General features: G+C 57.8%; 2 protein-coding genes across 3 annotated transcripts; one reads left to right on the forward strand and one right to left on the reverse strand.

Annotated features, from left to right (window-relative positions):
- Nucleotides 1–13581: 13581 nt before the first annotated feature.
- IGHMBP2 (immunoglobulin mu DNA binding protein 2) lies at nt 13582–39735 on the reverse strand. 2 transcript variants are annotated; one of them, XM_080814962.1, is made up of 15 exons: nt 39618–39735; nt 37314–37483; nt 34183–34366; nt 33857–33954; nt 31755–31918; nt 30294–30494; nt 28488–28635; nt 26025–26199; nt 24169–24351; nt 23736–23854; nt 23149–23243; nt 22248–22371; nt 20539–21444; nt 17878–18050; nt 13582–15385 (listed from the first exon to the last, which is right to left on the reverse strand). In XM_080814962.1, the coding sequence occupies exons 1-15, from the start codon at nt 39701–39703 to the stop codon at nt 15188–15190; spliced, it is 3024 nt and encodes a 1007-aa protein (XP_080671088.1). In that variant the 5' UTR covers nt 39704–39735; the 3' UTR covers nt 13582–15187. The 2 variants fall into 2 exon arrangements, with proteins under 2 accessions (XP_080671088.1, XP_080671089.1); XM_080814963.1 differs by lacking the exon at nt 20539–21444 and having other exon boundaries at nt 39618–39720.
- Nucleotides 39736–39825: 90 nt separating this feature from the next.
- Nucleotides 39826–53842, forward strand: MRPL21 (mitochondrial ribosomal protein L21). Its single transcript, XM_080814964.1, has 7 exons — nt 39826–39941; nt 43604–43661; nt 46704–46789; nt 48193–48356; nt 51091–51143; nt 52022–52125; nt 53330–53842. The coding sequence occupies exons 1-7, from the start codon at nt 39842–39844 to the stop codon at nt 53392–53394; spliced, it is 630 nt and encodes a 209-aa protein (XP_080671090.1). The 5' UTR covers nt 39826–39841; the 3' UTR covers nt 53395–53842.
- The last annotated feature ends 7106 nt before the right edge of the window (nt 53843–60948 follow it).

A 60948-nucleotide genomic window follows, 5' to 3' on the forward strand; every position in this document is an offset into this window, starting at 1 on the left:
AGGCCCTGAGGCTAGGTGTTCGGCTCTAGAGTCCCTGAGCTCAGCCCACGTGCTGTCCTGCCTCCGGAGGATGGGCACCAGCGTGGGAGAGGGCGTCGCCGTGGCCGTAGCTCACACTCTTCAGCAAACTCAGAGCCCGGCCCAAATTCACGTTGGGAAACACTAAGCAAATGACAAATGCTTAGTATTCTCCAAAGTAAAACAAACCAACCTCAGGTTTGTATCCGGCGACAAGACCAAGAACAGGAATGTGGCGCCGCTCTTAAAAGGAGAAAACAGTGAAAGCACACCCTGGTCCGAGCAGAGACCCCCCCCCCAACCCAGCTCCCTGGGCAGAAGGTGGGAGGGTCTTCACCGGGTGTGTTAGGGTTCCTATGGCTGATGTGACAAATGACCACAAGCTTAGAGGCTTCACACAACACAAATTTATAATCTTACGGTTTAGGAGGTCTGAAATCTAAAACGGATCAGCAGGGCTGAGTTCTTCCTGGCGCTGTAGAAGGGAATCTGCTCCCTTGCCATTTCCAGGTTCTGGAGGCCATCGCCCTCCTCCATCGTCAAAGCCAGTCAGCTACCGCCTTCACATCACTCTCTCTGCTCCATCCCATCACCCTTCTCTCACCTGCCTGCCTCCCTCTTTTAAGGATTTATTAAGTCCGCCCAGACAATCCAGAATAACCTCCCGATCTCAAGATCCTCAATTATATCTGCAAAGTCCCTTCACCATTAAGGTCACTCACATACACACAGGCCTCTGAGATGGGGACACAAACATCCTTGGGGACCATTATTCTGTCTACCATCCTGCAAAATGGCCTATCCAAGAGATGAGACCTACAGAGTGTGTGTAGTGCTTTCTTACAGAAACCAGTGGCCCCTTCTCTATAAACTGATAGTGAAGCCAGTAATCAACTCACCCTGCCCCCCATCCACAGAATTGTCCATCAGCTCTTAGTACTGTACTCTTAAATAAAAAATAGAGTCAAAGATCTCCAGGGAAAGTTTAAACATGAAAGACAAGGTGCCAAAACAAAATGGAGAGAGGAACTCCAGGGAGACAGACCATGCAGGGTGCCGAAGGAAGCAGCAGAAAATACTGCCTCCAGTGTCAGGCTGAAAACGCTCCTCAGCCTACGAGCCGACCATGAACCCAAGTCTGAGACTGGATAAAGAAAAGTCTTCCAAACAACAACAACAACAACAACAACAATCTACCATACCTTCACTCTCTGAAAGCCACTAATAGCAAAAAGCAAGAAAGAGTGGTTTGTAAATTTATGAGAGTGTTTGAGGCTGTGCATAGAAAGTGCATAAAAAAATCAAGCAAACGAGAAAAACAAGGCAATCAATAACTAGTAAAAACAAAGGGTCGTCCAAGAAAGGAAACGTAATCAGCATTTATCATATTTATTTCCTCTAACCTGATTTGTCCTCCCGCATGAGCCCATCTAGTCCCATGGCCTGTTAGCATTAGAGAGTCGTGATACCCCTGTCCCCTATAGTACCCTATCACGCACCTGCCTACTGAACTTCCAACTTTCGCAGCAACCTGGCTTCTTAAAATCTCTCCTTGGGTGTCTAATAGGCTCCACAAACTTCACACATCATTAGAAGAGTCCTTGCAGTCCTGTGTAAATCCCAGCTCCAAAACTCCGTTCGTCTCCTAGTCTGCTCTATCTCAGGAATTATAACCCATCCGCCTAATCCCCAGCCACCTAAGCCAAAAACTGAGGAGGTGTCTTCACCCCTCTCTTCAACCCCTCGTCTCCCACACCCTCTCAGCAATCCTGTAGGTTCCAACCCCCCAAATATCCTGCATCCGCCCAATTCTCTCCATCAAACCTGTACTCTGTCCCTACAGGCTGTTTTCTACAATCCTGGGGGTCTGCCAAGGACCTCATACAGGGTGGCTCTAAGCAAAATCCAAGCTCCCTTCCATGGTCTCTGAGGTCCCACCCACTTGGACCCTCCAATCACTGTGTCCCACTCACACTTCCCTCCCACTGAGTCCTCAACAGTGCCCATCGGGTTCCTGTCTCAGAGCATCTGCACTTACTCTTCCTCCGCCAGCTGGACTGAGGACCAGTTGACATGCATCTCTATACAAGTGCCAGGTGTACAGCGTTATGGTTCGACTTACACATACCCTGAAATGATTACCCCACTCGGTCGGCTAACATCGAGGTCACTCCTCTCCATGCTCTTTGCATGGCTTCCCCCTCTCAACGTTAGATCTCAGTCCCAATATCCCCTCTGCGAGTGTCACCTCTTCGGAGAGGTCTTCCTAGACCCCTTGACTTTCTCCTGGTCACTCTCTGAGATAATCGGACTCCACTGTCCCTCTCTCCACCCCACCCAACATCACTTCCAGAACATTCCAGTCCCAAGGGCATCAGGAACCCTGATGTTTTGTTCACTCCACGCCCCACTGTACCCCAGGATTGGACAGCACCTGCCCCTTCACAATATATTTTGAAGAAATAAAGAATCAAAAAAAAAAAATCGTAAATGGTCTTACCCAGGAGTGAGGAGTCCGTCCAGGACTGATAGGAAACATTGCAGTCTTTGAGGACGACGCAGTCCCCACACAGCTACCTGGCACCGCCATTTCAGTCAAAAGCAGCCACAGGTAAACAAACTGGAATCAAACTTTGCCAACAGACACTGACATTCGCATTTAACACCATTACTGTAGGTCTTCTTTTGACTTTTATTTTCCTGACCATTTAAAAAAGTTAAACCCAGGGACGCCTGGGTGGCTCAGTTGGTTGGGCGGCTGCCTTCGGCTCAGGTCATGATCCCGGCGTCCTGGGATCGAGTCCCACATCGGGCTCCTTGCTCGGCGGGGAGCCTGCTTCTCCCTCTGCCTCTGCCTGCCACTCTGTCTGCCTGTGCTCGCTTGCTCTCTCTCTCTAACAAATAAATAAATTTAAAAAAAAATTAAAAAAAAAAAAAGTTAAACCCATTCTTAGCTTGTGGGCCATATAGAAAAGGTGGGGGGGCCCGATTTTGGCCCAGGCTCCACGGCTCTACGTGCTGATTCATCTAAATAAGAAACACCAGGGGGAGTGGTTTACAAAATTATGGGGAACCTCACGCTGCAACACCAGGAGGCTATTTAAAAGGACAGTTGTGACAAGTACAAACAATATGGGAAATGTTTGTGTCTCATTTGGTGAGAAATAGCGGAGCTCCCACGGGTCTGGACAGTTGGATGGCAACCGTGCGAACGTGTGAGGCGTACGGAGGGTAATCTGCAAAGTATTAAAATAGCTGTGCTGAGTTAGCACATCCTGAGCAGTTTTTGTCACGATTTCTTCACTTCTTTTTTTTTTTTTTTTCCCAAGGAGAACCAATATAACAAGTCACAGTTCCTGTCGCAAAATGAGATTTCGGAGGTGGGGGAAGCGGTGTAGCCGGTGATTAAATCCTAACTTTTGGCTGGGAACGGATTTGAACCCGGCTCTGGTCCTTCAGCCTCCTGGGACCTTGCCGAGGCTATGCCCCCGTGCACAAGCGTGCACCAGCGTCCGGCAGGCCCCCTCCGCATGGGCACGACCGGGACAGCAGGTGCAGAGACGCCTCTCCCACGGGGACGTTCCTCTGAGCCTCACCTGCAGTGTGCGGTGTCCTCCTCGGTCACGGTCCCTCACGGGCACCTCCCGGACAACGGTCTCCCGTGTCTTGGTGGTCAGCAAGTGCCCCGCACGCGTCCCGCAGCCCGCCAGCAAGCCCGGCCCAGCCCACGCAGGCGCTGGCCGCGCTCTCCTCGCTCGGAGGGAGGCGGCCTCAGAGCCGCGGAGCCGAGGCGGGGAGGCCAGACCCGCCAGGGAGAGTCAGCAAGTCTTCTCGTTGCCCCGTGCCTCAGTTTCCTCACCTGAAATATGGAGCTGGCGAGCACACGCCCCTCACCGAGGAGAATAAGGGCCAAAGGAGTGGACGTTCCGAAGAACCTGGCGGACAAGGCGGGCTGAAGTCTGGTGCGCTTTTCAAGAAGTCAGGGGACGGTGGCGGGGGGGGGCGGTGGCACTTGGATGGCACCATCAGTCCAGCATCCAACGCCCGGTTTCGGTTCGGGTCCTGATCTCGGGGCTGAGCCTGAGCCCCGCACCGCGCTCTGTGCCCGGTACAGAGTCTGCTTAAGACTCTCTCCCGGGCGCCTGGGAGGCTCAGTTGGTCAAGCCACTGCCTTCAGTGCAGGTCATGATCCTGGAGCCCCAGGATCGAGTCCCGCATGGGGCTCCCTGCTCAGCGGGGAGTCTGCTTCTCCCTGGACCCTCCCTCCTCTCCTGCTTTCTCACTCTCACTCTCTCTCTCTCAAATAAATAAGTAAAACCGTTTAAAAAAAAAAAAAAAAGACTCTCTCCCTCCCCCTCTTCTCCTCCACCCCTCTCTAAAATAAATAAATAAATCTTGAAAAAAAAAGTCAAGGGGACCCAAACTGACCACCCGAAAAAAGTGAAAACACGTTCACGTAAAAACGCGTACACGAATGTCCACGGCAGCATTACTCACAACAGCCAAAAATGTACCCAACTGAGTGGATGACTAGGAATGGATAAATGAAGTGGGGTCTGGCCATACAGTGAAATCGTGTTCAGCCGTGAAGAGGAATGAAATCCTGAGCGTGGATGAGCCTTGAAACGACTCTGCTAAGTGAAAGCAGCCAGACACAGAAGGCCACGGAGCGTACGAGTCCGTATATGAGAAATGTCCAGTTTGGGCAAATGCATAGAGACAGAAGGCAGGCCTATGGGGTCCGGGGGCAGAAGGAGAGGTGACTGCTAACGGATACCGGGCTTCCTTCTAGGGCAGTGAGAATGTTCTGGAGCTACAGATAATAGCTGTACATCCTCACAAAGCCCACCAAACCGCTCGCCTTATAGCGGTTAGTTTTAGGTTTTGTGAATTTTACCTCCACAGAAAAAGCAGCGCCCGGGGAGCGGGCCTGGGGGTCGGGGGCTGTCAAGAGCCAGGCCAGGTGTCCTAACCAGCCCCTCCCACAGACACACACACACACACACACACACACACACACGGCTCTGCCACCCAATCAACACGCACCGGCACCCCAGGAGGCAGACCCTGGGTCAGCGAGGGGAAGAGCTCAGAGCTGTCCAGCCGGTTGGGGACCCTCTCCCCGAAGAGGACAAAGAGCTTCCAGGAAGCTCTGCGGCCACCAAGACGCTGCGGCCTTCCCTGCGTCTGTCCCCGGCCCCGGGCCACCCACGGTGAGCCCCGGAGGGACTCCCGCAGAACAGACTGCCGGCAGGTGCCACGCGGCCCGACAGGACTGGAAAATCCAGAATTCCTCATACGCATACATCCCTGAGTCCGCAGAACTTCTGGGCAGAACGTGGGGAGTAAAAGCGAAAGATTATTATTATTATTAAGAACACTGGGGGGCCCTTCCCGAATCACTCACGGGTCGCCTGGGCCAGAAACGTGAAGATCTTCCCACCCCATCACGCCCAGCGCGGGTCAGCCAGTGAGCTCTGATGCCCGAAGTCGCGAACGTTCTGCAGTTGGGCCTCACCGCCCTGCCCAGCGCCCCCGCACATTCTTGCTGCCCTCCTGGCAGGGTCCCCTATGCGATCCCCGCCCACCCCGGGCACCCGCTCCTCATGGCCTCCCCAGAGTCATCTTCCTACAACACAACTGGGGCCTGACTCCTCCTCCCCGCCACCTGCCTTCCCCTCCTCCCACCCGTGTGAGACCCACGACCACAGTCAATGGACCTCACGGGGCCCCAGATGGTGCGTGTGGACCCCAGACCCAGCGGGAATCCTGCCCGCCCTTGCCTGTGACCCGTCCCACCGACAAAGCCAGCCAAAGGGAGTCATTCCGTTCCAGCGACAAAACCAGTGCTCACCACGGCGGAAACTTGGAGGAAGACAAGAGGTACAACAAGACGGTAAGAATCCCACCAAGTCCCTAAGGCGACGGACGTTCACAATCTGGCCTTACGCCTTGTCACCTTCTTTTGTGCGTAGACAGGTGTTCCGAATAAGTTGGAGACTGAATGCATAGTTTTACGTCCTACCGTCACCAGTAAACATTCCCGCTCGTGACTGTGTGTTGCAATGATAAAATGATTCTACTGGTTGACTCTACAGTGTCCGCGAGAAGAAGACTTTTCACATCACAGAGGAGCTTCGGGCTACAGACAACGGACTGAACCCCCAAGCCGACGGAGGTTCGCGAGACAGACGCGCACCACGCGCTCCCTGAAGCCTCGGGGACGGGGACCCCGGGGGCCGGGAGGCGGGGTGCGGTGGCATGAAGAGGAGGGAGGACAGAAGTGGTCGGTGAGGCCCGTGCGCACGCCCGGAGTCCGGTCCCTCCCTGGGCACGAGCACGTGACTACCGGGTATCTGGGGACAGTCCTCGTGCCAACGGGAGACGGAAGGAATATGGAACAAAAACGAGGCAGGAAGCAGCAGACCTCAAACACCACACCAACCCCCCCACACCGAAGAGAGGGCGCGACACAGAGGGACACAAGGAAATAGTTCTTCAACTGTAAAAACGTGGGCAAATGTCTGTTTACAGCCTAATTAGAAGGGGGCGCCTGGGTGGCTCGGTCGGTTAAGCGCCTGCCTTCGGTTCAGGTCATGATCCCAGGTCTTGAGATCGAGCCCCAAGTCGGGGCGGGGGGGGGTCCCTGTTCAGCGGGGGGCCTGCTTCTCCCGCCTCTGCCCCTCCCCCCACCCCGCTTGTGCTCGCTCGCTCTCGCTCTCTCTCTCTCTCAAATAAATAGAATCTTAAAAAAAAAAAAAGTTAAAAAGAGGAGAGGAATCAGCACAACAGCTGCAGAAGCACAAAGAGACGCCGCCCTAGCTGCCGAGGGGGCACCCGAGTGGCGCACTCGACAAGGGACGCCTGGAAAGCTGCAAGAGGTGGACACTCCCGCCCCAGGGTGGGGGTCACGAAAGAGCCACACGGCACCACGCGCGCGGACGCCTGCACGGAGGCCTCACCCCACAGGGCTTCCTTGCACCTTGCACCTTGCTCCCGCACACCTTCTAGTCCGTTCGTTGCACTCTCGGTCACCGCCCTGCCCGCCGTCTAGCACGTGGACTTCACGGCCCGCCACGGGGAAGACGAAAGCCGAGCACGAAGCTGGCGGTGCCGGCTGACACGGGCGGGCGGTTCCCATCCAGCTCCGCGCTCCGCGTGCGTCCAGGGTGACCCCTCTGCCTGCCTGGCCGAGAACGAAGGCAGGAGGCTGGAGGGCCGGGGATCTAGTCAGGAGCAGGGGAAGCCACAGCAGGCGCCTCGTACCACAGGATCTGATCCGGGACACTGAGATTCACAGAGAATCACCATAGGAAGCAGCCACAACCTTCAGCACGGGGAGGACGGGTGGGGACAGGGAGGGTGTCCAGAACTCAGGAGCTCACAGGACGGGCCCCACAGAACTCCAGGGGGACCGTACGGCCTCTGAGGTCGGGCGAGAGGCTGCTTTGGGAAGCACCAGGAGGGGCCCGGACAGGAGGCAGCTGCCACTGCTGGGGGGACACAGAGAAGGACAGGGAACGACAGGACCGCAGTGCCTCCTCCCAACTCCCAGACCCCTCCGGAGCGTCAGTCCAGAGTCAGAGAGCAGAGGAGGAAAGGGGGATCTGGAGCAGACGCGTGTGGTGGGAACACCAGTGGCCCTGGGGTGAGGGCGCTGCTGGGGTCCGGGGACAGGCGACCACGTTTTGAAGCCTGAGCAAAGAGGAGCGGCTGGCGGATCGGGGTGCAGGGCAGAGAGGTACATAGTGACCACAAGCATTTGGGGGCCTGGAGGACGAGCCGCAGATCTAGAAGGGGTGTGACTGTCCTGAGGCGGCCGTGACAAATGACCACAGACGAGATGGCTGAAAACAACAGAAAATTACTCGCTCGTGGTTTCTGGAAATCCGAAATGAAGATGTGGGTGTGCTCCTTCCGAAGGCTCTGGGGTGGGGGGCGGGGTCCTCCCTGCCTTTTCCAGCTTCCGGGGGTCCCAGGCGCCCCCTGGCCTCTGCTTTTGACCTCACGCGGGCATCTCCTCCTCTCACGTGTCTGTCCCCTGTGTGTCTCTCAGAAGGACCCCTGTCATTGGATCCAGAGCCCACCGGCCCCCGGAACGAGCCCATCTCAAAACCCTTAACTACCCCTGCAGACCCTTTTTCCAAAGAAGGTCGCCCACACAGGTGCTGGGTAGGAGGATGCAGACATATCTCCTGGGGATCACGATTCAGCCCACGGCCGAGCGGCACACCAGGCCACTCAGGTTCGGACGTGAGTCTGAGATGCCTCTTAGATACCTACATGGGATGTGAGTAGGTGGTCACTCGGAGTTGGGGGAGCACAGCCCAGCAGACCACAGCCGGGGGCCTTCAGCAAGCGCCGGGCACTTAGAGCCCCGAGGCTGTGCGGGGGTGCTCAGGCCTGGTTTGCGGGATACGAGCCTGGGACCGGACTCCAGTGCACCGGGTTTGTTGGGAGAGGCCACGGGGGAGGAGAAGGAGGGACACAGGGTGAACTCAGGGCAAAACAGGAGAAGACACGGTCTTGGCTGGAGACCAGTGTCATCAGCATGGTGGCTCTGCTCATCCCACAGGAGGCAAAGGGCTGGCCTCGGAAGTCTGCCCCGTCCGAGTTCCTGAGCCGCAGAACCCACGAGCACGGGAAATGGTTGTTCATACCACAGTTTCGGGTAAGCGTGTCATGCACCCATGGTAACGGAAACAGCCTTTTCTCCTCTGATGAGTCAGGAAATCCTGCCCCAGCTCCTAGCTCCAGAGTGGGAACTGGGCTCTGAGCCCACCTGAGAATCGGCCCTGTCTGTCCCTGTCACCCACGGGGAAGCACCTGGCAGGCCCACGGTGTCCACGCCGCTGCCTGCCCTGCTGGGTTTCTGGAACGTGGAGATGTTTATCTTCTTTGGAATGTGGCTCCGTGTTTTTAAAACTTTTTCCATTTTATGTGTCGCTGCTGAGTCTGAGTCAGGTCAGACGGGGGCGGAGGGGGGCCGTGCCTCCCAGCATAAACTTGCCATGTCACCTTGACCTCCTATGAAGCGAGCTGCCCTCCATGCTGGGGGCTGGGGACACCGCCGTGGGGTGAGCCTCCTGCTGCCTCACCGCTCAGGAATGAAGACCACGAGAGCGCGACCGTCGTCCCACGCAGGCCATGGCGGACGGCTGCCTGGCCTGGAAGACAGCTGCATGTGGGCTCGGTGGAAGGGAGAGGAAAGGCCATTCCCGGCTCCCGGGGCCCTCCCCGCTCAACGACCCCCTGGCCACCCGCAGGAACGTGTTTTCCCGTACATTCGGAGGCCTAGCAGGCGGGCTGGAGGGGCTTTGCCACGGCTCCGCCCCGAAGATCTCAGTGACGAGGGCACAGAGGAGGACAGGGAGGAGCAAGCCACGAGCTCTGTCCACTCTGTCCTCTCGACTCGAGGGACGAGTGTAAGAGATACCGGGACGCTCCTTCCTCTGCTACAGGGGCTGGAGCAGAAACGCCCTGCACGGGGCGGGCTGTGCGATCTCCCTCTCGCACCCCCTCCCAGCCCACAGCCAGGGCCGCCAGCAGCCCCCGCAGCGGCACTGAGCAAGCTGGAAGCCGGCATCCCGTCCTCTGAGTGGCCGCAGCCTGAGGGCGCGACTCGACGGAGAACAGCAGCCCCAACTCGGCCCCAAAGCCCACCCTGCATGGCCAGACGCGGGGGCCTGACGCGGAAGGTGCGAGCTCGGGGCGAGGGCGAACACGCGTGCGTTCCCACCGAGGACGGTCTGGGCACTGCGCTCAGTGGGGAACAAGGGGCACGAGAAACCCTTCGGGGTCTGCTTCTCGAAGGCCTAGAATCCCTGTCTCATTTGACGGTACGAACCCAAGCGTGGCTGTCCCACAGAAGGAGAGTCACTTCCGATTCAGAACAGACCCCAAAACGACGGTTTCCAAATACGCCCGACCACATTGCCTATCAGCCACGTGTACTTAAACACCATGACCGAGTGGGATTTATCCAGGAGTTCAAGGTTGGTTTAACATTCAAAAATCAATTAATGCAGGCCACCTGGGTGCCTCAGCGGGTTAAGCCTCTGCCTTCAGCTCAGGTCATGATTCCAGGGTCGTGGGATCCAGCCCCGCATCGGGCTCTCTGCTCAGCGGGGAGTCTGCTTCTCCCAATAAATAAAAAAATAAATAAAATCTTTTAAATAAAATCAATTAATGTACTAGAGGCCATATTAACAGAATAAAGGACAAATCCCACATGGCCATCTCAAAGGGCACAAAAAACCTTTGATGAAGTCTCAGTCTATGCATGATTTAAAAAATAAGAAGTCTAATAAAACCTGTATAAACAAGTAAATGGGGGCGCCTGGGTGGCTCAGTCATTAGGCATCTGCCTTCGGCTCAGGTCATGATCTTGGGGTCCTGGGATCGAGCCCCACATCAGGCTCCCTGCTCAGTGGGGAGCCTGCTCCTCCCTCTCCCTCTGCCCCCCAACTTGTGCCATCTCAAAAAACTTAATTAAAGAAGGTTTTTTTAAAGATTTTATTTATTTATTTGACAGAGAGAGATCACAAGTAGGGAGAGAGGCAGGCAGAGGTGGGGGGGAAGCAGGCCCCCTGCTGAGCAGGGAGCCCAATGTGGGACTCGATTCCAGGACCCCAAGATCATGACCTGAGCTGAAGGCAGAGGCTTAACCCACTGAGCCACCCAGGCGCCCCTAAAAAAGTCTTAAAAAAGCAGGTAAATAACTAAATGAATACATAAAGTGTCAGCAAAGCCAGGACGGCAGGGAACGTGCCGGCCTCATCGCCACAGCCGGGTACGAGGGAGTGGGTGGGGCGGCGGCCGGCAGAACCTTCTGTGTCCCCCGCCGCCCACTGAGCCACAGGCTTGCAGGGGTGGATTTATGATCTGACGACGGCGGCACCCCGGCCGTGAGGGCAGGGCTGAGAGCCGAGCGGCCAGGCAGCCGCACGCAGGACAAGGGAGCCAAACAATCCTCACGCTGGACACGGTGTCCCAGCAGTCACAGATCCGCCTGCCCAGATGAGCGGTCTGCCTCCTCGTCCCCCTTTTCCTCCAAGCGGAGAAGTTTCCAGACCAAATAAGGCTGCAGCTTTTGCAATGCTCCCAGCGCGTACCACAGCTCCCTTTAAGTGCCAGGTTATAACTCGGGCCTCAAACGTCCCAAAGCAGCACGGTGCCCGTCAGCCCGCCGGTCCCTCGGGTAACGGTCCAAACAACCCGGGTAAACACAGAGCGGGGCTGGCCCCGTCCTTGGCCCACCAGCAGGGGGTGAGGGTGAGCCCCATTGTCCCCAAGGAAGCCAGGTGTGCCCACGCAGAGCTGACTGGCTCCTGGGGCCCGGGGCGCCCTCCCCAGGGCCCCGAGTGGGCAAGGCTGTGGGTCAAACCCTCACGAGGCACCTGCCCCTCCTGACGTCTGCAGCTTTGCGGACATTCCCTGAGCACGGACGTGCCAGGCACGGTTTTGGGGGCCCTGGGACCTTAAAGCCTTTCACCGGCACAGCAACTAGGGGGGCGCAGGTCCTGTCATTCACCTACTTTACAGATGGGGAAACAGAGGCAGGAGCCACACAGCCCATATGGGGTGAATCTTGAATGAACCCCCAGACTGACCCGGTCCACGCTGGGGCTCCATCCTGTGCCATGTTGCCCCCTCACCCCAAAAGAAGCGACAGGGCTCCCTGCTCAGTGCCCACCCAGAAGGGCATCCTCAGCACCGGGCGGCTCCTCCAGAAGGGCTGTGGCCCGCAAGTTACCAGCAAGACCACCCCCACTGCCTGGGAAGATGTTTGGCTTGGCACTTTTTTTTTTCCTTTTTTTGGGCTACCCTGTCCGGGGCAAATGTAGAACATTCTTCAAGCAACCAGTTACAAACATCATCCTAACAAGGTCTCCCTGGGATGAGAAACGGAAACTTTTTGTGTTGCAACAGTCAACTCTGACATTTTAACAATGCGTCAAAACCAGCCTGAATGGAGGCGCCTGGGTGGCTCAGTGGGTTAAAGCCTCTGCTTTCAGCTCACGTCATGGTCCCAGGGTCCTGGGATCAAGCCCCGCATCGGGCTCTCTGCTCAGCGGGGAGCCTGCTTCCCTCTCTCTCTTCCCTCTCTCTCTCTCTCTGCCTGCCTCTCTGCCTACTTGTGATCTCTATCAAATAAATAAATAAAATCTTTTAAAAAAAAAAAAAAAACAGCCTGAATGAAGGTTGGCAGGGGAGGGCAAAGGCTCCGTCCAAGGGGCAGGTGGGCGTGGCGGCCACAGCAAACCCCGTGCCCGGCACTGCCACGGAGCCTAACCTAGACCCAGGGCTTAGGACACACGACGCTGCCCACAGATCCTTCTGTGGATGTCTTGGCCTGGCTAGAGGTGAAGGCTGTTGTCAACCCCATCACCGATGAGCGCAGCTCAGGGAGGCGGGCACTTGCGGAAGCCCACCCAGCGCCTTCTGATTCCAGAGGCCTCCCACCAGCCCAGCCCATGCTGTATCGCCTTCCTTCCCCTACTTCAAGCTCTTCCTGGCAAGGTGGCCCCTGGGAAGAGCACGTGGCTAAAGGTGCAGGACCACATCCTCTCTAGAGCAGAGGTGTCCTTATTCGATACTGCCTCCATGCTGGGACTGAGTATGCCCAGTAAGACGTACAGACAAAGGCATGATTGGACCAGCAAAGATCGTGCTAGCTGCAAGTAACAGAAACCTAAAGCAGACCTTCTTCAGCTAAAAAAAGACACTAGTTCAGGACACTGGGAAGAATGGGGTGGAGGTCAGGTGTGGTTGGATCCAGGTGCTCAAACCACATGATTGTGTTATTTTCCTACCCCTGTTTACCTGTTTGTGTTGGTCTCCTTCCCTCCTACAGACGGGCTTCCTCTCTGCCAGCCACTCTCAGGAAAAAGAGCCAACATCTTTATCTCAGCATCTGCATGTGGACCCCAGGCTAGAAACCTGATGGGCCCTGTTTGGACTCTGGCCTGTCCCTGAACCAGGCCTTGCCGTGGCCAGAGGATCAGAGCTTATTACCACAAAGACAGGGAGAAAAAGCAAGCATCCTCAGCACACGAGACAGTTGCCACTGTGTCCCTCGAGGACAGTGAAACACTGCTCTGTGTGCGCAGATCTCGCTTCCTTGAAATCTCGTTTGTTTCCCACCAGCCACCGGCTGCTGGGGGCAGCGAGAACTTCAGCTAGCCATCTGCGCGCGCGCGCGCGCACACACACACACACACACACACACTGCCGTGGGGTCCCCACTGCTTCCCCTTCCTGCACAATTCAGTCCTAAAGCCAGCTAACAGGAGCAAGGAAGGCGTCCACATAAGGAGGAGGTTAGGGGGCCATGGTCCACCTGGGCAGGGAGAGAGGGTGTCCGCCCTAGGCAGGGGAACGGGTTGGCCCTGGAAGATGGTGGCCCAGCAGCACCTGCGAGAGCAGACAGTCCGAGTGCATGGGCCTGGGGCCAAAGACACAGTCAATAAACGAGGTGAATAAAGGGCACTAAGGGACCAGCGGCAGAAGCACAAGACAGAGAAGGCTCCTAAGAACGACAAAGACATCTTTTTTCTTTTTCAAGGATTTTATTTGTCAGAGAAACAGAGAGAGAGAGAGAGAACACTCATGAACAGGTGATGGGGGGAGGCAGAGAGAGAAGCAGGCTCCCCGCTGAGCAGGGAGCCCGATGAGGGGCTCGATCCCAGGACCCCGGATCATGACCTGAGCTGAAGGCAGACACCTAACTGACAGAGCCACCCAGGCGCCCAGGACAACACAGACATCTTGAACGCTTGGTCAGGGAAGCTGAGGTCACAGGGACACGAATGGCATTTTGGGTCAGCAGATTCAAGGTCTGTGAGACCACGTCTGGTGAGGGCAGGCGGGTCAACCCTGGGTTCCGAGCCCCCAGGAGGCCACGGTCTCTGCCACCTGCCTTTCTTCCCTGGGGCGGCAGCCTCTCTCCTGCCATCTCTCCACGGAGGCTGCCCTGGTTTGTACCAGTTACAACTCCAGCCTTCCCGACTTCAAACTTCCATTCTGATAAAAATGCCAAGGACTTTTTCCCTCCCCTTTGTCGTCTGTGAACGGGGACAAGGCCCCCACAGGAGCCCCGCATGCCCACCTCCTTGCTCCGAGTGCTGCCAGCCCCTTCCAGATGCCGAGCACTCGGAGCAAACGTGGGCTGGCCCTGAGCTCCAGGCCACTCCGGGAAAGGCACGGGGAGCAGAAAGGGGAAAGCGCGTTCACCGCAGACACGTGACACACACTGCGGGCGGTGTGCACAGATCTTTATTTTCCTCTTAAATAATGTATGTCCCACTTACACAAATAAAGCTCTGAGACTAAGACATCACATCCGTCTGAGGCCGTCCTCCCTGGAGCAGCTGGTGGCGAACACCGGAGAGCACCTGTGGGAGGGCTCCTGCTCCGTTCGGCCGCACCGCCGCTCTGGGGAAGCTCTTCCCTGCGACCGCCGCCCGCGGGGGGCTCACCTGGGCCATGTGCCTCAGTGGGACCTCCAGACCTCGCAGGAGCAGGAGCAGTCTGAGCTGTGTCCGCTGCCCTACGCGACCAGGACAGGCCCCCACAGCCGGCAGGGAACAGGACACAGACGGAAACGAGCCTCAGCGAAGTCAGCTACATGGGGACGCACAGGAGAGGTGCCCGGCGTCCTCGGACGCATGATCTGACTTTTCAGGTGCGCTCCCTTCTTCCGGCGGCCTGAAAGCTGGCCAGCCGCGGACAGCGGGAATTTCCTTGTACGAAGATTGAGGGGTTAGTCCAGCGCAGGGGGACCCTCATGGCAGCACCCCAAGGTTCAGATGGAGGGATTTCTGTTCTGACTGGGAAGAGACCGGGAAATGGTCCAGGAAAGAGAAGGGGGACGGGGGCACACCCAGGCCTACCCACACCAATCCCAGAGGGAGGGCCACGCGGCAATGACCACATGCCCTGGGCACCCTCCTCTGAGAGCTGTCCGGGTGGAAGAGCTCATCTCCAGGGTCCAGAACCCCACCGTTCCTCCCAGACACCGTGCCCCACCCGGCTCCGGTACAGGCAGGTGGGTCAGGTTGCACACTGTCACAGAGCAGCCGCAGGGAAGCAGAAAGCAGCCCTGCTTGCGCTCACAGATTTTTTTCTAAGCCAGCAGCTCTGGAGCTGCATGCGAAGAGCCTGCCCGTCACTTTTCCTTCTCCTTCCGTTTACTCTTCCTCTGGCCGCTCAGTTCATCCAGCTTCTTATCCAGCCTCCTCTGGAGCTGGGCCCTCTTGGCGGGGTCCAGGGACCTGTCCTTGGCTCCACTGCCAGCGTAGAGGACTCCCTCCCGGCTGATCCTCTGCCGGGCGTGGGCACGAGCCCTCTCCCCACAGCCATGGATCTGCGGGGGGACACAGCAGTTAGCGCCAAGTCAAACGGGAACAAAGGCCCTGCAACGTCACCCATCGCAGAGTCCGGGGACCGTTAAGTCCCAGCACGAGCTCTCGGAGGGGCTCCCTCCTCTTCCTGCAGCCAGACCCCTCCCCATCAGGCTGCCAGGGTGGGGGGCATGAGGGAGCACCCTCCACCCCTGCCCTCAGCTCAGCCCGAACCATCCTCTGAGCACACGTGGATGCACGGCCAGATCCCCACGAGCTCCCGACGGGGGGTGACGCGCACACAGGGCCACCGGCAGCGGTGTCACAACAGCAGAACGCCAACGCGCCGTCGGCGTGTCCCTGCAGCCACGTTGCCCTTCCGTGAGCTCATAGCCCACGTGCAACCGCCGTCCCCTCCGGGCCAAAGGCCGCACTCTTTAGTCTGTCCCCGGCGCCAGGCCTGTGGCGGGAGCCCCGGAACGTGCCTGACCCCATGAAGGGCCGCAGTTTCCAGGAAACTCTCATGGAGCTCCTCCTTTTGAAAGGAAGGGAAGGAAGATGGAAGGAAACCCTCCGAGCACTTCCAGCACCAGGCACGACAGCCCGCACGCAGGCCACGGGGCCTTCTAGAAAGCTCGTGTTTCCCCTCTGCAGACCGAGGGTGTTCCCTTGGGAACTGCCAGGTGGGACCCAATTTGGACCTTGCTCGTCGGCGCCCCCAGCCCTGTGCCCGGCTAAGACCTCTGTGGCCCGCCACCCGCGCAGCACCTGTCCCCCTCCCTCCCTCACTCACGGGGTGTCCCCACCCCGCCCCTCCTGGGCAGCCCTGGGCCCACAGGCTGCCTACCACAGCTCTCCCAGAGACAGTCGTGTGGCACCATGCCCTCCACGCGGCCCAGGACCCCACACGCAGTGTCCCCGCTCCTCACCGCACCTCGCTCAGGGGGCAAAGATTGAGGCACAGCGCCCACAGAACATGTGGGGACAGCGGCCCCGGGCTGAGGCAGAGTTCACTCGCCCACGTCACAGAGGAAGCAGGTGACAGCTGGTGCTTGCGGCCCAGCCCCGCGCCATTTCTGCACAGCCTCATCCCACAGAACATCTCAGAGCAGGGGGACTTGTGGCCCTGCCCGCAGCCAGCATCTCGTCAGACAGGACACGGTGCCAGTGCTCCCCTCGACACTGCCACCAGCCGCACGGGGAGGGCGTGCTCTCGGGTCGGGAGCGGGAGCTGCCCGGGGCTGCCGCCTCTCACCGCCCTGCACAGAGACCCACGCAGGCTGTGCCAGTAACGTGAGCTGGTCGCCCAAACCTCGTACTTGACAATCTCTAAACGTTCTAGATAAATAGATTCCTAAAACACCACACGCTTTGTCAACAGGAACAAATACGGACCGTGCACACGTGCACGTGTGTGAAGAGAAGAAAGTGTGCGCGGGCGTGAGCATGGAGGGGAAGGGGGAGGAGGAGGGGGAGGAGACCCTGTCCCGGGGGGACGCCCCGTCTAGGTTCCAAGGCAGCAGAGCTCCCTGTGGGTAGGCAGCTGCACCCCCTGACCCAGAGGGGGCACAACCCGGACCCCCACGCAGCTCATCTGGGACAGTGCCACCCCAGGTGCCACATGCCCTCCCCACACCCAGCCCTCACCAGCTTCCAAGAGCCCCACCACCGCCTCCCATCGGCCCGAAGCAGAAACCCAATGGCCCCTCTGGGTCCTCCTTCCTGTGCTATCGTGACCCACAACCCATTCAGGGCCCAAAGCCCACCGCCCCACGCTCTCCACGACCCACCCCAGGACGTCCCAGCCTCGCCCTGAGCCTCCCCGGTGCTGCAGCCAGCGCTCCGGCAACACGGCGGGCCCTCCAGTACCCCCGCGGCTTCCAGAACCAGGGCTCAGCTGCTCGGGGCAGAGGCTTCTCGGCCTCCACTCCGTCACCCTGCCTCCCGCTCTGCTCCCAGCTGGACAAGGGCACCCCCTCCCTGGGGCCTTCACACGTGTCCTCCCTAGCCCAGCCCCCGCCCCTGCTGCCAGCTTGGCCCCGGATCCTCCCTCACCACGGTCGGCACGTGGCAGCAGAAGTGGTCTCACACCCAGGTGCCCACAGGTCCTCGCCCCTCGGGGCAGAGATGAGGCCTGCTCTGGCCCCCAGCTCCCCAGGCCTGGCACAGGACGTTCCCATCCACACAAGCTCAAGAAATGAATGAGAAAGCAGCCGGGCAGCCGGCCCGTTTCAGACCCAAAGCCAGACACCCCACCTCCCCTAGCCTAACCCACTGACGCACCCCAAAGACACTGGAACCAAGTCCTCTCTGTCCAGAATTCCCACCAATTTTCTCACAATTTGGCAAATGTGCCATTTTACTTTCTCATACCCTGATGCATTCGAAACAAAGCATGGGTCTACACCCGTTCAGAAAAACCCAGGGCTCACCCCCAGCTCCCATCTGTGCGTGGAGCACGTCTGCCCAGAGCCCTGGAGACACAGCCGCCCCGCCGCCCGCCCCGCCGCCGTACCTCGGGCAGGTGGTGGCTGAGGCAGAACCGGCGGCCGCAGTGCAGACAGAGCTGGCCCAGGGTCGCCACGCTGGCTGTGCACTTGGCGAGGCCACAGGTGTTATCAGCCTTGATGGCAGCCGCGACCAGGGCCTCGAAGTCCTCCTTGCCGGGCAAATCTATGGCCGTGTTTCCTAGGGAATGAAAGGGTCACTCAAACAGGGAAGAACACGGACGTCGGACCCACGGCTGCCCCGAGCTGCCGCGCGCAGCTCCCGCTCTCGGTTCACAGTGATCAGGCCAACGGGCCTCAGCCAAGCCTGGTGTCCGTTCGGCCAAGAGCAGCCCCCCTTCAGCGGGCTAATAACCGGTCCCTGCCAGGAGGTGTGGGCAGCACGCGGACTTCCTAGAAGGGGCTGGCATGGAAAGTGCCCCCGAAAAGCCCATCCTCTTTAATCAAGAAAACATCTAAGCACGAGGACGCTCCTCACGACGGGAACCGCACCAGGGAGCCGACAGCGTGTTTGGATGAATCCCGGCGTACTCCCCCACGTCCCAGTGGCCAGGGACCTCAGCGTTCCTGACCAAGTACACAGAAACCTTTTGAAGTGAGTAGAAAATGCTCACAAGTGGAAAACAAACCCGAGATCGCGTGTAGGCGAAGCTCTGTGAAACAGACACGCGCCACCCAAACACGCGGCCGGCCGGGGAACGCCAGGAAGGCATCCGCCAGGCGGCCGCCGCCAATGGCTGGGGACACAGCACAGACGAGACGTTTCCCTGAGTGAATTCTTCATACTTGGCTGGTACGCAGGTCAGGACAGTCGGCCGCGGAGGGGACCCAGGGGAACCCGGGACCTCAGCCCCCCTGGCACCTCAGCCGGCCGTGGCCACGCCGGTCCCCCCATACAGGTGCAACTCTGCCACGGTCCCCAGCAAATGGGGAGGCGCCCCTCCCCCCTCCCCCAAGACAGGCTGCGGAGCCCGGCTCTACCCCCTCACACGTGCCGAGCAGCCGGGCAGGCGAAGGCAGGGGCGAGACAGACATGCTGAGACCCAGGAGCAGCGGCAGGAAGCTTGGAGAAGGCCTGACGAGGTGCCCACAGCTCGTCGGCGTCTTCAGGAAACAGACGCAGGGACCAGGCACACAGTGTTCGGGCCCCAAGCCAGAATGAGACCTCAGTGTTCCGACCGCTTCTCCCGCGAGACCGAGCGCCTGTCACTCCCCCGACCGTCCCGAGCAGCAGGCAGCCCTCGATGCGCTCGGCGGCACCCTTCCTGGGGGGCCATCGCCATGGCCCTAGGGGCCTCTTCAGACGGGCCTCTGCTTCTCAGCTGCGAGGACCTCGGCAGAGCCCGGGGACCAACTGGACAGGGTCACGTTCTGAGCCTGAGGGACAAGGTGAATTCTGAAGGTGGCGCCTGAACAAACACTTCAAAACTCAGCGCAGCGCAGCTACCATCGCCTAAACGGGGCGGAGTCTCCCCAGGATACTGTCGTCCGGTGAGCACACCATACACCTCGCAGAGCGCAGACCAGGACCCCCATCACCGTGTCCCAGCACCTGCCTTCACAGCACGAACCATCTTCTCAGTGCGGCTTAGAGAAGCACTTAACGGGCGCCCCAGTGGCTCAGTCCTTAAGCGTCTGCCTTCAGCTCAGGTCAGGGTCCCAGGGTCCTGGGATCGAGGCCCACAACGCGCTCCCGGCTCAGAGGGAAGCCTGCTTCTCCCTCCCTCACTCCCCCTGCTTGTGTTCCCTCTCTCTGTGTCTCTCTGTCAAATAAACAAACAAAATCTTTTAAAAAAAGAAAGAAAAAAAAGCACTTAACATTTCTTTACTCTGTCCACAGAATGGATCAGCTACAGCCTCAGGCCCGAGGCTGCTTTCCAAGACCAAGAGTCACGTGTGTACAGCTTTGCTCATAGGAACTCAATGAAAGAAAGAAGACACGAGCGGCTTCACGGTTGTGCTCAGACAGGAACAGCTGGAGTAAAAGGTCACCCAGAGGCTTCAGAAAACCCAGGTTTTCCAAGCTCAGTGCCTGTGGACGTGCGATCACAATGAGGGATGGGGGCGGCGGAGCAGAGCCCCAGGGGACACGCCAGCGCACAGCCACCACAGTGCATGCGGGGCCGGGACGCAGCCCAGCGGACGTGTGAGCCCGATCAGGTCCGGCAGAACAAAGCTGTCATCCAGCACGGATTCTGACTGCCTGGGAGCTCCTGTCCACTGTCCTCGTCTCCTCCTCCAGGCTCTTCCCCTGCAGTGCACGCACCCCAAGGCCCTCCTGCATTTCCGTGTACTTGGTCAGGAATGCTGAGGTACCCTAATGCTGTGACCCGTGAGTATGCCGGGATTCATGCAAACACGCTGTTGGCATCCTGGTGCGGTTCCCATCATGAGGAGCATCCTCGTGTTTAGATGTTTTCTTGATTAAAGAGGAGGCCAGGCCCTGACTGAGGATCTGGGGACGCGATGGTCACCATAACCAATCACTGCCCCCAGAGAGCTCACATCAAACCAGTTAAAAACAAGTAACAAGTTGCAGAATCAGGGCCTGAGCACCCAGGGGAAGTCCTAAGGCTCTCCGAGGGTGACAGGCGGGCTTCAAGTGGGGCAAACGGCACACTGAAGGGGGCACCAACCTGGTACCACCCCCATTAGGTGAACCCACTTACCCTTTGCTTCTTTCTTCTTCTTCTTTTCTGGTAACGTGCGCAGTCCAGAGCGCGAGGCCTGCTGCCCGTCCTTGGTGGGCCCGTCCTTGACTGGCCCGTCCGTGGCGGCCCCGTCCGTGGCGGGCCGCTCCTGCTTGCTCTTTGCTCTCTGCAGCCTTTCCAGGTGCAGGGCCTTCAGATTCAGGGGCTCCTGGCTGCTCTGCCCCCCAGCAGGGGGCTCAGTCTGGGTGGGGCCGGGGTCCATAGGACCCGCAGGGGTATGGCTGCGGGCCCCTGCCGGAGGCGGTGGGGCTGGCGGGGCTCTCTTGCTCACGGTGATGAACCTCTTCTTCCCTTCCCCGGAGCTGTCGTGCCTCAGCCCGTGCTCTTCAGCTATCTGGTGGACCCACATCCTGTCATGGGAGTTCAGGGAAGCAGGAAACTCCAGCTGAGTTTTCTCGCTCGCCACAAACTCGGCGATCTTGGCCCGGAAGTGCTCTGCACGGTCTCTGGTCGCCGCTCCCTCTGGGCTGCCTCCATTGAGGCTGGGCTGAGAAGGGACCTCAGGGCCCGAGGGTTTCCCACCCGTCCTCTTCCGCTCCAGCCCTGCGGCTGCTCTGGTCTCCCGGGTCCCCTCCCGCGGCCGGCCTCCAGGAGGCTTCCTGGCTGACACCGCAGAGCCACGGGGCTTTGCCCCCGCTTGGCTGGGGCCCTGGGAACTCTCGTGGGAGTAGTTTTCAGGGATGATGTCGTCAAGATACTCAAAGGCCGTGCGCACTTCCCCGTGCTCCGTGAAGTGCCCCAGCAGGGTCTTCAGGAAGGTGTGGTTGCTGACGGTGTGAGAATCGCACACGACTGCCACGTGGCGCCGAGCGCGGGTGACCGCAACATTGATCCGCCGGTCCTCAGCGAGGAAGCCCACCTCACCTAGGAGCAAGCCGGGGGTGAGTGGCAGAGTGGACCCAAGACTAAGGAACGTGAAATGGACTCTTGCACCCGAGCCACACGGGTCACCGAGGGGATCACCCAACACCCCTCCTCCACCGAGCACCAGCCCACCCCCAACTGGCAGCCTGCCCAGGTATCCTGCTGCCCACCCAGGGCTCCCCAAGTCTGGCTCCCACCGCACGTGGTCTGGGCGCGGCAGATACCAAACCACTGTCTGTCTCCAAGTACGACCTCCTCCCTCAGCCCAGCTGTGGGGGTGACTGCAGCCGGCAGCAGGGACAGCACGAGGGGTGCTACAGGACGTTAACTCCCCCAGCCGACCCCACTCTCTCCGCTGTCCTTGGCTCTTCCCCGACGATGCCTTACAAAGCCCAGACAAGCCGTTTCTGGGTGCAACACCGACCGGAAGAGCCGCAAACTGCAGCAGCACAGGAGCTGGGCCCTGAGGCTAACGGCGCCCTGAGGCCAAAAACCGAGCTCTGTGTTGCAGGGGCCTCCCTGTCGCAGGCACAGCGTCCAGGCGGTCCCCGAGAGCGCACCCGCACACCCATGCTGCTTGGCCTCATGCTCTGCTCCCTCTGCCGGGAGCACCAGGCCCCACTCCCGCAGCACCCCAGGGACCACGCCCACCTCCCGCGGCCCTGGCCCCCAGGGGGCTCCGGATGGGGCCCCAGTGCCCTCCGCTCCCTGCCTGCTCTCTTGCTGGGGCCCAGCACGGCCCCCAGCGGAACCCCAGTCCGCCCTCTGTGCCACCCAATGGGACTCTGCTGAGCCCCACATACCTTTCCTATTGGATCTGACGAAGGACAGGACCACAGCCTCCTTCTCTCGGCCTTGGAAGCCATCGACAGACTTAATTTCAAGCTCAGGGTACCTATGGGCAAGGCTCTGCCGGAGCAGGTCCACCTGGAACACAAGGAAGCCATGTCCTCAGCTCAGCTCAGGCCCAGGCGGCCTCGACACTCAGCGGAGGGCCTCCCCCTGCAGCGCGGTCCCCGCCGCTGTCTCACAGCTCAGTGAACACACAGGGCAGCACACGGACAGGTCAGATGGGACCCCGCACCCCAGCACGACATTGGCCCCGCAGAGCCACCGGCCTCAGATGCCCTGGTGGGTGGTGCCTGTGACCCAGGAAGAAGTGGCGACCGAGCCACAGACCTCACGGTATTTTGCTGCGGCTTCATTTTCCCACCAAAACAGGCAGGCTTCGCTGATAAGCACACAGGCACCGAGAGAGAAAACGTGAGAAACCCTGGAAAGAAAGGAGCTGGCGGGTGCTCCCGCTGACCCAGCGATGGCAAGGATCCTGCTCTGGCCACAGCAACCAGCTCAGGCGAGGGGGCTGGAGCCGGACTCGTAAGATTCCAAGCTGAGAGCCTGTGGGAGATGCCGTGGAGGGACCGGTGGTCCCAGGGCCGCCCTGTAAGGATGCCCGAGGCAGCCAGGGCCACCAGGCAGGTGGCCAGGAAACGAAGCCGACCAGGGAAGCGGGGGAGGAGCAGAGCAAGAACAAGGGGCGGGCGGGCGGACAGAGATGCTCGCCAGTGTCACATGAGCCCCAGACGCAGCCGTAAGACGGTTGATTCCACCTGGAGTTTACAGCCACAGACGCTAAATGGCCCGTCCTCAGGCACTCGGGGGTGACCGCACCCACCGACACACAGACAAAGCAGCCCCTCGCACCTGGAGGTTGTACGGTGTGATGACGGCGATGTCACTCGCTGGAACTCCAGCGTCCACCAGGGCCTGGATGTGCAGACTGACAAGGCGCACTTCACCTGGGGGGCAACAAGCAGGCTGTTGGCCCAGGTCATCCCATGGTGTCCCGTCACCTGTGCTCGTTCCTTCAGCCCGCCGCCCACTTGGACGGCTCTCACACCACGCCTGGGGTAACGCCCTGAGCCGCAGGGTTGCAGATCCAGCCTACGAAGATGCAGGCCATGCAGCTAAGCCTCAGTTTACCCAGCAACACTGAGGGTGCAACCCGGCAGGCTGGTACTGGGGGGAGCAAGGGTCTCGCCCAAGCCTGAGCAGGCAGAGCTCCCAGGCCTACTGCTCCCCCGAACTAGTGCTGCCAGCCGAGAAGGGCACTGTGAGGGCTCCTGTCTGCCCCAAACTCCCCAGCTCATCAGGGACGGGCTCCCACCGCCCCTCTCCTCCCGCCCCGCTCAGATCCTCTGAGGTGGGCAGCTGCAGACACTGCGGTTTCTACGAAGAGGAGCTCAGGGTCTGCGTCAGCCAGAAAGCTGGCCCCGTCCGAGCAAGCTCACCAGGGTTCCCCTTAGACTGGTCGTCCTCCTCTTCCAGCTCAAACAGCCCGCAGCCGGCCGTGTCCACGAGCAGCAGGGGGATGCTCGTCTCCTCTGTGGCAGACACTCCGGGAAGGTCCCTGCACACAGGGGGAGACTGAGCGTCTGAGGTCAGGGCGATGAAGCGGGGCCGAGGTCTGACCACAGAACTCGCGTCTCCTGTCACCCTCCGGGCCCGGGCTCTTCCCACAGCAGACCAAGGCTGCTCCACAGGGAACACGAGAGGCGTGAAGAGTGTCAGAGACCGAGCACCCCAAGCCAGCCCTCCAGGGCAAGGCCCTTCTCCCCTCCTGAATATCAGCCTCAGGGGTGACTTTAAAATCTCTCCTGAACGCAGTTCACTGGGCCCCGGGGGACGCAGGGCAGGCCGGGTGGGCAGAACCAGGCCACTCACCGCAGGAGGTGCCCCGCCACGGCAGGGTGGGCTGTGAGCTGCCCGCTGTAGAGGGCGTCCGAGGCCCAGCGCATGATGGCCTGGTGCATGCGGTACTGCACCGTGAGCATCCGCACCACCTGTGCGCCGAGCTCGTCCGCCAGCCGCTCCATCAGGCTCCGCGACAGCCCCGCCAGCGCGGCCCTGCGCCAAGACAGCAACCGGGGAGAGAGGCCTGAGTGCCCGTGTCCAGCCTGAAACCAAAGGCCAGGGAGGAAGGCAGTGCTAGAGCCTCAGAACCCAACCCCCGCCACGTTCTGACCGAAAATTAAGGGTGTGGTCACCCCAGCGATGCCCGTGGCCTCACGCCAGGACCTGCGACCATGTGACCTGACGTGAAGCTGGGCCCAGTAGACTCACGGAGCTCCTTCTCAGAGGACGGCAGGAGTCAGGCTCAGGGCAGAAGACGCGACCAAAATGAACCCTCCCCTGGAGCTTCCGGCCATCGTCCTGTGACCCACGGATGCGGAGTTTGGACTTCCGACGTCCAGGGCCGGAGACAACCTCCCTTGCTTACGCTGGTGATCCGTTCCAGCAGCAACGGCAAGCCGCTACAGACGGCCTCTTAACACGGCAGCACGCACCGGCCCCCGCAGCCCCGCAGCAGGCCGAGCTCGGGGCGACTGCAGCTCGAGCTCCCTCCGCGCTTCCCGGGCACGCTCCTCCCTACCGACTCACCCGAGCCCACAAAACCTCAGGAGGTAGTTACTGTCGTGCTCCCCACTGCCCCAGGAGGGGAGCGAGACACAGAGAGCTCGCGGGACCAGCCCAAGGCCACCCCTCCAGGGAGCTGCAGAGCCAGGAGCGTCTTCTCCACGAAGGCACACCAGCTCCCTCCGAGCCGGGGATGATAAACCCGCGCGAGAGCTCCCGGGGCTTCAGGGGCTCACTCCATGAGCTCGTAAGACTCGTGGTCACCCTCTTCCCACACGGACGCCTGCTGAACACGAGTCGCACCAAAGATATAGGCGAAGCAGCTGCCAGTCTCAACCACAGCACAGGACTGGGCGGCACGCATCCCGTGCGAGGGAGGGGGCGTCCCTGCTCTGTGACTTACATCCTAGCTGGGACGGCCAGGAACCCACAGACCGACATGCGCCACTGCGAGGGAGCCAGGAGGTGCTCAGGAACACTGAGAGGCGCTGAGACAGGGTGGCCACGGGGCACCCCGGGGAGGCTCACCTGAGACACTACTGAATGAAGGAGGGCACAGCCCCCCTGTGTCTGGGAAGGAGCTGTCCGGATGGGGAGAGCAAGGGCAGAGGAGACCAGTGTGGCCAGAGCAGTGGGTGAGGGGAACGGCAGAAACAAGGTGAGGAGGGGGCTGGGGCGGCTGAGCTCACTCACGCTAGGGACTGCCACTGCGTCTACGGCACGTGAGATTGGAGCCTACAGAATCGCTCCCTGTGGCCAAGGTCGCAGGATGTGCCTACAGGACAGGACTCGAAGACTTGACGCCAGGCCGGGGGCAGACCAACCCAGAGGCCAGTTGGCCGGCCCACAGAACCACCTCTCAGACCCCACCCGGCAGGAACGGGCACATCGACCTGCCGGCCACGCCGGGGAAACTCCATTCAACTGGCCCGGACTGGGCACGGTGCCAGGAGCCACGACCACAGAGACCTACATGGTGACTACAAACCCCGAGCTCGGGCGCACGCGGCCTAACCCACTGACTCCTACACCGGCGCACACAGTACAACGGGCAGGAGACCCGCAGGGGAGGGCATGTCAGGGCTTCTTGGTCACCACGCCCCAGGTCGCACCAAAGGGGTGGCTGGCAGGGCGGACAAGGGCTCCATGGGCAGGGCCCTTACTTGTGAGAGACGGTGGTGGGGGGCAGCTGCTTGTGATCTCCAGCCAGGACGCACTTCCTGGCCTTCAGCAAAGGGATCCAGCAGCTGGCTTCCAGGGCCTGCGCGCACTCGTCGATGACCACCATGTCGAAGTGGCCGTCGGGCAGCAGCTTCAGTGGGCCGTCGGAAGAGGCACCTGGGGAAATCGGACTGTGAGCCTTCACCGAAGGTGCTGGCTGCGTCCTACCGCCGCAACCTCACCGAAAGAGACACCACAGGCCAGCTGGTTCAGAACCCAGTCTGGCATTCAGAGTGTGTAACAGGTGTACATCTTGGAATAAACATCTGGGGAGAACATTAAGAACATCTGTTCCAGCCCACCTGTGTTTCAGTGTGGGGCAGTGCCCCCCCAGGAAGGGCCAACCCAACACTCCAAGCATCAGAATCCATCACCCCTTGGGGCTGGGACCAAGGCCTTGGAAGGGCGTCTGATTTCTAAGTCTTATTTCAATACCATTTTCTAAATCTAAACCTTAATTAATTCCCCCGTAAGATGTCCTCTTGGACACACAGAACAATTAACCGAGCATCAGTCCGTGTACTTGACAACAGCCCCAGCTCCTCCTTGGGACAACCGTGCCCTGGCAAGAGCTCACGCGCGAGCAAGACCCGGACCCCGCGCAAGCCTCATGACCAGCAGTGGGCCAGGCAGGCCGCCCGCCTGAGCCTGTTCCTCATCTACAAACGTGGGCACCACCTGAACTGCACAGGCCCGTTACGATGACCAAATCCTAACACACCACAGGAGCTGACACAAAGTACATAAGGTGCCTGGCGCAAGCTGGGGGGTTTCAACGACGACTCTGAGACTCAGGCGCATGTCCTGATGAACCCTGCAGGACAGGGTTTGCAGGGACGGCTGGAGAAACTGCTGGAAGAGGCAGAACTTGGTGGGTCCAGAGTATGGACACAACTTCACGGTGCTAAGGGAAGCACGTGCTTCCCAGTCCAGACCCAGTCCAGCTCCCCTCCCAACAGGATGGGAAAACTTAAGAGGCCACAAGCTGACCCTGCCGAGTTGGGGTTGGGGCGGGGGGAAGGCTGCACTGTGATTTCCAGGAAGCACCATATTTAAAGATTTGGTCCGGCGGAGAAGGACCTCTGGAAACCCTCTCCCTCCAGGAAAGCAACAAGAACACTGGCAGCATTGCCGGAATCCACGTTCTCAGAACTCTAGAGAGTAGCGAACGGCTTGCAGCAACCCGGGAGTGTTTGTTTTAGAAGACACGGCTCTCAGGGCGGTTAAGCAGCTGCCTTTGGCTCAGGTCATGATCTCAGGGTCCTGGGACTGAGTCCCACATCAGGCTCTCCACTCAGCAAGGGAGTCTGCTTCTCCCTCTCTCTCTGCGCTCTCTCACTCTCAAATAAATAAAATCTTAAAAAAAAAAAAAAAAAAAAAAAAGCCATGGCTCATTCTGGGCCAAAACAGCGAGCTCTGCAGTGTTCCTACGGGAAAAGCCTTGCCTGTGCCCCGACTTCTGTGGGAACCTTGAAGCCAAGGGCCAGCAATCATGGGGAAAAGCTGCAGCGAGGAGGCAGAACTCCCTTAAGTCCCATCCCCCGAGAAACGCCACAGCTGGGGCTGTCTGCCGGCTCCCCGGGCGATCCCACTCCCAGGACTGTCTTTATTTCCCTCAACTTGGAGCTGCCCCAATGTAGACAGCCCTTCCTCCGGGCAGTTGCCCAAAACCATCCCTCTCTGAGGCAACGCAGAACAGTTGGAGAGAGCAAGAGGTAACCAAAAAGCTCCCAAGGAAGAGTCGCAGAGCAAGAAAAGCTCCAGCCTGTCCCTGGGGAACCCGGAGGGCCACACACTACTCGCGTGCACACGTAAGACATGAGGAGGCCCCCAGCGCTCGCAGCTGGCTCACCCCTGGCTCCTCACCAACAGAAAGTGAGGCCTAAGGGTTGTAAAAAGTGCACCCCAACACGCACACTGAGCCCGTCGGCCAAGCCCAGCAGACGTGCTGCTTCTGGAGGAGGGACTCCGCTCGGTCCTTCCTGCCCAAGCTGGCGGCGTCAGTGGCCGCGTGGGACAACACAGGCCTTTCAGAGTCAGCGCAGCAAAGTCACTCAACATGGAGCACAGCAAGCCCCGGGGAGAAGGGGGCCCCGATTTCCAAACCAGTGACGTCGTTACAGACATCACAGATGTTCTTACAACTGGGAGATGATACGAACAGCTTCAGACCTGCGCATTCGATGGGCGAGATTACGAACAAATTCCTCGAAGACAGCAGTTCGCTCAAGAACAGGACACCTGAATGTTCCTGTATCGCTACCAAAACTTCCTCACCAGGACAGCTCACCGGCCAGCCCCACCCACCGTCTCCAGACCCTACACCACTCCAGCCCACCCCAGGAAACAGGAGCCCGCGTCCCGGCCCCTCGGGGCCACAGCCCGCCCGGACCCGCCCCCCTCACCTGTGTTTGTCGCCAGCACCACCGCCGCCAACCTGAGGCTCTCCAGCATCGCGGCCTCCTCCCTCTCCTTCAGCTCCTTCCTCAACAGCTTGATTTCACTCCAAGCGCCGCTCTTCAATCTCTTCTCCTGTGTCTGCCTGTTCTTCGCCTACAAGGAAAGCCAAGACGTACCTACGTGCACTAACTCTGCATCTACTTAGCTCTTTCACGCTCATGAAGCGATTCTACTCATGCCCAGCTGGTGCACTTCATAAGTTTCTCGAGAGGCACTAAAATGTCCAAAACCTGTCTTGAAGGAGCAACAGACCCACACAGGTGAGCACGTGCCTGACACCCCATGTGGCCCTCCAGCCAGTGTCACCTGCACAGGGACAGGCAGAGGGGAGGAGTCCAGGCCCTCGACCCGCAAGGCATTTTGAGCTGTAACTCAGACGAAACCAGGGACCGGGCCCCACGCTCCCGTGCGCAGTCCCCACATAGGCTCTGGGCAAGAAGGGCCCCTGCCGTCCCGGATCTGGGTTCCCGTGGCTTCCCAGTGCGGCCACCCTGCAGCGGGGAACCCACACTTGCCAAGAGAACAACAAATCTTCAGCCTATAAAATTCTTACCCAAGCCTCGACCTTCTGTAATACTAAAAAAAGACCCCCTTCCTAAGGGTGATTTCTACTGTGGGGGACAGAGTGTGGCCGGGTCGGCCGGAAGGGTCTTCCCTCCCGGAGAAGACCCGGGTCGACGGGGACAAGAGGCAGAGTCGTCCACACTGTGGCGGAGGCAACACCACCCGTGCGCACCGCTAACCCCTGTACCCTGGCGTGACACGCCCTCATCCTGTCCCCACCTCTGCTGGGCCCACAGGGCATCTGGAGCGCCACCCCGCCACTCCGCGCCCACGGGGTCCAGGACGCGGAGGGGCACCACTGTGAGGCCATGAGACCAGCGGACGGCGGGCACACAGAGGGGTCGTGTGACTCAGAGAACCAGCGAGCTCCTGAGTACTGGACTGCAAGATGGAACATGTCTCCAAGGAACCCGTCACTGCTGCATCTGTCCCACAGGCAGAGTGTAAAATGGACCAAAAATTGGGAAGACGAGTTTTTGAATTTTCACTTTCAAGCTGCTGGGGTTTTTCTTGCTGACGTTACCCAGCCATGACCAGACCCAGGGGATGCTTAGAGAGAGATCTTCTTGAAGACGATCCCTTGCCTACTCACGAAACTACTCAGAAAACAGTTGAGCCCCTATTACATGCTGAGTACAAGTTTCTATCAAAAGTGGACAGTCCTTGGGGCGCCTGGGTGGCTCAGTGGGTTAAGCCTCTGCCTTCAGCTCAGGTCATGATCCCGGGGTCCTGGGATCAAGTCCCGCATCGGGCTCTCTGCTCAGCGGGGAGCCTGCTTCCTCCTCTCTCTCTGCCTGCCTCTCTGCCTACTTGTGATCTCTCTCTGTCAAATAAATAAATAAAATCTTTAAAAAAAAAAAAAAGTGGACAGTCCTTTATTGCTCAATAAAACTGGGGGGAAACATTTTTTTTAATGAGCAGTCCTGAAGTCTGAAATTCTTTTTTTTTTTCTGAAGTAGACTCCATGCCCAGTGTGAACCCCAACACGGGGCTTGAACTCATGACCCTGAGACCAAAACCTAAGCTGATTAAGAGCCAGACACTTAATAGACTGAGCCTCCCTGACATTTGAAATCCTTAAAAGAACCGACGGAGACCCAAAAAAGCGAGAGGAACACCGAAGTGACTCCTAGGAAAGACTGCGGACCAGAACCCACGCAGAACGGTGGCGGGTAGGAGGTACGTACGAAGGCCTGATCGATGTCCTTCCTGATGTCTGCGACAATCTGGGCGCTGTCACTGCGCGCTAACACTGCGTCGAGGGAATGCTGCTGAATGGAGTCCAGCAGGCGGGCAGGGTGCCCGAGGCGCACGATCCTCTGCTTGCTGCGGGCCAGACGCTCCACCAGATTGTCCACGGCGATGTTGGAGGGAGCACAGCACAGAACCTGGGGGAGCAAAGCTCGACTTAACGACTTAAGCTCACGCGAAAACGAAGAGACAGCCTTGAAGGCAGAGAGGAGGCCAGAGTGTGCACAAGTGGTCAGAGCGCAAACACGGGGCTGGAGGGAAGGGCGGGCGCGGCCTAGAGGACTCGCACAGCTGCGGACTCCACGCGAGCTGGACCGCGGGTCTGAAGAACTAGCCACGAGGCACCAGAAGCTTAAATAATCCGCAGCCAGGGAAGAAAGGCCTCGAAGGTGAAAGCAGGCCCTGAAGTGACCACGTCCGGCGACCAGCGCCACCACCAGTGACATCACGTCATCATCTGACAGAGTGGAGCGAAGGAAAAATCTTTCTGGTGGGCTCAGTCTTGCTCCTGAAACTATTTTCTGCAGTGATGTCAGTCAGGAGAGAAAAGCCTCGAGTGCCACTAGGGGGAGCAGGTGACGGCTGGCAGGGGGGGCAGGGGCGGCAGGGAGGAGCCCCCCCCACCCACGGCCCCACGCACACGAGCCTCAGAAGCAGCGGCCGCGGCCATCCCCCACCCAGGGCCTGAGCGGAAACAGGGGCGTGTTCTGTCTCTGCCTGTGCAAACAGAGGCCATCCAGTCACACCTCCAGACCCGCGTCCTACCAGTCATCACTTCCTCAAGTTCTCAAACGCCTCCACCAAGTCACTCACTCGTACAGAACTAGTGGACAGCTCCGTGACCAAGCGCCAGACCCCCCTTCACCCCGAAGCAGCAGCGGTTCCGCCTGCAGAGGAGCGTGGGGCTCGGAGCCGGGGCCCTGGAGATGGGTTGGCCTGAGCGCAATCCCTGGCCTTGCCACCCGCTGCTCGGGACTGGGGCGTGTGCCCCGAGCTCTGTGTCCTCCAGAAACGGGGGGCACCGGCAGCCCCCAGCACCCGGGGTTTCTGTGAGGATTACCTCACAGCACTCAGAAGGGGAACTGTTTCGTAAAAAACACCCAGTAAAATGCTGACGGGATTCTAATTCTTACCACGATCTGACACCTATAAACAAGAAAGATTTTCTAAAAGTTTCGCACGTGCTCAGAATCCATGATGACTCATGCTGACGCATGAGGAGAAAAAACCCTTTCCCAGCCAACAAAAACGTAAGTGAACGGTAACATACAACGCTCGTCTCGGAAGGTCGGACAGCTGTGCACGGCACACAGGCAGGAGCCGTCCTGACGAGGCTGGGACCCAGCCGCGCACCCATGAGCCCAGCACGGGAGCTCATGCGTGTTCACGGGGCCCACCTTTAAGCCCTGCCTCACAGCCTGAAGAATGATCTCGACCACGGTGGTGGTCTTCCCGGTGCCGGGAGGCCCATGGATGATGGCAAGCTCTTTCTGGGACAGCGCGAAGGAGACGGCTTCCTTCTGGGAGGCATCCAGGGAAGGGTTACAGAACGGCAGCGGCTCTGCGGGAGAGGACAGTGTTAGGCTCTGGCTGGGTGCGCCCGGTGACTCCTCCTGGCAGACGGAGCTGGTGGAAGGAAGAGCCGCCCGCGGGGCTCGGAACCTCCCCGGGAGCCAGGCAGCCGACACAGGAGCAACCTGCCTGGTCTCCCAAGGGTTTCTCCCAGGACAGGAAGTGGCAGACCACGGACCACAGGCCCAATGCAGACGGCTGCCCACTTCCGTGAGTGCAGTGTTCGGGGGCCCAGCCACGCCCGTTCACTGGCCCACGGTCTCTGGCTGCCATAGCGCCCACAAAGCCGAAAATACGTACACTCCATCCCTTTATTTGAAAAGTTTGCCAACTCATGCTCCACGATAACAGACCTTCCTGAAGTAAATGTTTCTTGGAATCTATTTCTACCAGGGAGCACCTGGGTGGCTCAGTCATTTAAGCATCGGATTCTTGATTTCGGTTCAGGTCATGATCTCAAGGTCATGAGACAGATGAGCCCCGTGCTCGGCAGGGAGCCTGCTTAGGATTCCCTCTTCTCTCTGTCCCTCCCCTCCTCATGCACCCACTCCAGCTCACTCTCTCAAAAAATAAAAAATCAACAAAAATTAAAATAAGTTATTTATTTCTACCATGTTGCCCCTTTTTAAGTGCCCACAAAATGACAAAAAAGAATTAGGAGCACATTTCAGAATCATGTTTCTCCACTGAATCTTCCACGATGAAGACCAATTATCTGCCTCCCGTGCTCGATGCTCTGAGAGTAGCTACTGCGTGTCCAGCTTTGCAGGGACCCTGTTCGTGGAGACACCGGACCCGTGAGGGAGCAGAACTCCCCGGCACAGCGCCCTCATCCGGGCTGGCCAGACGGACACAAGGCTGAAAAGCAGCAGCAGACCTGACCCGAAGTCCCAGCGTGTCCCACTCCACACTGCCTCCCTTTTCCTCAGACACCCGCCTAACCATAACGTACGGTGCTCCCTAAAACACGGTATATAAATTTCTAATTCAGCTTCCACTGCACAGTAGCCTCTCGATAAATATCTGACAGAATAAAACACTGAAACGTGAGTGCTTTCAGAACCTGGACAGGGACCACCCAGCAGCCCTGTGTTTAAAGCCAACACGACCCTGGGTGGCTGGCACAGGCACATCACGTTGGCGCAGGATGACCCCCGGCCCCCCAGGCAGCAGGAGAGACTGAAGCCGTCACTGAGGCCGTGCTGGGAAAGTGGCAAAGTCAGAATGTGGACGACTGGCAAGTCACGGCAGCCGCTTGAGGAGACAACATGCTCCCCTCGAAACTGGAGTTCTTCAAGACCACAGAGGGCTGGGAGAACGCGCACCGACAAGGAAGGGGTGCGTGCGTGCACGTGTGTGCACACGTGTCTGTATGAGAAAAGACCCGGTGTTCCACGTGGAAAAGACTAGACCACACACAAACATAGGGAGGTTAACTCCAGATGGCAGGTTCACAAGGGTTCTGTTTCCCTCATTAACACAGGACTGTATTTCCAAATATTCTATAATTGACACCTATCACAATACTCTTCTCATCAGAAAGAAGGGATCTTCAATTTGAAGGATGCCGAGAAATAATCAAATGCCTTTAGAATCTGAACTTCTCAAACAAACACAAAAACACTATTAAGCATAGACTGTGCTCAGCCATCCTACTTCCACAGACGACTGAGCTAGAACATCCTTCCATCTTAATAGAACACAGATTCATTCGAGAGGACATTGTACAGTCAGCAGAACGAGCTGCTTCTTTGCACCGCGTATGTGAGAGTCTAGTCCACATGAGTCACTCAGATTTATAGAAGACACAAAGAGAGATGCCATCTAACTACGCGTCCTCGAACTCTCGCTCCAACACCCGAGGCCCTGCTGTTCTCAGTGCTTCCACAGTGACTCTGAGCAGGAAAGAAAACACAGCGGTTCTTACGGATCTCACTGGCAGGACTGGGGGCGGAGCCACCAAAGAGAACGTCTATGAGTGAGCGCGCAGGGCCAGAATGGTACTTCTTTAGCGTGATCAGAGCCCTGCCAAGGGAGAACACTAGAATTAGGAGCTTGGTGAAAACCAGACATGGGTTCCCTGCCCAAGCCCCCACCCAGCACGGCCACCGCAGCCGCCGCCTCCCACGAGCGGCTGCCAGTGACTCCACACTCAGCGCAACAGCTCTCTTGTGTCCAGCAGGACAAGCGGTCAGGGTGAGTGATGCTTGAGGAAAAGGAACATGTGATTCCCAGTCGCACACACACCCTTACTTTTTCAGTCGCTTGTATGTGACATCATTGGCCAGTTTTAACAGTCTGTAGGTCTGCTCCCTGTCCAAGCTCAGCTGGAAGTCATGGGACTCGTCAAAGGCCACCGTGACCGATCTCTGCGTGATCCGGGTCAGGATCCCCGTGGCCAGCTGACTCCCTTCGTCGTACAGACCCACTATATCGCCTGTAGAAACACAGATTCACGTTACACGAACGCTGAGCAGACTTAAGCCGTGAATTATTTTATGTAATGAATTCCAGCATATTTCAAACATCCCATCTCTACTGCTTTCTTTAGAAACGAAATCAGTAGCGGTAAAAGTCTTTTAACCAATACCTCAATTAAACATGAATACCGACTTGAGATCAATGAACTATTTAAGACAAACACACTAGTCAACAGAACACTTCACGGGCCTGCTCGCTCTGTGCCAGACACCGCTCTAGGCATGGGTCTGATTGGCAACAGGACACAGACATCCACACCAGAGGTTTTAGGGAAAGATGAAGCCCAGGAGGGGATGGGGAGAGACGAGGACGTCATTTTAGAAACAGGGTATGGCAAGGGCCCCTCTGAGTGATGACAGAGTAGGCAGGAGGGCCCTGAACAAAGTGGGGGCCACAAGCACATCTAGGGAGGAACACTCCAAGCAGAATGGGAACGAGGGAAGGAGGGAGGGAGGTCATTTGCTGCCCACTCGGCACGGATCTCCCCACTTCCCATGGTAACTGTTGGGTGATTCGCTCACCGGCCAGGTGACCCTGACACCAGGGAAGGAACACGCAACCTACGCCTGAGCCAGTCCCAGCGTCCCACATCCCCGGCCACAGTGACTGTTCAGGGATGAGCACGGGACCAAGCCTGCCCGAGATGCAGTGAGACTTGTGCTGGCACCTGGGAAGAGGCCCCCCGTCTGCCCAGCCAGATCAGAAACCTGAGGGCATGTCGGGGCCATAAGTGCTATCATGTGTCGCCTGAGAAGGACGCCAACCCAGAAGAGGGCAAATCCAAGAAATGGAGAGAAATTAAGTCCAAGCGACCTCCCGTGAGCCCTGAAGTCAACTTTCTAGTATCGCAACCAACGCAATCCTCCTTCCCCAAGTCAGTGTGGCTTGGTTTTTAAAAAAAAAATTTTTAAGATTTTTATTTATTTATCTGTCAGAGAAAGAGAAGGAGCACAAGCAGGACGAGCGGTTGGCGGAGGGAGAAGCAGGCTGCCCGCTAAGCAGGGAGCCCAATATGGGGCTCGATCCCAGGACCCTCAGATCATGACCTGAGCCGAAGGCAGACGCTTCACGGACTGAGCCACCCAGGCGTCCCTGGCTTGGCTTTCATCACCTGGAACAGACGACAGTTCAGACCAAAACAGACTCCACTCTGAGATAAAGCCAGAGCTACTTACAGATTTCCACCCCCCTTATTCCGCGTCAGAAAGCGAACACCACAGTTTCATCTGCACCTTGAACCTTTCTCAGGCTCCTTCCCAGCGTTATAGAGACAAGCAGCAGGCGGCAGCAGGGCTCCTGGGGCAGGGTCTGGTTCTGTGTGAGGGGCTGAACACAGAGGACCCCACGCCTGTTGGGACCTCCCCATCAGCGCCCTGCAAGGGGTCCGTGTTTCTAAGCCGAGCCCGCAAACTGCTGTTCAGAAGATGAAAAGGTGACAACCCACCTCGATCTGATCAACAGTCGCAGTGACACACCAGATTTCCACAGAAATGCCACTTCCTCGGCTTCCCGTTTATGAGCCCCTCGGCAGTCTCTGCGGTCACAGCGCACAGTGCGGGCTGCTGCATCCGCTACTGAATGTGCGTCCACTCTCGGACTGCAGAGTGTACGACCCCCTGCCTTCACACGGACATTCGACCCTGACGGTGAATCGGAAAGATGCCCCGGTATTGCCCCCAGCCCCACCTACCGACGCAAGCGGCGAGGAGCTCTAGCTCACTTAACAAGAACGGGGAAGACTGGACTCCAACCAGCGGCCCCCTCCATCCCCTCTGTCTCCGAATCCAGCCGGTACTCCTACAACTTTGCGCAAGAGTTTGAAAAATCAGAACAGGAAATGAGAAACCCCCGTCACCACCAAAACAAGATGGAGAGTTTTCTAGAGCCAAGTACAGCGGTGGCAAGGCTGCTGTCTCCAGGTCTGAGGGCGACACCAGGCACCCCTGGTGTGGGGTTCAGCAGCTACTCGCAGCTGCTGCTCCTCTCCAGCAGGGCTGGCACGAGCGGCCCCCGGGCGTGCTGGGCACAGGAAGCCGGGAAGACAGAACTGCATACTGCACTACGGCGGTCCAAGACAAATGTGACGGCAGTCGCATGGAGTTCTGCACTTTCTAGCAGCTGCGATAAAAAAAATTTAAGGGGCGCCTGTGTGGCTCAGCCAGTGAAGCATCCGCCTTCAGCATGATCTCAGGGTCCTGGGATCGAGCCGTGTAGGGCTCCCTGCTCTGCGGGGAGCCTGCTTCTCCCTCTACCCTTCGCCCCTGCTCATGCTCTATCAGATAAATAAATAAAATTTTTTAAAAAAATTTTCCTTAAAGGCACAAGTAAATTGATTTTATTTTTTTTTTTTTAATTTTATTTATTTGACAGACAGAGATCACAAGCAGGCAGAGAGGCAGGCAGAGAGAGAGAGGAGGAAGCAGGCTCACCGCTGGGCAGAGAGCCCGATGCGGGGCTCGATCCCAGGACCCTGGGATCACGACCCGGGCCGAAGGCAGAGGCTTTAACCCACTGAGCCACCCAGGAGCCCCAGTAAATTGATTTTAATAACAACATATTTTAACCCAATACATGACAGATACTATTTTAACATGTATCAGAAATGACTCTGGAGATAGTCTGAACTTTTCTGTACTCGAGCTTCAAAATCCGACGAGCACCGCACACACGGCCCTCATGCCCGCAGTCCGAGCGCCCAGACCCACCTGCGGCTCGCGGCTGCCATCCTGGACACACTGACCTAGACTACCGAGAAGCCATGTAAGAGGTGAACTTCTCTAAGGGTTCTTCGTTGTCACGCGTTAACTCCCCACTAGCCCCGTGCAAGCCGGGCTTCGCGGAGTGCCAGGCGCGGCCCGGAGGCCAGAGGGTGCAGCACGCGCCTCCGCCGCAAACGCACAGACCTGACGTGAAGCTGTTGCTGGGAAGCACCGCGGCCGCCACACATTTCCTGGGCTCCAAGGTGACCAGCAGCCGCCCGTAGAGCCCCGTCCGCTGGCTGGACACCTGCAGCTTCAGCAAACACACGCCTCGGCTCTGGAGCTCTTTCGGGGAGACGTTTTCCTGCCAAGACCTGGACGACACCCAACACTGAGGGTTCAATATTTACACTCCACCAGCTTTTACTTCCACCCACCCGGGATGAATGTAAAAGGGAGAGAAAAATAGACAAAGATCTGTGCCCAGGCTCTAAATAAAACCCAAAGGGGCTCCGTATCTGCCCCTGGCGTCCTGCCCCTCCCCATCCCATCCTGCTGGTCCAGCTGGTCTCTTCACCTGCTCTACCCGCACTCTGCACCCCAGTTCCCCCGTGTCACTAAGCCCATCGGTGCCCCTCCCACCCCACTGCCTGCCATCTGTACCCGCACGAATCCACTCTGCCTCTCATCCTCACCACCATACCCTTGCTTCAAGCCACACCCCTCACCCTCTGGACCAGACAGAGCCTCCTGCCTCCTAACTGGCTGACCTCGCGGACTTGCCCCGACCAGTCACAAGCAGCAGCACCCACACGATCCACCTAAAATACAAATCTATCTGCTCCCCTTTGGAAGTTAATAGAGGGACACCTTACCAAAGTGCAGGGGGGAGACCAGAAGGAGGAGCAGCACCGTCCCGTCAGTTACAGACCCGGACAGGGCAGAACCCTCAATCACGCAACAGGGAGAGAAGCACACGGCACACCCTACAAGACACCTGCCCCCCTGCAACTCAGCCAGTGAGCAACAGTCACCAACGTGAACTCCTGCCTTTCCCTAACGGGCTTCCGTGCAGAGACCCCTCCCACGCCCTCCTTCTCCGTGAAACAAAGGTCCTCTCCTTCACCTGCTACGCTAGCCCAGAGCCTGTGCCACAGCTCCCTCGGCCGAACTGCAATTCTCTGCTATGACGGATAAGCCCATCTTGCTGATAAAACAAACGGCTGTTTTATTTTTAAGGTTAACGCCTCCCCCCCACACACACACCCCAGCACTTAGCCCCATAGAGAGCCATCCGCTGGGCACGGAACACAACACAAGCTCGCCCACGAGGCCCCGCTCAATCTGAGCGCTGCCGACCTCTCCGCGGGCGCTCACTGCTCTGGGTACTGAGCGGAGTGCCTGACCGCAGCCCGTCCTGCGCTCACCGCAAACCTGCGGGGTGGGAACGGTCCCACTTCGCAGGCGACGTGGCTGCCGCTCAGGGATGTACCCTGCAAAGTCCCACAGCCATACGTGGCGCTGCGGTTCTACGTAGGTCGTCAGGACCGCAAAAGCTCTGAGCCTTCGGACCCAAAGCCTCTCGCACAAACCCCCGCACGTCTGCAGTGCAGCGACTCACTGCCAGGCCCAGAATCAGACCGCCTCACCTCCAACCCCGACGCCACCTGCCACCCTGGGCAAGTCACAGCTCCTCGGGCACAAAATCAGAACAACACTGAGGGCTGCAGGAGCGAACACACAGAGCATTTGCGGGGCTCGGTCAGCGCTCGATGCCACTATTTCAGCTAAATGAATGTTCACCTTCGGAAGCAAGCAGAGCTCTCTCCCGAGCCCATGTCCCCACACCTCCTCCAGGAAGCCTCCCCCTCCACCCACCGCACCCATTTTTCTGTGAGCCTGGCGCCACCCGTCCCTGAAGCCAGCCTTAGCCTCACCCTCCCCGGGGGCTGGTCTGTCCCCACGCCTGGCCCTCGCGCTGCCCTGTCCGCGCGCGCACTCACGGCGGGAGCACACCGGCTTGGAAGGCATCGTTCACAGGGACCCAAGCCCACCCCCTGGCCCAGGTCCCCTGACCGGGCCCAGACCCCTGCCCACCCCTCTGCCCACGGCCAGACCCACCCCTGCCCAGGACCCTTGCCCGGCCCAACCCCTCTGCCCAGGTCCCCTGGCCAGGCCCAAGCCCTCCCCCTCCCCCTCCCCCTCCCCCTCCCCCACCCCCACCCGGCCAGGCCCAGGCGGCCGCATCCTCGCGCCCTCCCACCCGCCCGCACCGGAGCAGGAAAAAGGGCTGAGGACGCGCTGAGGGCAGAGTTAAGACCTAGGACGGAAAGGTCGGGAGTGGGGGGCTCCAGGCCGAAGAGGAAAGGGGACGGGCCGCCCGGGAGGCGACAGTCCCAGCTCCAGCGGCGGCCGAACCCCCACAGCGCGGCGGGCGGGACTCAGGGCGGGAGGGAAAGTCTCTGCCCCAGGCCGGCCGCGCTGGGGAACTGCCGACCGACCCCGTACCTGCGCTCCTCGACCTCCGCGTCTCTCTCGAGCTCCAGCAGGTCCAACTGCTTGGTCACGAAGCTCTCCACAGCCGCCGACGCCATGGCCGCCGCCCGGCCGGGGCCCCGGGGGAACCGAGGTCGGGCTGCCGCGCGGGGCGGAGTTCTCGGGCCGGACCCTGTGCGTCGACGCACAAGGTTCGAGCCGAGGCCGTTTCCGCTTCCGGCCGAAGCTGCGGGAAGATGGCGGCGGCCGTAACAACGCGGGCCGTGACGGTCGCCTTCGGGCGACTGGTGTCCGCGTGCAGCCGCGGCGTCCTGAGAGCGTCAGGGCCCGGAGCAGGTGAGACCCTGGTGGCGGGGTGAGAAGAGGGAACGGGGCGTGCGGGTTCGTGTCCGCCCCGATGCCTTCGGTGTGGACCCCTCTTTTTTGGTGCGCGAGTATCGTCCTCGCTTTGCAGCTGGGGAGCCCCGGGTTCGGATCCTGGTTCCTTTAGTTGGCGGCTTCGCTGCAGACGTCAGCGCTTCGACTCGCTTCAGTGCCTGTGTTGCCGGGGGAGCGGCCTGGGGCTCGGTTCGGACAGCTTGGGTGACTTGCCCAGGGTCACACGGCTGGGCCACCGGTGGGACGAGAGTGATTCGTGATTCAGACACGTCTGTCCGGCGGCGAAGCTGTGCGGGACCGTGGCCCCGGCCTCGAGCCGCTCGGGGGACCCTCCGTTGGCCGCCTCTGGAAACCGGTGGTGAACGTCCCTGCCAAATCTTAACCCATTCGTCAAGAGCAGCAGCCTTGTTTTTATGAAGTTCAGAAAAGCTGCGTTCGTCAAAGACAGTGTATTTTTGCTTGAAATGATTGGCGTGTGTATTTGTATATAGAAGTGTTTGTGTTTCAAAATTAGGTCTAAATGTATATTCGATATTAAAGAATTGTTCTCTTTTTTAGATGTGAGAACAGTGCCTCCGTTGTGTGTAGTTTTTAGTAAGGGTATTTACTTTTTATAGAAGTATGCTGGCATCTTTACTGATTTAGCAATATACCTGTGATTTACTTAAAAATAGTCTCAAAGTTGGGCCAGAGGCAGTGTGAATCAAAAATACCGGTCGTGAGTTGGTAACTATTGCATCAGCTGCTGGAGGGGGCTCTAGACGGATGATTCTATTTTCTTTACTTTTGTGTGCTTGACGTTTTCCATTAGTGAAGCTTGGGTTTAAGTAGGAAGGGATGTTTTCACAAAAGCAGTGGAAGTTACTGTAGCCTCCCGACTTGAAACCACCTCTGGAATGCTGTGTTCGCTTCCAGACTTCCACTTTCGGAAACACAAATAACATGGGGGTACAGAGAAGGTGACCGAAGTGATAGGCGGATGGGACCTTGAAGAGTGAGAGAGGGAAACGGGATGGAAGACACAGCACAGTCCTTAGAGAGCTAAAGGATGACCCCCACGGGAGAGGAAAGGGCACATTTTTTCCTCCTGGGGTCCAGGGCTCAGGCAGGACCGTAGCTCAGAGTTACAGGGAAGCAGATCAGGTGCAGAAACTTTCCAGCTGAGCCTTCAGCAGCAGGACGGCCCCCAGGAGAGGCGCTGAGTCCCCTGTCAGAGCATGTTCCGACCGGGGCTTGCTTCATGTGCTGGCTCAGCAGGGTGGGCCTCCTTCACTCACCCACCATTTATTGAGCACCGTTTATGGGTCAAGCAGGGATGGGGGAGGGGTGGAATACACACGTAATAAACATAAATAAGCCCTGCTTTAATGGAACTGGCATTTTGATGGGGGAGGGGGTATGTAGCGAGACAGGCAGTGTTTAAAAATAAGTTACATAGTGTGTTAGAAGCGTTAAGTCTTATACAGAAGAATAAAGCGTGAAGTGGGAGCGAGGGGGTCAATTTTAAATAGGGGGTCAATTTTAAATAGGACAGTCAGGGAAGGCCTCTCTACCGAGACGGTGTTTTGAGTGGACACAAAGAGAAGATAGGGGAAGGGGAGGGAGGCCGGAGGAACAGCAGTCAAGGCACCCAGGCTTCAAGGCAGGCGCGTGCCTGGCACGTTCTGGGAAGGGCCAGGAAGCCCGAGTGGCAGTTGCAGAATGAACAAGAAGTAGCGCATGAGAGATGGGCTGGGGGGTGGGGTGCGTCATGCTGCCCATGCCCTGTAGACCACTGTAAGGGCTTTGGCTTTTTCTCTGAATTAAATAGAAAGCTCTTGGAGAGTTTCGGCAAAATAATGAGAGGATCTGACCTAAGTTTTCACAGGATCACTTTAGCGGCTGCAGAGAAAGGACGTAATGGGGAGAGCAGGGCGTTCTCCCAACTCAGGCAAGAGGTGGTGGTGGCGGCTTGGAGGGTGTAGGTGGGCAGAGCCTGGACCTCTTGAAGAGAGAGCCGGGAGGATCTGCTGATAGCTCTGAGGGTGCTCGAGAGGAAAGGGTCAAGAGTGACTGAGCTTTCTGGCCTGTGCACCGGAAGCATGAAGATACCGTGGTGTGAGGTGGGGCGAAGAAAGCCTTCGTAGAGTTTGAGATGCCTGCTAGACTTGCGAGTGTGATAGCAAATACACAAGTGAACCGTCAAATCCAGGCTGCGGGTATAAACCTGGGAGTCGCCAGTGTAGACGTATTTAAAGTCATTCCTCTGGGTGCGATCAGCAAAGGAGTGGTCATAGAATAAGAAGAGAGAAGGCCGAAGGTCTGAACCCCAGGCACGGCAAGGTAGTACAGGAGAAACCAGCCCGAGACACCAGTAATTGGGAACATTTGCTAACAGGTAACTGTAGAAAAGTGAATTTCAGAAAATGTAAATATAAAAAATATATATATAAAATATAATATTAAAAAAATATTTAAAAAATGCATCAGTAGATGCAAGAAGTAGTTGACAAAATTCAGCATCCACTCATAACAAAAACTCAGATAGATACAGGTGAAACTTTTTTTTTTTTAATTTAAGTTGGCTCCACGCCCAGCATGGGGCTCGAACAACCCTGAGATCAAGGGCCACGTGCTCTACCATCTGAGCCAGCCAGGAGGCCCCACGAAGGAAACTTCAGGAACAGGACATCTACAGATGAATGAATAAATAAACCCTCGACAGTTCCTGAGTTGCTGTCCTCTGCTTCTCACTCCTAAGCTCTGCATTCTGGGCCCTTCGCTGGGTAGACCGTGATCGCCTTTGTCCCTGGGCGTATTAGTCGTCTATCGCTGCAGAACAAGAGTTACCCCAAAACTTAGCAGCTTGAGATAACCAGCGTTTGTCGTGCGCACCATTTCCAATGGTCAGGAGTACGGGGGCCGCTTAGCTAGATGGTTCTGGAACTCTCGTCCGCTGGGGCTGGGCTTTCTGTTTCCAAGCTCACACCTTGGCCGTGGGCAGGAGGCCTCCGTTCCAGTCTTAGAATTTAATCTCAGAAATGCCATGCCCTTGGGGCGCCTGGGTGGCTCAGTCGGTTAAGCATCTGCCTTCAGCTCAGGCCATGATCTCGGGGTGCTGGGATCGAGCCCCGCATCGGGCTCCCTGGTCCATGGAGAGCCTGCTTCTTCCTCTCCCTCTCCCCCTGCCTGCCGCACTGCCTATCTGTGCCCTCTCTCTATCTCTCTGTCAAATAAATAAATAAAATCTTCAAAAAAAAAAAAAAAAAGCATGCCCTTCCTTCTGCCACATGCCATTGGCCACAGAAACCAGCTCCGTTCAGGAGGTGGGCTCCGCGGGCTGTCTCCGGGGGAACAGAGCTGGATCTTAACCCACCAGGCATGTGGTGGTCAAGGAGATCAGTGGGTGAGCGGTTCTGGTTTTAGGCGCTTTCCGATGGCGGGATGAACACATCTCGGCACGCACGAGCAGTGACAGTGAGCGCTGCTGTCCCAGCACTGCTGACCCTGGTCTTCCCGCAGGTGTGTCAGGAGCCGGCGCCCTGACACGGGCACCCGCAGAAGCAGTACTTGTGTGTTTTGCTTTCTGAGGTGTGGTGGCATTTCTTACCGGTGATGATCGCTGTTTCTTGTTCCTTCAGCTTCCCTGGGGTCCGCTTCCCGAAGGTTCGGTTCGCAGAGCACCGCAGTTCCAGAAGGGTAATACCGAGATGTGGGTTTGGGTGACTTGTCCTTTGTAGGACTGTCTTTCTTTCTTTTTTTTTTTTAATTAATTAATTAATTTTCATAAACATATAATGTATTTTTATCCCCAGGGGTACAGGTCTGTGAATCGTCAGGTTTACACATTTCACAGCACTCATCATAGCACATACCCTCCCCAATGTCCATATCCCCACCACCCTCTCCCGTCCCCCCTCCCCGCAGCAACCCTCAGTCTGTTTTTTGAGATTGAGTCTTTTATGGTTTGTCTCCCTCCCAATCCCATCTTCTTTCATTTTTTTCTTTTCCTACCTCCCCCCAACCCCCCGACATTGCATCTCCACTTCCTCATATCAAAGAGATCATATGATAGTTGTCTTTCTCCGATTGACTTATTTCGCTAAGCATGATACCCTCTAGTTCCATCCACGTCGTCGCAAATGGCAAGATTTCATGTCTTTTGATGGCTGCATAGTATTCCATTGTGTATATATACCACATCTTCTTTATCCATTCATCTGTTGATGGACATCTAGGCGCTTTCCACAGTTTGGCTATTGTGGACATTGCTGCTATAAACATTCGGGTGCACGTGCCCCTTCGGAGCACCACGTTTGTATCTTTAGGATATATACCCAGTAGTGCAATCGCTGGGTCATAGGGTAGCTCTATTTTCAGTTTTTTGAGGAACCTCCACACTGTTTTCCAGAGTGGTTGCACCAGCTTGCATTCCCACCAACAGTGTAGGAGGGTTCCCCTCTCCGCATCCTCGCCAGCATCTGTCATTTCTTGACTTGTTAATTTTAGCCATTCTGACTGGTGTGAGGTGGTATCTCATTGTGGTATTGATTTGTATTTCCCTGATGCCGAGTGATGTGGAGCATTTTTTCATGTGTCTGTTGGCCATCTGGATGTCTTCTTTGCAGAAATGTCTGTTCATGTAGGACTGTCTTTCTAAAGTCAAAACGGCAAATGCATGGGTTTTCGAGAACACCTAAATTTTCTCTTAATTTTTTGATAGTATTTTTTAGAAAACCCTTGACATAAACGTAGACAGGTTATCAAGCGTCCAGAAAAATGTGCTGCTAGGCCTTACGCAGCTGATTTTGTTAAGGAAAGTTCATGGCTCCTAATTAGAGACTTTTTTTTTTTAAGATTTTATTCATTTATTTGACAGACAGAGGTCACAAGTAGGCAGAGAGGCAGGCAGAGAGAGAGGAGGAAGCAGGCTCCCCGCTGAGCAGAGATCCCGATGCGGGGCTCGATCCCAGGACCCTGAGATCATGACCTGAGCCGAAGGCAGAGGCTTAACCCACTGAGCCCCCCAAGCGCCCCCTTAATTATAGACTTCTAACCGAGAAGATGGAATCCCAGGAAGGTTGGATCAGAATTTTTAGGGAGAACTTAAATATCATTTGGAAGAAAAATCACACCCACTAGTAGGAATATCCAGGAGCAGTGGAGGATAGCAGTTAAGAGTTAGGAAGCTCCTGGGCCCTATCCTGGCCCCGCCCCTTGCAGGCCAGGGTCCTTGAACTTTGTTTCCTCTCCTGCCAGATGGAGATGTTGTTAGCGTCTGTCTGTAGGGTTCTGTGCACCTGCGGTAGATTTCTACATTTGAAGAGCTTAGGACAGCGCCTGGCAGTGACTTGTCAAGAGTATTGGCTGTTCCTGCATCGCAGGCTCTGAAGTGGGGAGATTCAGGGGGCTCTTACATTTCTCAAAAAACAGAATCAGGTTATAGAGAGAGATCCTGAGGGGGAATGTCCGTAACTTTGCCCTTTCTTTCTCTTCCCCGTAGAGTTCGGGTTTCCGGCGTCCGTTGTTTTGCCGTCTGTAGCGGGGGATGGCCAGGCCCTGCGAGGAGGCTGGGGCTCCCCCGTCAGACCCCGTTCCTCCTTGTCCATCAGAGGTCCCCAGGCCACAGCTCAGGAGCGTGTTTCCAGGTGCTCTGAGATGAGCGCAGCGGACGAGCTCCGTTTCATTTCCTTGGCTGGTTGACGCCACGGTGCCCAGAGCTCCGGTGTGGTGAGCACCTGCTGGCCGCCCGCAGCGGCACAGGGGCCTGGGCCGGCTGCGGAAGCGGCTCTTCCCAGCCGGCTGCCTTTGTTCCCTGCAGGAGCTCTGCTGCACAAAGACCGACCTTTCCCTCTGGCGGCAAACAGCAACAGAAGCTCTAAAATGATTCTGAGTAACTGATCCGATGTGGGTTCTCCCGGGCTCGCCCCTCTTTGAGGTCTTTGGAAATGCAAGGCCACGTGAGGGCAGGAAGTGAGACAGACCTTGCCTCCTCCTTTTGCCCGTGGGCTGCCCTCCATGCACAGCTGACTCCTCTGCTCCAGCACGGGACAGACAGACGAGTGACGGCGGTGCCGTGGCCCCCGAGCACTGAGCACGTCCCCATACCACCCAGTCCTTCTGGGTGCAGCGTGCCCCTGACCCCGCGCGGCCCTGGGGGCAGGTGCTTTTATGCCCGTTTGCTCCGTGAAAGAAGCTGGAGCGCGGAGTCGTGAGGTGTTTGCCAAGGTCATGTTCACCTGGTGGCCGAAGCGGGGCTCAGTCCCGGGGCTCCTGTCTGGGCCTGAAGGCCGAGCGGGCACCTGCCTGGTAGGAGTTAGGGGTCAGGGCAGACCGGCTTGGGGCAGAGCAGGGGAAGTGTTCCTGTTGTGGGAACCCTGCCCACAGAGCCCTGGAATGTCGGGTGAGGCGCAGGAGCCCGGCTGGGAGGCAGAGAACTTCTGGGGGTGGGAGATGTTGGATGGCCTGGGGGGCGGGGGGTGGTAGTTATTCCCAGGAGGGACTCTTCTGGAATAAAATGGCTGGGATTCCTGTTTTGATTACTGCGGGATAAGTGGGTGTTTCTTGAAACACGGGGTGATGTGGGAGCTGTCCCCAGGGCCAGCAGCGGGTGGGTCTGTACCAGAGTCCCATGTCGGCAGGGCAGTGACGGCCCTCCGGCCTGAGCACAGCCATCTCTTACAGAGTCTGAGCTGTCTTTCCCCGCGGGCGTGCCACACGTGCGTCACCCGTGTTTTACAGATACGTTCCTACAACATCGCTGAGTTCACCACCTTGGCCAGAAGTTGTCCTGCCAGACCCCGCTGAGGAGACCAGACGCCACGCAGGTAACACAGGCGGAAGCTGGGGGGAGGGGCGGGGGGGGGAGGGCCTGTCCCCGGCCACAGAACAGGAGCTCACGTCTTCACATGCCCTGAGCCCCAGAATGGTGTGAACGCTTAGGCTCATGTTTGCCACTGGACACACAAATTTAAACCCTCGTTCATTTTGCAGATACTCCCGAGCGCCCACCGAGGTCAAGGTGGACAATGTGCGCGAGGGAGCGGCCCTTGGTCCCTCCCCATCTCCCTGCTGTTGGCAGGATGCGGGGAAGGAAAGATTTCTCCACAGTGAGGAGAGCAGTGGGTGCTGGTGCTGTCCCGGGGGTTGGAGAAACTGTCAGGCTGCTGGGACACGAGGAGGGACAAGGTGGCCGCCACCACTGCCATGAGCGAGTGCAGGGTCCCGTTTTCCTCACAGGGCTGGGGATGCAGGTCTGCGTGGGGCATCTTCCAGTTTTGTTTTGTTTTGTTTTTGAAAGATTTTACTTATTTATTTGATAGAGAAAGACAGCGAGAGAGGGGACACACGCAGGGGGAGTGGGAGAGGGAGAAGCAGGCTTCCCGCTGAGCAGGGAGCCCGATGGGGGGCTCGATCCCAGGACCCCGGGATCATGACCAGAGCCGAAGGCAGAGGCTTAACGACTGAGCCCCCCAGACGCCCCCATCTTCCAGGTTTAAAGTACCATTTGAGATGCGGCGCGAGATCAGCGGTGTTCTGCCCCTTCTCCAGCCGCGGCTCTGGCCTGACTCTGCTTCGGGGACGAGAAGTGTGTGTTCCTCTCCAAGCGCCCAGCCCCAGGCCAGGCGGGATGGGTCAGGGCTCACGGAGGCTTACCAGACGGTGACGGGGGCGGGAGAGAGCGGGTTATAAGCCGAGGTGAGGCGTGGGAGCCCAGAGCTGTGCAGGCAGCAGCTTGAAGGTAGAATCTAGCACCGGGGGCGTCATTCTAGCTTCTCCTGACTGGCAGAAAGGCGTCTCCTTTCACTTGGCCAGTCCTCTGGCTTTTTCTTAATAGAGACCAGGAATCCCGCAGGGTGAAGTTCTCCCCCCACCCCGCCCAGTCAGAGAGACGGAGCCAGGCACGCTGAGTGCTCAGGCCAGAGAACACAGGCGGCCGTGGGGCATTCCATGAGGTCTGGGGGACACGTGTCTTTAGGTGCCCCCCGTGCCGAGGAGCCCGTGCTCCTGGGAGGGGCAGGTTGAGCCCCAGCTTTGCGGGGAGGCACGGTGACAGCTGTCGCACCCACCCCCGCTGCCATTGGAGCTTGCCGTCCTGCTGAGGGAGAGCAGGGGGCACGGGGCCTCATATGACCATCGCTGCGGGCCTGGGCTGCGTGGGGCCGCGTGGCCGCCGTGCCCGGTGTGAGTGGCCGACCGGCCCGCCACCATCCTGGCTTTCTCCCCACAGAGGTCGTGGGGAAGGTGAACGAGCTGATCGCCACAGGCCAGTACGGCCGGCTCTTCGCCGTGGTCCACTTCGCCAGCCAGCAGTGGAAAGTGACCTCTGAGGACCTGATTTTAATTAACAACAAGTTAGACATCGCGTGTGGAGAGAGGATACGGCTGGAGAAGGTGAGACCGTCCACGTCTCGGGGCGCAGTCACCAAATGTGCCCTCCTGCCCCCGGGTTCGTCCCCAGGAGGCTTTCTCGGGTCAGCGGGCGAAGGCGAGCAGAGCCGAGGGCAGGAGCTCAGGTGTTCCCCCGGGTGTGGCCGGCCAGCGGAGCGGGGGGGGGGGGGGGAGGTGCGGGCGGCTGGCCCCCACCCGGGAGACTTCCGTGGAGGAAGATGCGTGTGCGGAGGTCTCACGTCTCGGGAACGTTCTCCCGGAGAAAAGAATGAGCATCCCAGGTGCAGGCAGAGGGTTTTCAACGGCGTGGCCGCGGAGAGTGTCTCGGCGGGAGGGCTGCGCTGGCGTCGGATTGGCGGCCGCTGCTCCCGAGCCGTCTGGCTGGCACTGATGGGCCTCAGCGGCCGTTCCACGCTCCTTGGTCTGCGTACCTGGCGTTTCCAACCGCCACTTAAAGTGCTTCCTGCTGTTTCGGGCGGCCCTCTTTGGTTTCCTTTACTCTGTTTATGAAACTGTATAAAGCCTAAGTTCTCAGGGGTGCCTGGGACGCGCAGTCAGTTGAGTGTCTGACTCTTGGTTTTGGCTCAGGTCATGGTCTCAGGGTCGCGGGATCAAGCCCCGCCTTGGGCTCCCCACTTGGCACAGGGTCTGCTTGGGACTCCTCCGTCCATGCACTCGCTCGAGCTCACTCACTCTCTCTCAAATAAAGCTTAAAATGTATACTTACCCAAGTGTTCTGCACTGGCTTTCTATACCTTTCTTCCTTTGTGACTGCAGACTTTTTGCGTCTGTACACCAAAGAGAGCATTAAACGCTGTTTTGTTTTGCTTAAAGATTTTATGTATTTACTTGTCAGAGCGCGCACAAGCAGGCAGAGCGGCAGGCAGAGAGAGAGAGAAGCAGGCTTCCCGCTGAGCAGAGAGCCTGATGTGGGGCTCGATCCCAGGACCCTGAGCCAAAGGCAGCAGCTTAACCGGCTGAGCCACCCAGGCGCCCCTAAACTCTGTTTCTAAGATGGTGTCCTCCCAGCCTATGGTCTGAGCTCCGAGCCGCACTGACTGACCGTATGGACTACAAGAACCAGCAGAGCTCCCTTCTCCCGAATGCCACGGGGGCTCTGTCGTGAGCTCCTCAGCAAGGGCTCGTTTACTCCATGACATCTAAAGTAGGAGGGGGGTGCGCCTGGGGGGTTCAGTCGTTAGCATCTGCCTTCAGCTCAGGTCATGGCCCCAGAGTCCTGGATGGAGCCCCGCATTGGGCTCTCTGCTCAGTGGGGAGCCTGCTTCCCCCTCTCCTGCTCCCCCTGCTTGTGTTCCCTCTCTCGCTGTGTCTCTCTCTGTCAGATAAATAAAATCTTTAAAAATAAAATAAGTAGGAGACTCGAGGAGTGTATCTGAGAAGATTTCTTTTTTCTTTTTTTTTTTTTTTAAAGATTTTTATTTATTTATTTGACAGACAGAGATCACTAGTAGGCAGAGAGGCAGGCAGAGAGAGAGGAGAAAGCAGGCTCTCCACGGAGCAGAGAGCCCGATGAGGGGCTCGATCCCAGGACCCTGGGATCATGACCTGAGCCGAAGGCAGAGGCTTTAACCCACTGAGCCACCCAGGCGCCCCTCCAAGAGGATTTCTAAAAAGATTTTTTTTTAAGTTTGCTTTTTTTAGTAATCCCTACACCCCATGTGGGGCTTGAACTCACGGCCCCAAGATCAGGAGTCACCCATTCCACCAATTGAGCCAGCAGACGCCCCCCAAAAAGATACGGTTTTAAAAACTGTCACATGAACGAAAACATTCTCGAAAGGACCACGTGATCCTGATTGCTTTTCCTCACTTAGGAGGTTGAGTAGCAGAGAACACGTCAGCCTGAAAGTCACTGTGAGACAGTGTCTCAGTTATTTGTCGTCAGAGTCTGCTGATGTCGCTATAAAGTATGCTTCGTCTGTAGATGTTTAGGTTTTATACGATCCAGTATTTTTCTTTTGTATTTTTCTTTCTTTCTTTCTTTCTTTCTTTCTTTCTTTCTTTTTTTTTGTTGTTGTTGTTGAAGATTTTATTTACTTGAAAGCAAGGCAGCATGTAGGGGAGAGGGTCAGAGGGAGAAGCAGGCTCCCCACTGAGCAGGGAGCCCGGTGCGGGGCTCGATCCCAGGACCCCAGGATCATGACCCAAACCCAAGGCAGACGCTCAACCGACTGAGCCCCCCGGGCGCCCTGATCGGGTATTTTTCTTAACAGTAAAATTTAAGGTGGCCTTCCAACATCTGCTAAAAACACCGCTGCCCTTGCAATGCAAAGATGTCTTCATCTGAGGCCACGCCTGGCCGCGCCGAGGACGGTTTCTGGAATGTCCACGTAGACTTTCCCAGTCTTTAAAAGAACACACCTGAGTCTCAGTCTCGGCGGGGTCAGCAGTCATGAACTGCCTCAGAAGACGCCACGGTGTGGCTTTCCCGCATACATCGTAACTTCCAATAAAAAGTTAAAAAAAAAAAAAAAAGCCATCGTTGTTTGCCCGGGAGGTTTGACACTGTCCTCTGGGCGGGCGACCAGCATGTCAAGTGCTCAGGGACAGCGGTCCCGGGCTCTGCCGTCGGGCCGGCACAGGAAGGTAGACCCAGCACTGGGGCCGGGGCATTTCGAATCCCGGATACGGCGAGGGGGCCGGTACCTTCTTCCTGCTCCGGTGTTTGCGCCGCCGACTTTCCTGTCACTTGGTGACACGCCCGTTTTGTTTGCAGGTCCTGCTGGTTGGAGCTGACAACTTCACGTTACTCGGCAAGCCACTCCTCGGGTAACGCGCGCACTTGTGCGGGGCTTTGTCTGGGACTCACGCGGGCTGCGGGAGGCGAGGCAGAGGACGCCCGGGGCCCAACTAGTGCTGCTAATTTATTACTGTGGGGGCTTCTTAAGATTTGTCGACAGACTATCCTGTTCTTTTTTTGTTTTGTTTTGTTTTAAAGTAAGTACTGCCTCCCCCACGTGGGGCTCGAACTCACAATCCCAGAATCAAGTCGTGTGCTCTTCCAACTGAGAGAGCCAAGGGCCTGTGTGCTGTTTGTTTTTTTGTTTTTTAAGATTTTATTTATTTATTTGACAGACAGAGAGCTCACAAGTAGGCAGAGAGGCAGGCAGAGAGAGAGGAGGAAGCAGGCTCCCCGCCGAGCAGAGAGCCCGATGCGGGGCTCGATCCCAGGACCCTGGGATCATGACCTGAGCCGAAGGCAGAGGCTTAACCCACTGAGCCACCCAGGCGCCCCTGTTTTTTTATTATTATTATTAAATTACAGCTCCCATACAGTATCATATCCATTCTTTGTACGTTACCACCTGCAGACCTCCATCGGCCTGGTTACCCTCTGTTCCCTCCCAAAGTGATTACAGTCTGATTGACTGGATTCCCCGAGCCAAGTCACATCCCCGTGACTGATTTATTCCATGACCACAAGTTCACACCCCTTGGCCCCGTCCCTCAGCCTTCGCCCCTTCCTTCTACACCGGGCTTGATCATGCTTCTTGGTGGTTTTCAAAATATCTGCAGGGAGCACGTGTTACTTTTATAATCAGCAAAAAAGAAAGTAAAGCTTTGTTTTGGAAATTCTTACATAAAGCATTAGTAAGATCGAAAAATAATCGAGAAGGTATGTCATTGATTGTCTTTCTCCCTTCTAGAAAGGATCTCGTTCGTGTAGAGGCCACAGTCATTGAAAAGACAGAATCGTGGCCAAAAATCAATATGAAATTTAAGAAAAGGAAAAACTACAAGAGGAAAAAAGGTAAGTTCGAGAAAGCGTGGTGGGTGTCATGTCCCCACTCTGCTCCGTTGGATGGTCCTGCGGCTGCTGGGGGCCTGGGGCCACCGGGATGCGCCGGCCACAGATGTGGGGGAGAGAGCTCTGCCCCAGTACTCTGGGTCCGGTGGGGAGGGGCGGATGGAGGCCCCTGTTAACTAAGCCAGAGGCGTGGAGGGAGAGGGCCCCGGGAGCTTCAGGCCCTCGCCACAGCCTGACGCAGCATGCCCCGGGAGACACGGACGCAGACGCCAGAGGCAGCAGTCACGTCCCACACAGAGACTGGACAGAGAAACGGGACGTGGCGGTTGGCAGGGGGTCCTCTCAGCACAACGTCACCCAGCAGTGCGCCGAGTGAACCGCCGCTGTGCCCGAGAACAAATCTCGGAGCAACCCCTGATCTCATGCCTCCGGGCACATATGTCCGTCCACAGACGCTTGTACCCACACGTGTGTGTGTGACGGAGCATGGGAGGGCGAGGAGAGGGAGCCCGTCTGCAGAGCCTCCAGGGGAGCCGGGAGGCCGGAAGATGGGGGCTGTTGGTTGATAGAGAACAGAGAGCCAGAGGTGCCTGGGGGCCGGGGTGGGGAGCGTGGCCTTCGGCGCACCCACGGTGGGGGACGCCTCAGACGGGAGGACCGTCTCAGGGCCGACCCTGCAGGAGCTGCTGCTGGAAGTCACCTTGTGGGAGCTGCTCGAGGCTGGGCTCGTGGGCTGCGGCAGCCTGTCTGGGGAAACCTGTACCCTCATAGTCCTTGGTCACCACGGACCTGCTGGCCTGAACTACCGGTAGTGGGGAGTTAGTAAAATACCCTGACGCCGTGGGGTGGCCACAGGTCGGGTCCACAGGAGCCCCTCTTCCGCCCTCTGTCGCCCCCGGGCAGCCCCCGGGTCTCACAGCAGCCGGGCGAAGAAGGGCCAGGCTGCTCCCGGCCTCTGAGGCTCCGGGTCTTACAGCCTGTGCTGCTTCTGATGGGGGCTCACGGAGCACGGGGGTCCCCCAGGAGGCCCTCATGGCACGTAGCCGGCAGGGCCCACACAGGGTCTGGGTGCCACCTGGGGAGGGCTGGTGCCAGGCTGGCCCGCACTCCCTCACCAAGAGCAGGCGGTCCGGCAGCAGGGTCTCACCGTGGCTCATGAGCACACCAGATGCGGCCAGGCTGTGACCCTGCTCTCTCTCCCCCCCAGTGATCGTGAACCCGCAGACTGTCCTCCGGATAAACACCATCGAGATCGCTCCACGTTTGTGCTGACCGTGAAGCCCATGTTTACAGAATATAAAAATAAACTCCTGTTTTCTGGAGACCGTGTTTCTGAGTTCTGATACAAAAAGCTTTGCCTTCCTTTGTCTGGTTGTTTGAACCTGAGCACGGTGTCTGTGAGCTTCGTTCCGTAAGCAGCAGGCTCCCTGAGCCGGAGAAGCGTGGAATTTGGGAAGAATGACAAGCCCGGCCCTCCCGGGGCTGCAGACCGGAGGCTCGCTCGGGAGACAAGGTCGTGTTGGCCGCCCTCCACCCCACCGAAGGCTGCGGGCCCAAGCGCGTGGTGCGGGGGGCGCAGCTGGTACCCAGGAGCTAAGGCCAAGAGAAACACAGTCTGGATTCCGCTGATGGTGGGGTGCCCAAAGCCTGAGCGAACCCCGTCTCTGAGCGGGCTGGTTGCTAGTGTTCTGCTCTTTTAAGAAGCTTGGATTCAAACCAGTCTGGGCCCGGAGTCCTTATTGTCCTTGCTCTGGGTCCGGCAGGCAAGGAGGGGCAGCAGGTCCTGAGCCCCGAGTGGCTGCAGGAACAGGGGAGCGGGTAGGGACGAGGGGCTCTTTGACGGCCAGGCCCTCTGAGCTGTGTCATTCCCAGAGGCAGGCCCTTCCTCGCAGAGGACAGTCGGGGCTTGCGAGTCACACAGAGGACCTTCTGTGGGGCCGTAGTGGATGTTTCCTTCTGCAGGAGTCCTCGGAGAGTCCCATAGGGGTCAGGGGGCTGTCCCTGCCACGTGGACATGGTGGCAGCCAAGTGGGTGGCCCCTGGAGACACTCCCCCCCTGTAGTACCCTCCGTGGACGGCAGGGGGCGCAGTCCCGCAGGACGAGGAGGCCCGAGGCAGCTGGTGGGGGCTGTGATGCTGGGGTGTGAGGGTGGCGCGACCCAGCCCCCAGGCCAGGACTGCTCTCCCCCAAGGCCACGCTGTGAACTTCTGCGGATGTCCCTGATGCCGGCAGGGATCACCTTCACGTTCTTTGCCTCTGGCACATCCACATGCTGGAAGCATCGAGTAGGTTCCGGAAAGCCTGCTCCAGCCAGCAGTATAGCTCTGGGGCTGCGGGGTGGTTCTGGAGCCACACAGCTGGGGTGTGAGCCCCAGACCCGTGTACCCTGGGCCTCGACTGCCTCCCCTGTCCAATGGGGGAGATCGCAGTACCCGCTTCACTCGACCACCGTGGGGACGCCGGGCGATGGGCAGTGCCGGGTCAGTGTTCGCCGAGCGCATTACCCAGAACGAGGCGCGGCCGCTGCTCTAGGAAATGGGGGATGGGCCTTCCGGGCATCAGTAGGGCTGTTGAGCTCGTGAACATTCACTGCTTTTACAAGCTGGGCTAGGCTTAGGGCGACTGGGGGGCTCAGTTAAGCATCCGACTCTTGATTTCGGTTCAGGTCATGATCTCAGGGTCATGGGTTCGAGCCCGGCGTCTGCTTGTTCCTCACCCTCTGCTCCCCTGACTCATGCATGCACGCCCCCTCTTTCTCCCTCAAATAAATAAATAAATCTAAGAAAAACACACAAGAAATTGGACTAGGCTTGTTCACAGCAGCCAAAATGCAGACAGAACTCCAGGGTCAGCAGGCGGGTGGAGAGACGTAGGTGGCCCCTCATACGGTGGGACGGTGACGTTGTTCAGCCACAAGATGATGAAGCCCCAAGCGGCCGCCGCGTGGATGGACCTTGAGTGACCCTGAGTGAAAGAAGCTGGTCACAAAAGGTCACGTATTGTGTGATTGCACTTGAATGAAACACCTAGAATTTGCAAATCTGCAGAGAAAGCAGGAGAGAGGCTCCCAGGGGCTGTAAGCCCTGGGGAAGAGGGAGTTATTGCTTGATGTTTGAGGTCATGGAAAAGTCTGCAGGCAGACGGGGGTGAAGGTTACACAATGTTGGGAATGTCATTAACGCCACTGAATTGTCACTTTAAAATGGTTGAGGAGGGGCGCCTGGGTGGCTCAGTGGGCTAAGCCTCTGCCTTCGGCTCAGGTCATGATCTCAGGGTCCTGGGATCGAGCCCCGCATTGGGCTCTCTGCTCAGCAGGGAGCCTGTTTCCCCCCTCTCTCTGCCTGCCTCTCTGCCTACTTGTGATCTCTGTCTGTCAAATAAATAAATAATCTTCAAAATGGTTGGGGAGAGGGGCGCCGGCGTGGCTCAGTCAGCGAAGCAGCGGACTCTTGGTTTCAGCTCAGGTCTTGATGTCGGGGTTCTGGGATCGAGCCCCATGTCGGGCTCCTCGCTCAGCGCGCAGAGTCTGCTTGAGGTCCTTTCTTCCTCTGCTTCCTTTCCTCCCTCTTCCCACCTTCTCTCTCTCCCAAAAAAATGGTTAAGATGGTAAATTCTATGTGATGTAGATTATACCACAATTTTAAAAAAAAGAGGAAGAAGAAGAAAATTGGACTAGGTTAATGACATCAGTTGACTTTAAAAAAAAAAAAAAAAAAGACCCACGTCTGTATTTTTGCAGAGTATGAACATGAGCTCGTGGGTTCTTTGCGACACAGCAGGGCTGTTCTGGCAGCAGATGGTGGACGGGCGCCCCAGGGCTGGCAGGCACCCTGGCCCTGCCCCTGCTCTGTCCCCATCCCGCTCCCCCCAGCTCCCTCAGGCCAGCTTTCCGTGTGCTTTTCCGCGGGAACGCCTTGCAGCTGCGGGAACGGCCTGGGCTCCACCCAGGGCCTCCAAGCACCCGCCCGCCTCACCTGTTAGCCCAGCCCCTCTGCACAGCGGCACCCACCTTGGCCTGACCCTCTCTGACCACTGCCCCTCGACCTGGCGCCCCAGTGTGCTCCCCGGGCCTGCAGAGCGCGCTCACCCTCTCCTGGCCACCGCGAGACCTCCCGGCCGATCCCAGCATGTCCCAAGAACACAGGGGGGCATCAGGTGTTGTAAGGAGACCGAGGAAGGGGCCAGTGGGACGCAGGACAGCCCCGAGGTTAGGCACAAGGGCTGGGGGTCCCCTCCACCACCAACCCGCATGCCTGGCTGCTGTGGTTATGAGTCACCAGCTTGGATGGGGCTGCTGGGCCATCCCGTCCCGGGAAGACCCTTCCCCGGGTCACTCTAATCCCCACCTTCTTCCTGGGGTCAGTGCATGCGTATTCATTTGCCCCAGGTTCCCCGCTGGCCTCCCTCCTCCCCTCCCTGGATGGCCAGCCCCAGGACGAGGATGACTCTGCCTGGCTCTCTAGCGAGGCTGAGGACCCAGGGGTTTCGTGGAAGAGATGAGCCGTGTCTACCGGAACCACGCTCAGACCGAGCTCTAGAAGCATCGGAGATGTAAACCGCGTAGGTACAGAAGGAACTCAGCGATGGAGGGAGGCACACGGCTCCCGGGAGCCCGCAGGAAAGGCTACACGTGGCTGCCACGCTGACCTTTCCTCCCGACATCCCCACACCCCCGGCCTCAGACTCCAGGGGCCAAGGGCCACTTCCGCCAAGGCGGGGCACAGCCCACGGCTCGAGGGGACCGGTGCCACGCCTGGAAGGCTGGGTGCACTTTGACCCACTTCCTGTGTGGCGACACTGTGGGGACTGAGGACACGTTAACTGGGGACACCTAACATCCCCTAAAGATGCCCTCTGGGTGTCTTCTCTCTTTGCTCCTGCTCCTGCTGCCAGGCGATGCAGCGCCCCCTTCTCAGCCTGGCCAAGAGTTCGAGGTCCACGTGAGAACAGAATGGTGAGGTGGGGGTCTCTTCCTGCCCCCCGAGCTTCTAACCAAACTTCAGGGCCGGCAGAGTCTATCAGATCGTCTCCAGGAACGATCTCTGAGGGACAGAGCACATCGGCAAGGATTATTTTATTTTATTTTTAATTAACATATAACGTATTATTGGTTTCAAAGGTGGAGGTCAGTGATTCATCAGTTGCATGTAACACCCAGTGCTCATGACATCACGTGCCCTCCTTCATGCCCGTCCCCCAGTCACCCCACCCTCCCCACTCTCCCCTCCAGCAACCCTCAGTTTGTTTCCTATGATTAAGAGTCTCTTATGGTTTGTCTCCCTCTCTGGTTTCATCTTGTTTTATTTTTTCCACTCTTACCCTATGATCCTCTGTTTTGTTTCTGAAATTCCACGTATCAGTGAGATCATACGATAATTGTCTTTTCGAGGGGGGTTTCTGAGTCGTTCAAAGCGGAGGGTCTGTCGGCCGGGGAGGTCGGCCTCTGTGCCCCGAGTGAGCCCAGGAGACTCCTCGGTTTCCTGTCTGTGCCGGGGGGACAGGCGCAGCGCCTGCCTAGCCTCGCACCAGTGCCTGTGCTGGGGGAAACGTCCTCATTGTCACGGGGGTGGCTGACGGCGGACGCACGTGGTGCGCCCCGTGTCTGGCCTTCCAGAAAAGTTCTCCAGGGATGACGCCGTGCATGCAAATGGGCACACCTGGTATGTCCACCCCTTCCGGGGGGTCTCCACTGAAACTGACAAGTCCGGGCTTTGCAAAGAAACTGGTATTTCCACTGGTAAGGGATGTTTTCCTTGAGAAAACCTTGTAAGTCTCTGAAGGGGCCAAAGGGAACCTGTTCCCTTGAACGCCCTGAGGCTGGACGTGGGAGCCAAGTGTGTCTTCTGATGTCCCCCCTTCTGCACACAGCCCCAGGCCCCGCCCCCATCTGCTGCCCAGAACTTTCTGGAGCTCAGCTAAGGCTTGCAGAGTTCTCTCTCCTGGAATGTTTGGACTGGGATAAAATGTCCTAGGATGGCTCCAGCGGTTAGGCGTCCCACTCTTGATCTCCGCTCAGGTCATGATCTCAGGATCACGAGTTCGAGCCCCACACTGGGCTCCGCGCTGGGCTGTAGAGCCTACTTTTGTTTGTTTTCAAAAAACAAAAACAAAAAAACTAGGATGCCCAGAGAAGATTCTCGAAGCAGGGCCATTTCAAGGGGCAAGATTTGAGGCCTGGGCTCAGACCCCTCTACCACCCCAGAAAATCACCTCCCCCCACTGCACCTTCGCCTCCGACTAACACCCCCCTGTTCCTGTGCCCTCCCCGGTGACCACAGGGTTAATGTTACCATGTGAGCACGTAGCCTTGCTGAGTCCACCGTGCTCGCGATGCAGGATCTGGGCGGGGTTCTCTTGCTGGGATCCCTTCACCAGCTCAGGACCGGCCGCCCTGTAAGAGTCCCGGTTCTCACGGGTGAACAATTTCGCCTCCTAAGGCTCAGCCTCCTCCTCGGCCAAATGGGGCCATAGAGTTATTTGGCTCAGGGAGTCATCAGTCTTAGTCTCCAGAAGGACACGTGAGCCCTTCCCTGGCCATTCAGTCCACTTGGCCAGGACCTCAGGGCACGTGCCCGGTGGTCACCTGGGCGAGCCTCTGCTCCTGGCTGGCAGGGAGCTGCAGCCCTCTGTTTTGTTTTATTTTATTCTATTTTATTCTATTTGGCATATGGTTTAAATCTTTTATAACTGATTTTGTTAAATTATGCATCATACTCTCTGGTAACAAAATATGCAGAGTGGGATTCTACGGAGTGAAAACCATTCTTCGAGGCGGTCTCTTCTCTGTCTTTAGTTGTGGGGCTTGTTCTGTCCGTCTTCGGGTCAGTTTCTGGGATATTCAGGATGATTTGATAATTATCTAGTCGTGCTCATGGGACAAGACAAGCCTAGGGTCCTCCTACGCTGCCACCACCTTGCTCCCCTCGTCTGCATCCCACTGTTTCAAAAAATAGGGCTCTTTTCTTTAAGATTTACTTATTTATCTATCTATCTATCTATTTAAGAGTGAGCCCAAGCAGGGGGGAGGGGCAGAGTTGGAGGGAGAAGCAGACTCCCCGCTGAGCAGGGAGCCTGACATAGAACTTGATCCCAGGACCCTGGGATCATGACCTGAGTCAAAGGCAGACGCTTCACCGACGGAGCCCCCCGGACTCATTACCGGTGAGGTACAGCGAGGCCGACAGATCGGGTGTCTGCTGTCCTTGAAAAGACCGTGTGCTGCTCACAGATCCCGAGAGGCGGGGGCGCACTGCCACGGGGGGACACACAGGAAAGCACCGGGGTCGGTCAGGAGGCAGAAGGAGACGGGAGCTGCGGGCAGGAGCCTTCCCTGTGGTTTCTGCAGGACAAACGGGCGGAGGCAGAATCAACAGGCTGAGGCTTGGCTAGTCTGGATAATTTCAGGGGATCTGGGACCCAGAGGCTGTCCCTGGCTGTCTGGACCTGCCGTGGGCTCCTCAGGGCGGGAGACAGAGGCCCCGAGCGTGAGAGCCCAGTAAGACGGGGTGGGGGGGAGGGCTCTACGTGGGCTTCTTGGCATTGGAAAGTCGCCCTCTCAGGCTCGTTATTTGCTGTCTCTAGGAATCGCTAACCCTGGAGGGGCCGTCCCTCCGGAGTCAGCAAGGCCCCCAGCGCCAGAGTCTCAGAAACACAGAAGACAAAAGACGCGGTAGACACACACGCAGGCCAACAGCACGGAAAATTTGTGAGCCTCTAGTCCCTGCACACAAATCAGAGCAAACAACCCCCTCGCCTACTGGGGCCAAGTCCAACACACACACAAGCGTACACAGCAGCCACGAGAGTCCCTCATCTCTCAAGTCCTTGCTGAGACCCGGCGTCATGCAGGAGGCCCAGGCCAGGGACGCTGCAGTCCGCTGGGCCACCGGTCGACCCATCGACCGACAAGGTAGGAGCAGCGTGGGGCCAGGAGGGGACCCTCCAGCAGGACACTGACCGTGATGCCACTCAGAGGAAATAAATAGCACCAAGTTCCCAGCGCCCCAGAGGAAGGAAAGAGCTCGAAGGTTCTGGGAACTGTCCATCTGGCGGTCACTGCGGAGGAGAGGAAGAGGGTGCGAGAGGCCGAGAGACACCATTAAAAAAAAAAAAAAAAAGCTGGACTGGAGAGAATAAATCCGTCTGTGGCGACAGTAAATGCGGGCGGGGCAGCTGGGTGGCCCCGTCGATTAAGCCTCTGCCTTTAGCTCTGGTCATGATCCCAGGGTCCTGGGATGGAGCCCCACGTCAGGCCCCACAGGGAGCCCGCTTCTCCCTCTGCCTCTGTTGCTCTCTCTTCTGCTCTCGCTCTCTCTCAAATAAATAAAATCTTTTTTTTTTTTTTTAAGAGTAACTATGGGCTTTGATGCAAGTGCATTTTGATGTGTCTCGTGCTGTTTCTCTACTTCGGGAAGCAGCTGAGCCACATTCTGTGCCTCATGTCAAACTAATTGCCACCTGGGGCCGGTTTCCCAGAGCAGAGCCCTGCCAAGGGCGTCCAGGTGGCATGCAGAAGCCTCCGGCTCCTGGCGAAGTCCGTGCTGGCACGCAGCGGACCCTTGGTAAGTACCTGTTGGGTAACCCGGGCCTCGGGCATCAACAGAGATTAAAGAACCTCTGGCCTTTCTTGGCTGCTCATGGGACAGCAGCGGCCGCGGCGTGTCGGTCTCCCGTCGGAGTCTCCTGATCTCCGCTCACGGCCACGCGGGAGGAAGGCCACCTACGTGTACGTGCTTCTCGGACCGCATGCTCTGCCTCTGCTCCTGAGGGACTCAGGCATCCTATCGTCACCCAGAAGCCAAGTCCAGGGCCTCTGGCCACTCAAG

This window comes from Martes martes (assembly GCF_963455335.1).
Source record: "Martes martes genome assembly, chromosome: 10".
Classification (NCBI taxonomy): domain Eukaryota; kingdom Metazoa; phylum Chordata; class Mammalia; order Carnivora; family Mustelidae; genus Martes; species Martes martes.

Excerpts from the sequence above, each read along its gene's own strand:
- IGHMBP2 (XM_080814962.1), bottom strand. The coding sequence starts at position 39,703 with ATGGCGTCGGCGGCTGTGGAGAGCTTCGTGACCAAGCAGTTGGACCTG. Across the intron at positions 34,367-37,313 it reads CAGCAACAGCTTCACGTCAG|GCGATATAGTGGGTCTGTAC; the intron begins GTCTGTGCGTTT and ends GTGTTTCTACAG. Across the intron at positions 15,386-17,877 it reads TCAGCCACCACCTGCCCGAG|ATCCATGGCTGTGGGGAGAG; the intron begins GTACGGCGGCGG and ends GTCCCCCCGCAG.
- MRPL21 (XM_080814964.1), top strand. The coding sequence starts at position 39,842 with ATGGCGGCGGCCGTAACAACGCGGGCCGTGACGGTCGCCTTCGGGCGA. Across the intron at positions 43,662-46,703 it reads AGCACCGCAGTTCCAGAAGG|ATACGTTCCTACAACATCGC; the intron begins GTAATACCGAGA and ends CGTGTTTTACAG. Across the intron at positions 48,357-51,090 it reads AGAGGATACGGCTGGAGAAG|GTCCTGCTGGTTGGAGCTGA; the intron begins GTGAGACCGTCC and ends TTTTGTTTGCAG.